Genomic DNA, 60,948 nt, shown 5'->3' with positions numbered 1-60,948 from the left:
TGATGCAAGGCGCGGCTGGGGCAGCCTTCCAGGGCCGGAGTTCTGCCGGCGGCGAGCCGCCCCCGCAAGCCCGGCAAGGCCTGCCGGCGCCCGCTCCCACCGCGGCCCGGAGAGCCGGCACACCCCGGGCTTCTCGGCTGCCCACCAGCCCCCCCCCGCCGGCTCCCCCCCGCCGGGGCCGCGGGGAACGGCCGCGGAGCGTGCCCAGCCGGCACGTGCGGGCAGGCCACAGCCCGGCCGGCGGCGCGAGGCGCTGCATGATGAAATTTCGCGCCGCGTTTCACCAGAAGAGGGAGGGGGTGGGCCGGCCCGGCGGGAGCCGCCTCCCTCATCACCCGCGGCCGCAAAGACTGCAGCTCTCCTAGTGCCGGCGGCGGGGACGGGGTAAGCACCGGGGCGAGCGGCGGCTCCCGGGCGGCGGGGCCGATCTGGTGGGCCGCCGCCGGGCTGGCGGGCCCGCAGCCGCGCCGGGCCGCCTTCGGGGAAGGGCGGCCGGTACCTGGCCTCCGCCGTTCCCGCCGGCGACCTCAGCCCGCGTGGCCCCTCCGCGCCTTGCCCCGGATCGTGAGGGTCCGCCGGCGGCCCCGGGGGGCTCCGCAGCCGCTGGAGGAAGGGGCGGCCGTGGCGGGGGGGGGGCGCCAGGGACCCTGCCCCGGGTGGCTGCGGTGGGCTGCTGGGGGCGCCGCGGGCAGCGTGGGGCACCCGGAAGCCGCCCCAGGTGGCAGAGAGCCCCGCTCCATGTGCCGGGGCTGCGCTCCCCAGCGCCATCGCTTGTCAGGCGAGACCGGCGTGGAGGGAGCCACACGGGTCCCCTCGGCGCGCCTCTGGTGGCCGCGGCGCTGTAGGCTCTGTGGCCTTCCGAACCCTGATGGCAGCGTGCGGCTGCGGCTGGGGACCTCCAGCTCCAGTGATGGCGCAGGGGACATCAGCCTCAGCCCTCCTCTACCGTTAGGGGGGGTCGGAGAGCCGCAGGCCCCACCTGCCGCCTCGGGGAGCCGTGCCGGGGCCGCGGGAGGCTGCCGGGCGGGAGCGGCGCGGCACCCATGCTGCTCCCTCCACGCCTGTCTCACTGGCACTACCCGTGGCGCTGGGGGGGCCGGGCCTAAACCCTCCCTGTGTCAGTATGAAGCCGTTGCCCCTCATCGTGTCGCTACAGGCCTTGGTCAGAAGCCTCTCTCTCCCTTTCTTATAAGCCCCCTTTATATACTGAAAGGACAGTTAACGTTTCTGCTGAGGTCGTGTTACTTCAACAGATTGCATGCAATGCCGGTAATGATTCGTTCTATTTGTGCGCAATAAAACAATCGTAGGTAATCTCAGTGTGCCTAAAGGTAAATTTAAGCCTAATTTCTCGCTGGCCAAAGGTTGCTTTGTGTGTTCTGGGCACACCAGGTTTTACCTTGTGTTAAGTAAAGTCTGCTCTTCTCTTACCGGTCCTCTTGACAGTTAAATGATTAATAGCCTGCGTTTATTATCTGTCTTTTCTAGGTGTCAGCTCTTGCTTATAACATCCATGTCTTTATTGAACAGGTTTTCCACTTTCAGGTAGACCCAACAGCTTCACGATGTGCGGTATCTGGGCCCTGTTTGGGAGCGATGAGTGCCTCTCTGTCCAGTGCCTCAGTGCCATGAAGATAGCACACAGGGGTCCCGACGCATTCCGTTTTGAGAACGTCAATGGATTCACCAACTGTTGTTTTGGTTTCCATCGCCTTGCCGTTGTTGATCAGTTATATGGTATGCAGCCTATCCGGGTGAAGAAATTCCCGTATCTGTGGCTGTGTTACAATGGAGAAATCTACAATTTCAGACAGGTAGGTGTTGTATGGATCATACAGCATTTTTATTTTTTTTTATTTTTTTTTTTTTTCAAAACTAGTAGATACTCAGAAAATCTTCAAAATGTGGTGGACTAGAATATCGGGAAAAATTTTAAAAGTTATAAAATGACTAGTATTTAAAAGGCAGTAAGTCATCTTGATAAGCTGTGAATCTGATGGCTTAGTGACATACTTAGTCTTTAATACTAACAAAACCATTTTTTTAATTGACAAGGAGGGCAGTAAGTAGTTATATCTTTGGGTTTGATCACATTAAAATAATGATGCGTTCTTCATTATCTCTTGGGGAGGGGAATTCCAAGCCTCTTCCTCCCCTTCTCTATAATGCAAATGCTTTTAGACCATCTTGCTCTTCAGTTATTTGGGGTGGTTCTTTAAGCTGGTATTGCATTTTTATTTCTGCATATCTATCTAGATGGGATATGTCACTCATATTAATGTATAGCATGTATGCTTATGAATTTATAAAAGCAGCAAGAACTAGGGAGATGTTTCCAGTATACTACCAAAGTCCTTGGGTATCTGCAGCTTAAGGCAGATGCTTTGTGGGGTTTTTGAGAGCCATTCAAGTAAGTCTCTTGGGCACAAAACAAGCAGCAACTCTGTACTTACTTCCTAAAGCATCTGAATGTCCCTGATGGGCATGCTGCTCTGCAGAACGTTGTCTGTGTGCCTCAGTCCCCGTGCTTGAGATGTTCGTGCCACCTGTGTTGCGGCGCATGAAGATACGGGACGCAGCTTGATGCAAGCAAATGTCAATTTATTGTACAGAAGCACGAGTTTTTATACACTTTCAGAAGGCGCGCGTTTTAAACAGGTTGGTTCTTGAAGCTAAACGTTGCATACTAGACAATCCCTGATTGGTGGTTAACTACCATCAATTAACAGCAAGGTGTTATCTTTCCTTGGCACCATGCCATCCATCTCCCACTCCCCTGTGCTCTGTAAACATGCCTCATCATGTTAATTGTTGTCTAGACAAGCTCGAGCACATTCCCCTCAGCTAACTGTTTTGCCGCGCATGGTCCTAGTTTGCAGACCGCTCCTGCATCTCCCCCTTCCTGTTGCACAAAAAGAACCTTTGAAACCGAACGAGTAAGAACAAGGTATAAGTAATAGAACAAATAAAAAACCAACTGAGACATATTATCAGTGTCAAAATAACCCACTGTCTCTGTTCCGTACAATTTTACAATTTCCCCTTTTTGTTTTTGAACAGCTAGTACCAGGTTTGCCATGTTCTGCAGGGCCCTTGCAAACATGACAGCAACCAAGGTAATAGCAAACAAACAATACTGCCAATTGAGTGAATGGATGCCAAAAAGGCTGAAATTTTCTCAGATTTTGATAACATGTTGCTGCAATGGGGCGCCTAAAATCCACGCAGCACATACCATCCAAATCCTCACAGCCACATCCTTGAACCAACAACAAAAAGCAGTGGCAATTTTGACTCGCATTCTTAACTGCCTACCGAACAAGGTGATTTAACTCTTTAATGCTTTCCCTGCTGTTACTCCGGATAAGGGAACAACCGCTGCAATACGTTCCCATCATCGCCTCCTACTACATTAGCATCTACAGAAAGACAATTATCGACATTCAATATCATCTTCTTTTGGATTAACATTATACATAGGTGGAAGGGCACACCAAACAAGAACTGGTTCAGTCAAAAAGTTCGAAACATAGCATGCCTTCTCTGAACATACCTCTGGGGTCATTCCCTTCATTCCCTCTTTTTTTATGCAAAGAGAAACACTTTTACCATAACAGAGAAGCCCCTATTTACATCTCTGAGCCCGGACACAAACCGCAGCTGTATGCTCCACCAGGCTCAGGGCAGAAATCATTCATGCAGTTACATAGCTATATATCTCTACAAGCATGCAGACACCTATTAAACACTAGATAACCATGCTCATCTTTCCTATTCTCCTTCACAATGCCTAGCTGTTCTCTCATCCCTTGTTAGGTCAAATATTCCCCAGTTTCTTCTCCTATATCTCTCTTCAGACATTCTCTATCTTTTTTTGCTTGTTAATTGCGACGAGGCAAAGGGGGTGTGTAGCTGGGTGACCATGACCTGATTTATGTTACAATCAACTAAACACTGAATACAGGAAAAAAAAAGCATGGGAGACATAAGGCAAACATCAATAAGGTGGTTAAAGATAATTATAATAAATCCTGTAATACTTTTGAGTCGTGGCCCAAAGTTTCCCAGCCGTGAGAAGAGACCAAAGGCATCCCGCCCCTGGCTCTGCTGCAGATCTTTGTTTTAAGGCTTTTGAGTTTTATATACTTTAATAAAAATCAATAGCAACTCGGTTCTGTAGCAACATATGATGGGCAGAATCAACATCTGTTAATAAGCCAGAAAAAAAAGAACAGTATTTGTAGTATTACTTTGTTTAGCAAGCTAGCAGCCTAATTTACTAAGCAAGTTAAGAGCGTGTACTATTCTTACAGAAGAGATTAGAGAAGCAAAAATCTGTTATGCTGCATTCCAGAACTCAGCTTGAGAATTACAGTCTGCTGTGAGTTCTGCGTTACAATCATTTGACACATGTTGGGGTTGTGATTGTGAAAGTTGCCCATTTACAATTTTCATTGGCATTATCACAGCTAGTTGTTTTAAAAGCATCCCTTGAGCTTCCTTATGTTCGACTTGTTGCAAAATATTCTGAAGCCAATCAATCAAGTTAGTATTAAAGTTAGTGACTCTCTAGGACCCTGCAAGACTGTGGCAAGACTCCCGCATCCGGACTGCTTTAATAGCCATTCCTTCATTTGCAAACAGTTGTCCCTGGGATACCTTGCCTGAGTCACAGAATCGGCACAGTTAATTTCTCCAGCCAACTGCTCATAGTTAACAGCAATTCCCCGATTAAGGTTTTCAGTCAAGGCCACTACACATAGCTCACAAAAATCAAATAACCACATCATATACTGTATCAGTTAGTACCATACAAAGCAATGACTTCCAATCATGCAGTGTGAGTTTATAAAGCTCTGCCATCACTTCAAGAAGGGACATAGCAAATGTATTATGAATCCTCCCTTCCCGCACTGCTTTGCTTAACTCTTTAACAGCCTCGTATTGCACAGGCTGCCACTCGAGGTTGATTTGTCTGACAAAATACTGAACATGCCATAGCAACTCCCAAAACCCATCACTGAAGTGTTTCCCACTTGCATTCCTGCCACCAATCCCTCGGATTCCCTTTCACCCTCCCCAAAAATACAATCAATGCATCAGGAGAGACAAGGGGGTGGGGGAAAGGTCTAGCTCCTTTTCCAGATCTATAGGACCTTGATCAAAAGGTTTATCAGTGTCAATGAAATCATTGTCCGAGTTGTCCTGTTCCTGTGCTTGCTCCTGTGTTGTGAGGGTCGCTGCAGTCAGTGACAGAAGCTTTGGGGGCAGAGGAGGTGTGGACAGAATCGCCATCGCTGACTGTGTCTTGAGAAGAGTCGCGCTGTCGGTGGAATTTACAGCTTCCTCAGGTTTAGCACCATTAGTAGAATTAGTCCACACTTGGCAAAGAGTAGTCAGAATTTGCCACCAAGATGTTAAATGCACTCCCGACACGGAGTTCCCCTCCGCGGCAGCATCATACAATTGGCTGCTGTATGTACACACTTTCATTCTTTCAAAGTCTAAAGTTTCTTGGCTGCTCACCTGTCTCGATGAGTACAGGTGTTATCCTCGGGGTTTAGGTTGTCTGCCTGGTCCAGACAGCAAGACGATCGTTCACAGCCAAGCCGTCTCCTCCGGAACGCACCCCTCTTCCACGAGCTGTCTTTTTTATCGACCAGTTCCGTCCTTATTCTTCCAAGGCTTCGGAACACCACCACAGGGGTCACCATCTGAGGAGACTGAGGCACGGAATCCCGGATCTGACTAGAAGACCCTTCATGAGTCCATATACGTCTTTTTCTGGGGACGAAGCCTGATTCCCCGTTACGGATTTCCCACAGCTCACCTCTCAACTCCGGAGGGATTTCTGGCCGGCTCCTGCTTCCTTTCAGCAGATCATTCAAAGTTCTGTGGGTTCGCTGCATGTCGCTCAGATAGGCGATTCGAGAGCCCTTCACGTCAGAGCCTTAAACACATCACGTCGGGGTCACCAATTTGCGGCGAATGAAGAGACGGGACGCAGCTTGATGCAAGCAAATGTCAATTTATTGTACAGAAGCACGAGTTTTTATACACTTTCAGAAGGTGCGTGTTTTAAACAGGTTGGTTCTTGAAGCTAAACGTTGCATACTAGGCAATCCCTGATTGGTGGTTAACTACCATCAATTAACAGCAAGGTGTTATCTTTCCTTGGTGCCATCCTTGGCGCCATCCGTCTCCCACTCCCCTGTGCTCTGTAAACATGCCTCATCATGTTAATTGTTGTCTAGACAAGCTCGAGCACATTCCCCTCAGCTAACTGATTGCCGCGCATGGTCCTAGTTTGCAGACCGCTCCTGCACTGTGTTACTTGTAAAGGGAGGTGATTCAAATCATCTAAATTTAGGGTATAAAGTGGCTTACAATTGTGACTTCTGAATCACGCTGAAACTGAATGCTTAAAAGGAATCACAAACTGAGTGTGGTAGTATCAGAAACATACAAATAACGTGCTTAGTACTTCCAACATCACATTTTTGAAGTCAGTCAGGCTGCTGTCACTGATGTCAGTGACATCAGTACTATCATTGGGAATTTTACAGAATAGGCAGCAGATACTTCCTCGTTCCCCCCTGCCCCCAATCTTCAAGTATCTGGCTGTTTGAAAGGTGAGATACACTTTGCCCTGCCCACGTGAAATCTGTTGTACCAATGCGTTGTGGTTCTGCTGCTGTTGAAAGCAGTAAGAATTACTTTCAGTCCTGAAACACACACAGTCCTAAGGGGACTTTAATTATGCAAAACTTGCTATCTGCAGGAATTTGTTCAGTTCTCACTACATTATGTACCTTCTTTCTTCAAAAAGAGATTTTTCTTTCAGGCTTGTGGCTGAAACCTACCTGGGAAAGGATCGTTGGTGAAACAGGTGCCTTGTTTAATATGTTAATATTGACTCAATTTGATCCAAGACTACCACATAAATAACAATTAAGCCCAAAGAACTTCAGCTAGAAGGCTGATAATTGATTTGGGGGGTGTGTGTGTGTGTGTGTTCTTGGCTTGTTAGTGTTTTATTCAAACCCCCTCTTTCCCACTGTCTGGTAGATACTGAAAGGACTTTAAGAGTAGCACCACAAGAACATGAAGAGTATTTGGTCTGACAGCTAATTTCTTCTTCCCCCACTCCATCTGCACAGGCAGAGTGAGAAGGTTAGTTTGAGGAATGGAGCAAGATTAGGCAGAAAGAAATTACCTGTGCATAAAAGAAAAACCCACTGAGGAATTGCAGTGACGGCATAAGTAAACCAAAGTACTTCAGAAATAAACGTTGCAGAGATGTTACCGGTGTCTATGTGCTTTGGGGCAGGGTGAGGCTTATGTAAATGTTGTTATTATCTGATAAGAAAGTGGCACCCAGTGATTTGAGTCTACAATAAATGATGTGTCTGTTTCTGGTCGTCTTCTAGAAGCAGTGGCTGACTGCTTCTGCCATTTGTCTGTGGGAGATGGGGACGCTAGTACTTCTGAAGACCAGGGTCAAGGGTTTGTAGTTTGACATCCTCAGATAGAAATGTATCTCTGAAATCTTGCCACAATGTGACTTCTTAAGACTGCAAAGTCAGTCTGAGTTGTCTGAGAGATGATCCCGGGTAATACTTTAAACACAAAAGTATAATTTCCTTCTTTGGCGGAAATGTTTATATAACTTTTGAACTGTGATTTTACAAAAAAAAAGCTTTCTTACTAATTGAAAAATGAACACCATTCATGTAATTGTTTAATAAGCAGTTAGTGTTTGCAAATGCTTATTCATGGGTTTTCTTTATATTTTTTCTTAGTTGCAGAAGCAGTTTGGATTTGAATATCAAACATTAGTGGATGGTGAGGTTATCCTTCATCTTTACAACAGAGGAGGAATAGAACAAACAGCATCCATGCTAGATGGTGTATTTGCTTTCATCCTTCTGGACACTGCAAACAGAAAAGTGTTTCTGGGGAGAGATACTTACGGAGTCAGACCACTGTTTAAAGTGCTGACTGATGATGGATTTTTGGGTGTCTGTTCTGAGGCAAAAGGTAAAATCAGTTGTGTTTAGTGCCTAAATAATCTTAGCTGTTGCTGTCAGAGACAAACTTCTTTTTCAGGCTTTTCTTCTAAGTGTGAAGAGAAAGTGAACTTTAAGTTCAGTAATAAATGAACTATATTTAGTAGTATGAGAACTACACATTATTAAACCAAAAACCATAGACAGTATACCTCTTAAGATGTTTAATTGTCTTTAATATCGCTAAAATAACTTGCTTATTTAATTTTATAATTCTGTGTTCTGAAATCATAGCAGTATTGAGCCCAAGATGTTTTATATTACCCAAAAGTTAAATGTAGTCTATAGAGTTAGGCTAGATTTATGCTACAATAAATTATATTAGACTTTGTTCCTGGTGCTCCTTGGTGAACTGAGAAATAATGCCACAGGAACTGCTAATCTGTAAAAGCCAAGAATTTTAAAACCCTACAGAAATTTCCTGCATCATTGGGTAGTTTTCTAGTGACAGTTAATTTATTTATGGTGATTTTTGTCCTTTGAGATGACACATTCACTACTCTTCTCTTTTTTCTTTTTTTTTTCCCCTTCCTCATTTTTTTTAAGTAATTATCTCTAGTTTTGACGCTTGTATTAACAAATCCAAACAGTGCCAAAAGGGACTTTTTTGCCTAAAATGCACTTTGGCTAAAACTGACTTTTACAATTACTCGTGTGTTTCCCATTTACTGTATGTCAATTTTATTATCTGACTCCAATCTAAGTTGACTCCTCTGACAGTAGTACTATGTACTAGTACTGAAAGCTGTACCATTCTGCTTCTTGGGAAGGAGGAAGGGAAGTGAAAGTCCTAGGGACTGTGTCCTGTAACCATTGCAGTGAATTACTGGTCCCTCTCTAACAGCCATTCAGCATTGTAGAGTTCCTCAAGGAGCAATCAGGTGACCAGCAGGTGCAAAACATGCTTTTTCACAAGAGGATTGGAAATGACATTTGTCTACAAGCCTGATTCTTGGCATTCATTAGCAATGGTGTAGATCAGTCTGGAACTGGTGAGTTATGAAATCACTAAATCAATTTCTATTAAGCAATTGCTTCAGTGATGTAGTTTTATTACAAATCCTTGGTTAGCTTGACTACACTTAATAACTCATTTTGTATTTAAAATCAATTGTCATTTGAGTTCTCATAAACATATTACACCTTGACCTGGATATTATGTAGTCAGTTTGAAAAGTGCTTTTCTCTTCATAAAGCTCATAGGGATAAATTGCTGCTCACCAATTAGTAAAACTTGCTGACTTCCTTTCTCTATCTGCCTCAGCTTGAGATGGTCAGATCTATGTGTGCAACCTGCCAGAAGCAGAATCATTCTTTAGCCAGGGCAAACTCCAAGTCGGAATGATGTTTTTTAATACCAAATTTAATATCTGGAGAAAATATTTGTATATTGCAACTATCAAAGTAAAAAACTGTGTTTTGTGGTTTTTTTGTTGTTTTTTTTTTTCCCCTCCACCCCCTCTTTTCTCTGTAGGACTTATCAACTTAAAGCATTCAACATCCTTGTGTCCTAAAGTGGAACCGTTTCTCCCGGGTCATTATGAAGTGTTGGATTTAAAGCCCTCTGGCAAGGTTGTATCGGTGGAATTGGTAAAATTTCATAGCTATAAAGATGAACCACACCACGTTGCCTATGATACAGTGGAAACTCTGCCTTCAGGTAGTACAGCAAAGCATTTGCTACTTACTCTGATTAAAAAGTGAAAAAAATATAATCTTTGTGTATAAAATTTGCCTTGATTGGTTTAAACAAGTGCTATTTAAATAAAAATCCCTGGAAGAACATTTATAATGTAGGGACTTTAGGACTGTTTTTGTAGGCGATCATGTACAAAGATGAATTTGCATGCTGTCATTATCAAAGGAAATCCAGACAAACATCTTTGTTTCCTAATAGCATAATCCAACAAAATCTCAGTAACGCTTCTTGGAATGTTCCCCCCCCCCCCCCATCTTTTCTGTTCTGGACAGGCTTTGATCTTGAAACGGTGAAGAGCAACATCCGTATTCTCTTTGAAAATGCTGTTAGAAAACGTTTGATGGCTCACAGAAGGATTGGTTGTCTTCTGTCAGGTAAGTAGCAAGAATCACAATGTTTCTGTATCTTCTCTTTTGCCCATCCTCTGCTAGTTAGAGGAAGGTATACTGGCTGTTCTGCTGTGATGCACCTGAAGTGATCTGAATCTTCATTTGCTTTATAAAGCAGAGTACTTGTTAATTTGTTATGAAGTTTTCCAGTTTACAAATATCTTGAAAGCCTTACGCTTTTAAAGCTTACTGTGGGCTGCAGTGTTGGCCTGTTGAGACACTAACCATTTTTAACTAAGATGAAAGAAATACAATATTCTTACTTAAACATCACCCAATATGTACTTAAATATATGAGAATTATGCTTAGGTAGGTGTCTAAAAAGAAAATGTAATTATTATATTCACTTTGCACAGATTCAGCATAGAAAAAAGCCTTAGCGTGTTTCATATCCCTGTAAAAAGTGAAGTTCTTGCTTGTCGCCTTCTTTGCTTTAGCCTCCATCCTAGACTGCCCTTGTTTTACCAAATTACAGGGGACCATCCAGACCAAAATGATTTGCTACACTCTTTTTCTCAGGCGAGGTAATAGCGAACAACCTACTGTACCACAAGCTAACTTAGCTGATCGGTGTTGTGAGCTAGTGGTTCAGTGTTGCAGAGGTACTTTACAGAGGTAAGGCTTTGTAGCTGTGGGACTGACATCTTATTTACTGTAGGTTTGTGCTTAGAGTTCTGATATGCTGTTCATGCATTCATTGAACATGAGTAATCACACTCATTTATCATAAACTCTAACTGCCTAGGAGATGCTCTTGGACCATTTCCTTACTGTGGCATCATAAAAAGAAGGAAGGGTGTAAATGAAACGGGGAGATATGCAGAGTTGCAAGATCCCAGCTTCAGTAAAAACCTGTTCAAATCCCAAATCTCAGATACCAAATTAGAAGACAGTCACCAGCTCCTCAGATGCATATGCAGAATGTGTTAGTAGCAAAATTAAGTGCCCATGAGTATCTCGGTGTTTCACAATTTTGAGTATGCTTGGAGCATCACGGTTGGAGAAATGCTCTTGGTTCCAATTATGGAGGGAGTTCTGCAACTTCACAGTTGGAACTCATGTTTTGATTTTCTTGATTTCCACATCATAAGCTCTTGGTTTGATTTCTGTGCTCTCTTCTCAGACTGCCTGTAACTTCTACAGATTATTTTTTTTTACAAGGTAGCATGCCCACAAAGGGGATCAGGGTGGCAATAGATGCTAATGTATTCAGCTTAAAAAACACATGCAGACTGTAGGAAACAGAGAAGACTGTTTTGGCTCCTGCTTGTGAGAACTGCAGGCAGGTGTGAGAGAACAGATACTGTGTTTTGCTCAGTACTTCAGAGGGGAGCAACAAGGAGAACTAGTCAAGGATTAGCAGAACTAGCTCATGAGAGTAAGAAGGTGGAGCCTTCCAGGCAGCTTGTGCATCTCTTGATTTTATTTTGTGTTGGTTTTCCCAACTGTTCAAAGTTTCCCACTGTCATCCTCTTGAGAAAGGAGGAAAAAAACCCCCAAGAATCTCACTAGTGAAACTTTTCTCTTTGAAGTGATGTTGAAAAAATTAATTCCACTCAAAATGTGTGAAACATACTTTTGAAAAATTATTGGGGAATAGTGGAATCCGTACACTAAATGCGCTGTTCTTTTACTTAATTCTTTTTTATCGAAACAGCAAACCAAAAAAATTTACATGGTTCTGTCAGTGGACTATCAAATGTGTAGGTAAGAAGAGGATAAGGGAGCAGTTTTGAAATGGAGAATAGATCCTATTATAGTGGAGTTGAGAAGGAGCATGTTCTGTAGTAGTACAATGTTTTTAGAATATTTTCTGTGTATCTTAAGGGTTTTCACTGATGCTCCTGACACCAAAAGTACTAACAACTATTAGTGAAGACGTTCCACTGAAGTTGCCTGATTCTGTTGTTAAGCAGACGTAAATGTGTACACGTACAAGAAATACCTTGGATTTCCACAGCTTAAAAATGAAGCCCGCTCATGAGATTCCACTATCAAGATTCAGTGTCCTTCAGCAGAAACAAAAAATACCCCAAAACCACCTAACCAAATAATTTGTTTTGTTGGCCAGGAGGCTTAGATTCCAGCTTGGTTGCAGCTGTTCTTCTGAAACTGATGAAAGAAATCAACATCAATTATCCATTACAAACCTTTGCAATTGGAATGGAAAACAGTCCCGACTTACTGGCTGCCAGAAAGGTATAGTAAAGCATTGCTTTCAGTTTGTTCTGAGCTGCTGAATGCTAAACAGTGCATGTTAATGGTGCTAACTTCATGGTATGGTATTAATAGTAACGCTGAGTATTCATTTATTGCTAATGTAAATCAGTTTGCAGTAAATCATTTAGTACGCTATTTGCTGCTCAGTTAAACCTTACAAAAGAGATAATTGAGTCTTAACTGTTCTCTCTTGCATTTGGAAGACTCAGACGGGCTCGCATTCATTTTTACCAGAAGGAAGGTACTTCAGAGTTGTCTTTAATTCTCCCTCTGCGTTTTAGGGTAAATCTCCATGCCATAGTTCCTATGCCACAGCATTTATATATATGTTAAATATTGTAAGTTAATCATCAGCTTTCTGAATTAAGAGCCTTGAACAAATTGTTTGACACCTGAGGTACCCTTTAGGTATTGTTACTGCTTTTGAGCTACTTGTTCTCTTCAGGGCAAATATCTGAAGTATTTAGAGCCTCTACAGATTCTGTTGTGCTTTGGACAAGCAGCTGGATGGTCTGTTGTAATCATGATTAAACACTAATTAGGGAGACTGCGTTCCCTCTGGTGAATGTACCACTGCAAGTCAGAGGGGCTGCTACAGTATCCTCTTTTCTTGGCCTAATGTCATAGGGTTCTCACTGGCAGAAGGAAATCAGTGCTTTCACTCAGTGTGTGTGTGTTAAACACAACGTATGTTTAAAAAATGTTTTAATTGAAAAGCAATACATTATTGTGACCTTTTACAAACAGGTGGCAGCGCATATAGGCAGTGAACATCATGAGGTAATATTTAATTCTGAAGAAGGAATTCAGGCAATAGAGGAGGTTATCTTCTCCTTGGAAACCTATGATATAACAACAATAAGAGCGTCTATTGGTAAGATCTTTTTAAAAGAACAATCTTTGCTTTATATCACTCAAAATTTTATGCAAAATCATGTAGTCATCTGCTAGATCCTTTAGCTGTTGCAGAAGCTCGGAACTGGGACTCAGGTTCTGCTCCCTCTGGTACCACGCTGAGGCAAAAACGATTATTAGTTTCAAAGTCACCAACTGTACAAAACAATTGTCAAGAGCTGTTCCTGAAGCTTTGGAATGAAAAACAAGTTACATGAAGAAGAAACATTAGATCTACAAGTCTAGGTTTTCTGCTCTGATAAGTATAAATCTTGGAGGAAGGGGGAAAATTTATAGGTTATCTGAGGTACTGAATGTTGTTATAGCAAAACCGTTATAATTACCCTTTCCTTGCATAATTTTAATACAAAAGTGAAGTATTTCTTGTCACCCTATGGTAATGTGTGCTCAAGCCAGGTAGACTTCTTACAACGTATGTGTGATTCTGAGAAATGAAGTCAGTCACCAGCAGCTTCTTACAAAGGTTTGCCAGCCTCGTAAGGGTGAAAAAGCCTCATCCAATGTGACCTTCTGTGTATTGCTAACTGATACTTTACCCAGTTAATCTTGTGTCATCCTAAAACACTGCGGGGTGGGGGTGGGGGTGCGTGTGAAGTTAGTAAGGCGAATAGGCAACACAGTTTTGAAAACCTAGGTTCCTGCGTGGAATTTGATACATGAAGATAGGATTTTACAATGTTAAATATTGGAAGTCTTTCTTTAAAAAATAAAGCCAGCTTTTCATCTACCATCTTTCTTTGTGATTGCTGCTTACTATGAAAAATAATGAACTAGATCATTTTCATTAGATCTCTAATACCTTTGATATAAAAGCATATTGTTTGGAAAGGTGCAATGAGGGGAAGGCATAATTCTGGTTAATAAATGATTCTTTTAAAAAAAAACTGAAAAAAAAGGCTTCATCCTGTTCAACCCACAGTGGCAGAGAATTAAACAGCAATTTCTGCTGGTAGTTTTGTTCTCCAAAGCTAAATGGTTTGTTCAGAACTGTGCTGGATTAATCATGTGCTTAATTCCAAACTGAGTCAGAACAGCTCCTCTTTGTGTTCCCATGGGAATCCTCCAGCGTTCCCAGGATTACAGACAGACACGTGTTTCTGAGATTTTGAGGGCTAAGTGTAACTACACAGTTTAGATATATTTGCAGCACTCTAGTTAATATGGCTGTTGGTGGCTTTAAATGACAGTGAGCTGTTATTTTAGTGTATTGCAATTCTTTGCTACAGAAAAAAGTAGTGTAGGAGAGAAACTTCTGAAATACTACATTTAAACTGTTAGCTGTATATAGCATCATACACGTAGCTGTATTTTAGTAATTTTAAATTTTTTTTTAAGGTATGTATCTTGTCTCCAAATATATACGGAAGAAAACGGACAGTGTGGTTATTTTTTCAGGAGAAGGGTCAGATGAGCTGACACAAGGATATATATATTTCCATAAGGTAAATATATTCCCTACACAGGAAGCCTGCTTGTTCTCTCCTTCAACAGAAAAATCTCTATAGAGAGTTCAAGGTAAGATGTTTGAGGGTTGGTCACAGCTGTATATTTATTGAGACATTCTCTTGAGGTGGCATAAATTCTAAGGGATTTAAGTTAACCATCTAAAAAATAACTTTTTTGAACTTCAAAAATTCCTGATACTGTTATTTCTTGTATGTAGTCTTTGCTAATTCTGAGATCACTCAGTGACCATGACACCTCAAACACAGGACAGCAAGTAACGGTTCCCTCACTGCAGCTGTTTCAAGTCTGTGCTTGAATGGTTACAGGCACCATCTCCCGAAGAAGCTGCAGAAGAGAGTGAGAGGCTTTTGAAGGAGCTGTACTTGTTTGATGTACTTCGCGCGGACAGAACTACTGCAGCACATGGGTAATTTCTTGGATCCTGGGGACTCATGTGATTCCAAACCCTAAGAAGATCTTAAAAGTACTGCTGCTGTTGAGGAAATTATAGCAGTTAATTGTTGACTTGTTCTTCCTGTTTGAATTACAAAGTGATTCAGAATATTGTGATGCTGGATAATTTTATTCCTACTGTCTGGGTCTAAACTACTCTAAGATGATCATCGGTCTTCAGAGTAGTAGTAGCAAATAGGGTGCACTCCCATGCTCTGCTTGAGCTCTGTATCTTAACTCAAGACACCACCCACTTTGGCAGAACAGGCATTGCTAACGTTCCAGGTATGCACAGACACTCAGGGTTCCCTGTGCTCTCAATGGATGGGAAACAGCCTGAGGGCTCACAGTCCAAAGGGCTGGCAAGTCTGCTCTTCAGAGTTATCATCAATCACATTTCTGTTCTAAACCCTACTAGACAAACTTACTATTGTGAATGCTATGGACAATGTTTTAGTAAAGAGTTTCAGCAGATGAGCAAAGACAATGGATTTGGGTGCTGTTTCTGAACAGTAAGATAGAGGAGGAATGAATCTGTGAATCTGATTTCATTTGCTTGCAGTACCTCTTGATTAATTGGATCTGTTTAGAGTAGCTTTTGATTCTGAAGCAAAAGACGCCTGGGGGTTTGTATCCCAAGATGAAATTGAAGTTGTAGCCTAAAGGAATTTGAGCAACAGAAAACCACACTGTAAAATTTAATCCAGTCTTCTGTGACTATAGGGCCCACTTTGTTGCCGGCTGAGCATTTGTCTGGGATTGCACACTGGTCTTTATAGAAGCAGTGAATTAGAAATACAAATATGCAGAGTTAAGGAAGGAAGGCAAAATTGTATTTGACTTTGGGTTTTGTTGATGTTGAAACAAAGAAGAATCAAATCAGTATGCATATGAAGAATTAAAAAAACAAAAAAGTTTGTGCATTGAGTTGGGTAGCTGACTGTACTGAAGAGATGTTAGGATACAGTCTGTGTGACTGATACCTTGAAGAATTACCAAATTGTACACTGCAGAAAATAGCACTATTTTACTAAAGAAATATGTGAATTAAAAGGAGAATATTGTTGGGAAGCTGGATATAGATGAGAAAAAGTTGGTACCTTTGGCAAAGCAAACAACTTACCTATTGGGAAACTTTCACTGTACATGATGCTGCCATATGACTTACCCCGTTATGTTTCTCTTTACTATATAAAAGATGGACACAGTGCAGGAGACCTGCCATTTCCCCTCAGAATTTTTTTTTTGTGCTGGAAAGGTTGGCTGCATATTCAAAGCTGTTTAATATCACACTCTGCCTGCTTTTCTTTGGAGAGTTGCCATTTCTTGAAGAGAAGCTGGGGTCAGCTTCACAGCTCTGATAGGAAGAAAGAACCCTTGTATCAACATATTAAAACTGAACTTAAGAAGTTCAGATTTATGGAGAAAAGGACAGGAATTAAGAGTAGAGAGGAAATTATTAAAGTACCTTTATCAGTTAGAAAAAAAAATAACTGTAGGAAAAGACTTGCAATGCAACTATTGTCAGTATATGTGGAAATTGAGCCTCAGTACTTGATTGCTAAATGATAATGCTTTTTTTTTTAGGTAAGGAAGGTGGGTATTATCTGAAGTAGTTGATGCTTTTTATCAGAAGAGAAGCTACAGAGACAGTGAAATTACTAGAATGCAGTATAAAGTCTGCATTTGACTTCGAAGCTGGGCAGCATGTCTCTTGAGGAAGCACTGAGAGGGGTTCTTCCTACTGAAGACACAGTTACTGTAATCTTATTTGTTGCCTCCAGTGTCCTTAGAAGCCATGGTGTGCATAAGAGAATATAAGCAGGAAGACTCCTATGTGTCTGTTTGCCACTGGTATAGGAGAGAACTTGTGCAAATGCTGCAGGATCAGTAGTCAATAACTTAATGGTGTCGATGTGGAGTCCTTTTCATTTTTTTTTGAAAACACAGACAAACATGGATTTCAGAAATTGTAGCAGAAATCTTTGCTTGGTTCTGTGACACCTTTACAAATGCTGATGCAAATCCTGGTGAGTGACTTGGTAGTTCTCTGGGGGCAAAAGGGTTTTTTTTCGATGTGTTTTTGCTTACATGGTACAAAGATTGTTGAAATCCTGCAGGACTATAGTCTTGAAATTCATTGTACTACAAGCTGTCCAGCAGGTGGCATCATAAATCATTGAGGTCTTTATTTAATCTGTGCAGACCATACACGTAACTTTCTAAATTGCTAAATTAAATGTAGATAGTAATGAATATGCAAGTGAATTTTCTTCCAAGTAAAAGCAGAAAACCTTGTGTTTGTGAAATACAGGGAAAGCTTGGAGGTTATGGAATTTGTAAGTAGATGACTTGTTGGATTAATTCAGTATCTCTTCTATTTATTTCCCCTGTTTAGTCTTGAACTGAGAGTACCATTTTTGGATCATCGGTTTACGTCTTATTATTTATCTCTACCAGCAGAACTGCGAACCCCAAAGGTATGTAAAACTAGGGTTGGACCCAAGTGTAAGCTCACAAATTCACTGATACGTGTTCTAAGCATGACCAAAGTGCTGAATTTAAGTCCTTTACTCAAAGTCAAGCACGTTCTTAAGTATTTCACTGGATTGTTGGGCTACTGGGAACTCTTTTCTGACCAGACTTTTGGAAAGGAAACAATTTCTTAAGTCTTTCTCCTGCAGTTCTCAAGACCCATGACATTGTTTGTTGTTGTCAATTCCACAGAGTGGAATTGAAAAATACCTTTTAAGACAATCCTTTGAAGATTCCAACTTGCTTCCCAAAGAAATACTCTGGAGACCCAAAGAAGCTTTCAGTGATGGTATAGCATCAATAAAGAAATCCTGGTTTTCTATTCTTCAGGACTATATTGATCAACAGGTACAATCATACCGCTTATTTTTCTTTTTTTTTTTTCCTTTATTTTTCTTTTTTTCCTCTTTATTTTTTTTCCTCTTTCCCCCCACTTTTTTTTTGTCTTTCACCTTTAGGTGTACTAGGTATGGCTGCCAAGGGGAGACAGCTCACCTGCTTAGCTGGGAGAGTAGATCTGGGTATGACAGTAACTTTGTGGTGGAGGGGCAAGATAAACTTAAAACAACAGTCCCCTCACTATCTGAGTTGTTTAAAGGCATTTAAAATCCTAGATACAAAGAAATGCTGGAGCCTGACAAAAATGACTGTGTAAGGAAAATGAACATCATTTAAGTATCTGGATTTCAAATTAGATTGTGTGTTGGCACACAATTTCTAGGTTACATGCAAAGCAGCTGCTTCAGCTGAAGGCACTTGCATGAACTTATTCTGCGGCTGAGTAACAGCATAATGACTTTATAATGTCCTTTCTTGTTCATGTCATTTGTTTTTCCAGCCATGCCTAGCTAAGCCCTTTTGCTTTTTAAAGCTTCTACTTGCATTGCTAACCAATGAAGACTTACAGCGCTTCAGCTTTGGACAAAGGATAATAATCTCTGGTGTACAGAGGCAATTTAATCATTGAGAGGAAAGAATAACACTCAATTTACACCAGAGCTCTGAGCTTTGTTGTGCAGAAATATGTGTAGTCAAGTCTGTGGACGGGTGCTTGTCTGTCCTACCACCAGCTGCTTGTTTCTCATTTTCTTTCTCTGTATCCATAGGCAAGAAAGTAGTTAGGTCGGGCAGCAGTGTTGTGCTGCCTGTGCCGAGCCTGTATTGGTGTAGTAGGGGCAAATTTTTTTCATGGCTGCGAGGAGTTAAGACAGCATGTTGGCAGTGGAAGCTGCTTTAGAAATTGTCTCCTGGTGCAACTGTTCATCCTCCCTTTCTTAGCCAACTTAGCAACTGCAGGCATCTTTGCCTCTGCATCCCAGGTCTTCCATTGCAAAGAGCTTGGTTATACAAGCAAAGTCAACAGCTGTCCGTGAGCTGAAAAAAAACCCATGAAGCCACTTATGTAGCGCAAAAAGACTGCTTTAAGTTTTTTCGGTTGATTCACAGCGAAGAGTAGTATAGGAAAGAAGTTTTTGTGAGCCTACTAACAAAGGTGATTATAACCCAAACAGAAATGGGTTTCTGTTGCGACGGAGGGAAGACACAGTCACTCAATATGAGTGATCAGCAGACTTCATTTATTGTACCTTACAGTCACCTTTTATGCCTTCTTATAATTAGCTCATACATATTACAAAAGTTAAGCTCATTATTGGTTAGTTGCCTAAATACCAAGCCTGCCCCTAGCTTCTCTTCTGTAGTCCCCTTATGCAACCAACCAGTCCATACATTTTCTGAAGAATACCTCATTGATATCAAAGAATTAACAAAGGGGAAAAATTAGTTCTAAGCTATATATATTCATAAGGGGATTTTTCAATAGTTACATACAGATTTACACACTAAGCCATAATGGCTTGTAGGTGAAACACACAAGAAGAGTACGTTGCTTATCTGTCTGAATGTCTATGCTAAATTTGACAACTATGCCACAAGCCAAGCCTACATGGGTGCTGTATGTTATGCACGTTCCTTAACAAACAGAAGTATAATAGGTAAATTCCCAAGATCTAGTCCCCAACCTAATTATATTATTTTGTAGCCAATTAAGGAAAATAACACAAATGTGCATATCTACATGTGCACACACCTTTTAGTTCAGAACCAATCTGTGATAAAAGGCCTTAGCCTTATGGCATCATCGAATCTTAACGAGTACAGTAATTAAAAATGCAGTCTTACTGTAAGTGCGATTTATGCTGACATTCCCTCAAATGCTACACGTGAGTATTTCTCACTCAACTGCCTCAAGTTAAAATAGTAGTATTTGTTAATATGTATTAAAAAATCATTAATTCTCTACAATAGCAGTTGACTTCCGTAACACAATGTAAGCAAAAGAGGCTTAAGATGGGTTTTCTGAATACTAGCAATTTATTTTAGACTGTCTAAACTCAGGTCTTGAAAGATTTCACTCTGCCAGACATAGAAACACTGTTGCACTCCAGTTGTGATATCCCTTTTCCCAAGTTGTCACATGCACATCTCGCTCAAGCAACATTATTGTCAAAGTTTCTCTCTGCTACATAAAAGCATATTGCACTTGTAGACATAAAAGACAGCACCCTTACTTAGATTATTACCTTACTACCTCATAACTCTTAGTATCTTTGATTTCATCGCTTCAAAAATTCACCAGAAGCAGATAAAACCACAGCATCAGACTAAACTACACCTTAACTGCTGATTCAAATAAAGGCATTCTCTTCAGATAGGCCTAATGCTTACAAATAATTTTGGCTGGTTTTGATCAAAAAACTATTATTACAATAATGATCAAAAATAATAATCCCGTTTGCAAAATGCCTTTAAGCCAGCCTCCTAGTCCCAACCAATTTCCACATTCAGAATACAGCATAAATACAGAATACAGAATAAATTATCTCCATCAAGGCAAAAAGGCTTCTCTTTAAGCACAGAGATGTTTGCTAGTTCAAGGCAGAAACCCATTTCTTGTAGGTGACATCTGAAGCACTTTTTTTTTTTTGTGGGTTTGTAATCAAGTCCTTATTTTTTCCTTGAGAAGCTTAAGCTGTTCCTCTTGTTTCAGGAGTGTTTCCAACTCTGATTTGTCGAATAGGTCTGTATTTCCCAAAAATATCATGCATTTCCTCCGCTGTGATTTTATACGGCAGGTTCCGAATATAGAGGATCCGATTGACCTCTGGGGGCAGCCAGATGTTAGCTCGCTTGGCCGCTTGCATTGCCATGGCGCCGATTGGAGGGGGGGTGTGCCACCTTGGAGAGAAACCGCAGCCGGGAAGGGGCCTGCCGGGCCGCGCGCCGCTGCCACGGGGGTCCCGGATGCTATCCCATACGCTAATAACCCGAGTAATTACTTTTTACCATCTATGTCCTGAACGCTCCACTTTTCTAAAAAAGCATATGAGCGAATCATACGTCGCTTGTCTCTCCATACCTTCGTCAGCGCTGTTGCAGCCTTTGCGAGACTTCGGCGACGCGTGGCCGGCGGGACCCTCTGTAGGTGCTCCTGGGCGCGGGGACTGTGCCCTTCCGCCTCCTGCGCTGCTTTCAGGACCGGTACCCGAATCTCCGTCGAACCATGGCTCGCAGGTTCAGCCCTCTCTAGGGTCCCTGTTCAGGCGCCATTTGTCGCGACGGAGGGAAGACACAGTCACTCAATATGAGTGATCAGCAGACTTCATTTATTGTACCTTACAGTCACCTTTTATGCCTTCTTATAATTAGCTCATACATATTACAAAAGTTAAGCTCATTATTGGTTAGTTGCCTAAATACCAAGCCTGCCCCTAGTTTCTCTTCTGTAGTTTTCTGTTCCCACCTGCAACATTCTTTTCCCACCGCAATCTTCCTGTTATATTTTTGCTTTACTTCAGATAAGCTGAGAGCGATGTGCATTTTTGTCCAGCCAGCTGGACTGTGTCTATGTGACCTTTTTCAGCTAGCCAGTTATCCACAGGTTTCACATATAACGCAGAGAGAAATATTAAAAGCACTGAAAATAGTTACGTATTCATAGAGATCAAGGGAGCTTATGACCAAAACTCACCTGTTAGAAACCTCTGCCTGTAGAATAGACTTTTAAAAAAAACACAACTATGGCCATTCAGTGGTGGGTGAATCCTTGCATATCTTTAACTTGCAGCAAATTGACTTGTAAAAATTAAATGTATTTGTGCCTTAACTTGAGTTTTGCTTTTGTCTGTAGGTTGATGACCTTCTGCTGGAAAAGGCAGCAGAGAAATATCCTTTCAATCCTCCTAAAACAAAAGAAAGTTATTACTACCGCCAGATCTTTGAAAAGCACTACTCGGGGCAAAGCAGCTGGCTGCCCCACTACTGGATGCCAAGATGGGTTAAAGCTACTGATCCTTCTGCTCGCACGTTGAAACATTACAAGTCGGCTACCCAAGAATAGGCTGTTGAAATAATCCCTCAAATAAAAGAGCTGCAAGCAATCTGCATGCACTCTGCTTTAAAAAAAAAAAAACAAACAAATTATGCAAACCTAAAGCTTAAGTGATCTTTAAGATGCATTTTGACAATGCTATTGGAAATAAGAGCTTTCTGTCGTTAGTGTACTATTAAAAATTCACCTGCTATACCAAAACTTTGTAATTCAAAGGAAAATACTTTATTACCTTATTTGGCAGCTCTGTTCGTTCTGTGACCTTGATTGTATTTATTTGCCTTGCAGTCATTTGATATATTTTAATGCGAGCTCTGTTTTGAGGATTTGAATAAGGCTAAGTGATGCAAACTGCTGCAGGCCCTCTGAGTGAAGAGGAATTTGACCCTAGCTATTTAGTGATTTCTGTTCCTGCCTGTGGGATTTGGATAGTTTGTCTATATTAGTCAATTCTGAATGTTTTTCTAAGCATTTCTAAGACCTTGGTCTGGTTTTCAAATGGTATTTAGATATTCATAGCTATGCAGAGATGCTTACTAGAGCTTATAATAGTGGTGGTGCTGGGTGTTACTTAATTAAATCAATGGGAATCTTACTCATTACTGTCAAGCCAACAGTTGGACCTTTTGAGTCTTGTAAATATACCAGCAGTCCAAAGATATCGTGACTGTTAACAAAAAGCAGAACAGACAAGAGAAGCTGAGTTATGCCTTTGTTTCTAACTCAAGGGCTTCAATTTTTAAATGCATTTATTATTCTTGAAAATAGTGTTAACTAGGTGATGTTGTATCAGTCCAGGTTGTATCAGTCTGATGGAACTTGCATGACTTAAGTATTTTAAGTCTTTTCACTTACTGTAAGAGTTTTTCCACCTGTATGATGTAAAGGTAGACCATGTTGCTGCTCGCTTCATGTGGCCAGCTGTGTGGTGAAACAACACTGTTAGCCATAGATTTTAGTCAGACAAAGCATCACTGTGAAGACAATGGGATCAGACGTCTTGCTTGGAAAAATGAAAAAAAAAAGCTTCTTCAGAAACCACAAGAATTTCTAACACCTTACTGAAAAACACATGCTTTACCCAGGACAACTTTTTATTAAGTACTTAGGCATGGGGGCTGCTTTTCTAAAGCTAACTTAAACATAAGGGTGGTCAAACAAGAAAGACATGTGCTGCAGATTGACTTGATTAGCATCATGCTCTTTATGAAGACAGAAGTCTGTTTGTTGCCCTTTTTGACTAGGAAACCAAAGCCAATTGTTATTTAAAAGATAAAATATAAGCAATTCTGGTTTAAAATCTTCATAAACTGACTATTTATTATACCATCGTAATTCTGCATTTGAATTTCTATTCCAGAAACCTTACTGAAACCTCTCAGCAGTACTATAAAGCCCGTGAACTGTCTGGCTATGGCCAGTAGTGGCCATATTTTGATGTAAACTTGCACATACTAGTTATCTATGAATATATGATGAGTAAGGTAATACATTCCTGCAGCCTTCTTTACTTAAAGGCCATGTGCTTGTCTTTTTTGATTTCTTTGATGCAGTAAAGTATATTTTGATTTGGGAAAGGAGTATAGAGTATGTTGATGAGGTACTGATGTGTAAAGATAAGATTTACTGTTCACTGTAAACTTCCGAAGACAGAGATGATAAGAAAATAGCATTTGCCTGAAGTAAAAATAGACTCAACACGTTTTGGGATCATTACTCAAATCCACTTTCTGCTACCACATTGTCAAGTATTCAACAAAATTCACCTTAATTTTTTAAATTCCTGATATATGGAGCATTTACATAGACAAGGTCCTAGACTGGTGATCCTAATTATTTTAGCTTTTTACTGACATGCAGAGGAAAAATACAGTTATTGCTGCCTTGTTCTTGTTAAAGGTATAAATGCTAGGGGTCTCAGGAGTGAAAACCTGTTCATTCCTTCTCCATGTATAGACTCAAATTATATAACCTTTTTGACTTCTGTCCCACTCTGTACTTTCTATTTTCTCTTCTCTTTTTTTTTTCTTTTTTCCTCCCCCTTTTTTTTAAGACAACTACTCTGGATCATCTGCCAGCTGCAGACATGTTTGTGTTTTGTCACAGGAGGGAATGGGATGCAGGTCCGGTGTGCAGCGCTATCTCGTCCAGTTGTACCTTTTATCTTTCTTCCCACGTGGTTGCTCCTTTCCTTACTCTGTTTCTCTTGGGGAAAATTAAGTTGGACTGTTCTGACAGCTTGAGTAAGTTGGTTTGAGTGGTGTGTCAGAGGCAGGGATGGGGAATTAAAGTCAGTGGCCCACCTGGAAGGGAGGAGATGGAGAACTTGGCTTGCAGGACTGCTGAGGGCTGGGGGAGAGCCTGTAGGGTTCTGGCAAAGTGAATAAAATAGGGGGGTGGGGTTGATTTTTTTTTTTCTGGTTTGGATTGATGAAAGTATTAAATGTTGTTTTCACTGCAATCTCTCCCTCCTTTTAAAAGGAGGAAGAAGGTAGTAAACAGTGTATCTTCCAAAGAGAGCACTGCTGTGCTCAGGTTGCTTAAGGTTGCTCAGTGGTGCCCCACACTCTTTAATAAAGCCTACCTGCTGTTTTCACTTCCAGTTAATTGGCTTGTGTTGGAGCTTCACTGTGTCCACATCAAAGTGTCCCTGACAGTGGATCTCTAGAGAAGCTCCCCGGTATAAGGTCAGCATGTAAGAGACAGGGAACACTTGACAGGACTCTGGGGACTCTTGGTCCACTGGGCAGAGATTTCTATGTGGAGTGGTTTGAAATTATGTAAGATGTTTGAAACTGTGTTTAAAATCAAAGTAAAGTGTAAATGCAGCCTATTTAACTTAAGAGAATATGGAGAGTCTCTTTGTGGAGGACCTTTGGTGTGAGAAACATCATTTGATGACAAGGTGATGCATATTTAACAGTCTTCACCAAGAATTAAAAAAAGCTGGAAAACTAGGTTGCAGGAGCAAGTGTTCGCTTTGCTGGGGAAGCTAATTCCTCAACGAGTGTTACAATTTTAATCAGATTCAGAGTTGGTATCAGTCAAGCTTGTTGCGTTTCTTCCCTCAGAACTGAGGTAAAATATGATTGTGGTTAAAAGTAAAATACCAAAATATTACAGGGAGACTCTGGAGGGGTGGACTTTGTCTTTTGTTCTGACACAGACCTTATGTCAGATTCCTGTTAATACGTAAGAGAGAAATTGTGGAAGGAGGATTTAATGCAAGGTAAGCCTGTGTTTGAGCTGGTGATTCAAGTCTCCCCAGAGCAGAGTGGGGCTGAAGCGTGGTGGTGGCTGCTGCTTTCTGCAGCAAGGTGGGCTGTGTGTTCCTCAGCAGCTTCCCTAGGGCTCGGCAGAGCACCCGCGCCACGGCTGGCGTGGTTCCTTGTTTTGGAATTTTGGGGCCTGTTGGTTTTTTTATTTACATATTAGATGTTTATGTATCTATATAGACTCGTAGTTGATGTAAAGTAAAGGCTGTGATTTGAGAAAGTCTTGGAAAGTTTTGAATGAGCCTGCCGCTGGGTGCAGGTAATGCACAACATTTAAAAATTTTATTTAAATTTGATAATTTAATTTTAATTTCATGCCTTATTTACGAAGCTTGGGGAAGGTGAGAAGGGGCTGAGGAGGCTGAAGCAGAGGTGGTGTGTGCTGCTGTGGTATAGCAGGTTGGTGGGGTGGCAGCTCGGGGCAGGTGAATGTGCACAGGGTGGGTGCTGCTCCCCGAGGCCCGGTCGTGGTGGGTCACCGCTGCTCTCGCCAGCGCCACTCCCCAGGTTGCCTCAGAATTCTTCCCGTGAGAGAAAACTAGCTAGGCGGGCAGTTCTTCCTGTGCTGCATGCACAGGTTTGGGTCTTTCAGGCGCCCTACGAGCGCCAACAGAAGATGGCGGCGGTACCTGGGCCCACCCGGCGGGCCGGGGCCGGGGCCGGGGCCGGGGCCGGGGCCTGCTCCGCTCGGCAGCCTGGCGGCTGGGCCCTGGGCCGCGCCGACGGAGCCGGCGGGCGGGCACGTTTCCTCCAGCGGGCCAGAAACTATGTCCCGAGTTTGGGTTCGGATCGCGAGGTTGCTTTGAGGGATGATTTTTTAAATTCGGTTTTTTTCTAGCCGGCAGATGGCAGGCGCCGTTAGCGTGTCCCTGCAAACGCGCTCGTCGCGCCTGGGGGAGGCTGCGCTCGGTCCTCGTGCTGGTAGCCTGTGCCTTCACGCATACCTGCCGCTGGGATTTGTGCATGAGCACCGTGGAAAGGAATGTAAGATGTACTAGGGATAGAGCCAAGCAGAAAAGAAAAACCTTTAGTTGATCTTGCTCACAAGCTGCTGTGCAGAGCTGCTCGTGCTGGCGCTGCCGGTGGGAAGGCAGCGAAGAGCCGTGTGTGCTGGCAGCGGAGGCAGCCAGGATGCCATTCGCAAGTAACTGAAAGCCAGTTATGACATTAAAAATTAGAAATGTGAGTTAGAAGAGGTGTACAATGCCAGTTCTAGGCAAGATGAAAGATAATACCGGCATGGGGAATGAGGAATGTCAATTTTGCCTCTGAAATTGTTAGGGGTTATTTGGTTTTTTCCCCTATTTTTGTCATGGTTAACATGTGGATTGCAGGACTGCAGACAGTCGTAAGAGAGAACACTATTATGAGGCCTGCTGGGAAGTTTTGCAGGTGCACATCAGAAAGGCCTAGGGCCATGCCTCTGCTTTTTTCTCAAAATAGCAATTTTTGTATATATATATATATATATACACATGCATTATAAAAATGCAGTACATTTGGAAAGATTTCCTATTTATGTAAACGGCCAATCCAGTTGTTTTATGAGCTCTGTGTGATGAGCAGCAGCAGACTGCATATACCTGAGCAACTAGACGCAAACCCCGTCAGGGAACAACATCCCCGGTCCACCATCAGTGGTATAACAGCAACATATAGCTGGCTGGCTGATCTGACAAACAGGAAAGGTCCTCTGCCTTTTGGGTTTGGGGTTTTTTTTTGGGGGGTTGCTTTGGTTTTGTTTTTTGGTACCAGTTTGGAGGAGAGGGGGATGGTTGTGGTACCAGGTGCTTAATTGAGGAATTTTCACTAAGGAGAAGATAGAGTAATTGGGCCCAGTCAAAGTAGTCCTTTAGGGAATTACAATCCCAGGTACATAAAATTACTGGAACTGACCTCAATTCTTACACTATAATCATCCTGCAGAGGCCAAGAGGAGAGTCAGAATGCTCTAGTTGCAAAATCAGCCTCAATTTCTGTCACTATCATGGACAGAATTAGTTGTCTATATTAATAAATTGCATTACTTAACATCTCTCACCACTGCTTCTGAAGACTGCTCTTCACACCTGGGGCAAAATGTATATTAATACAAATTACTTTTGATTAAAAACCATTATTATTTTAGCACAAAAAGGAAGGGGGTGGTAGAAAGGAACATTCTCTTTTTAAATATTTAAATACTTATTATACCAAAGTGATAAAAATTACTGGCTGACTGACAATTTTCTAATAATAGCTTAAAAATGCAAATAGAGCTATTATCCCAATTGACACTAATTGGAACTCCTTTGGCAGCCTGGGAGGGCAGGGCAGGAAGGTTTGATTGTTTCCTCCAGCTGAAGTCGGGTTGGAAAGGGAGCATGGAGAAGATGTGCCATGAATAAACAGATTGCCATCTGTGGACGTCAGAATTGTTATATTTCAAGTGCTGTCTTCTGCCCATGTGCGATTTTGGTGAGGTCTGCTGATGCCCTGGGCTGGTCTCACTCATGGCTTTGCCCAGGCTGAGCTGGTTCTATGGCAATCCAAGCTGCAAATGCTCAGGTCCTACAAAAGAGCTATGATGTCTTTTGTGAATTATAAAAATGCACTGCCTTAAAATTCACTGAACTATAAAAAAATTTGAAACGCAGTCTTAATGTAGCCACACTATGTGTATTTCCTTCAGTAATTAATGTATATCTTCTTCAAGCAAGATTTGCTTCCAGAGGGTATTGCTTGAATTTTAATGCTTTGGTACACAGACTTTCAGTGTGCCTATTGTTTTCTGACTGCTATAACTGAAAATAAAAAGCATTTCTATGCGACAAAATTGAATGTTTGTGATTAAAGGTGTTCTTCTGTTGCTCAGTTAGGTGTTTTCAATGCAAACTAGTTCCTGTAGAGAACAAAAGTATATTGACATATATTGGTGCAAGTATGCCTTTCAACTCTGCTGCATCTCTGCTTCTGAAATAACAATGTAAGCAATGAAAAAAAAAAAAAGCCTCTTTTTTTTCCTTATTTGCCAGAAATTTTCGTAACAGTCAACCTTATCCTTTAAAATTTCCTAAGTTTCTTTGCACTTAGGTAGCACCTCGCAGAAGTGGCCGGTTAGGTACAGGGTGTGCGTTGCCTTTCTAGTTCAGCCCCTGTTGTTACCCCTGGCTGAGCCACCTCACCCTGCTGGGCTTCTTTCTCCAGGTATCTGGGGGAGCATGAAGCACCGTGACAGACAAAGTGTTTGGTTTTTAAACAGTGTTCACATTTCATTTCTTCTAAATTCAGTAAGTGGTGATATTGTTTAATTTGGAGATGGACGCAGAAAACAAGAAGTGATGTTTGTTGCACACACTCTGCCTAACTCTCTTTAAAAAGTTTCTGAGCTGATGAGCTGCTGTTTTATTCTGACAGAAACCAGATATCTATTGAAGATGGAGCAGTGATAATTTTTAATGAATATCGTAATGAATTTCATACAGCCCAGATGCCCCTCCTCTTGACAAATGTTTCAGCCTATGCTTTTTCAAAAACATAGGCTGAAAATTAAGGGAATAATGTGAAGAAGGTCTGTCTTCCCTGAAAGAAGTAGATGGGTTTGAGGACATTTGTACACTTAATAATGGGGGGGGGGGGATAATTAAAAAAATCCCTACTCTTCCAGGAATGACTATTTTCTATGAAGGGAAATGAGCCACTTTGTAGGTAGCATGAGGACACAGAGCTGTACCCGGAATTGCAGGCGGCTGCATCCAGACACAGTACAACCAGGGAAGGAGCCTCTCTGTGCTCTCATCCTGGCACTCTGGGAAATGTTCATCAATGCAGTCTGCGATATTGTGGCTAAGGGAACTGTTCAGGCTTGTCAGGAAAAAACTTGGTCATTACCGAACTTTGCATTGGGACTTGCTTGGTTAGATAGCTGAAGGAGTTATCTAAGCTTTAAGAAGGTACAGGGACAAAGTCTGCATTTAAATAATGGCTCTTGCTAGTTCGGAAGGAGCTGCTACTGGTGTCCTCTGAATAAACAGCATTTTTAAGAATCACTTTAATAATTGGGAAAAAAAACCAAACCCAAAAAACCTCTTGATGTTATTCTGCTCTAGCTAATGATGGCTAGGGGCTAGGTTCCCTCCGAAGATCTCCATGCTCAGATGTTTCCAGATTCTTCCTTTTCTTTTGGTTAGGACCATACTGAAAAATACCAGCCTCCTGATGTGAACACAGTGAAGGACTTGCTTGTAGCAGCTGAGTGTGCAAGTGCTGCAGGGCCTGGGCTCTCCTGGTGAGGCACATATGGGGGGCCAGACCCCTCTCTCAGCCCCCCAGTTCACCGGGAGGCTACGTGTGCAATGGCTCTGGTTCCCCATGGTAAGTTTGGCTGCATCTGCACCATGGAGGACAAATCTCCAGGCAAAAGCAGAGAGATGGAGCTGATGGTCCTCTGGATCATGTTTGGGCAAGGTAGGCTGCTGAGAGCCTGACTTTGGCATCCCCTGTCTGGGGGAAGGGGAGTGCCAGTGTGTATGAGGGAGACAGTGCCTACCAGAAGGGCAGCCAGCTGTCACAATGCAGAGGAATGATGTATTTCTGGGGGAAAAGATAAAGAAAAAAGGGGGCAGAGCATGTTGGAGGTGGGCTGTGGTATCAAACTGCCTGTAGCATGTGCCCAGTGGGGGCAATTGCCAGCATCACCCTGGGTTTACTCTCTGTGCTGATTTCCTAGAAGGACTTCTATTGCTTTATTTAGGGCTCACTTGCACTTTGCTGACAAATGCCCTTTGCTGCAGTGTTATCGATTAGCTTATGCAGCCTGAGGGATGTCAGACTGTTGCCATCAAAAAGGAGCTAAGTCTGTGTCACGGCTGTGGCTGGCTGTTGCAGAGATGGCAGGGGATTTAGTGAAAGCCTGCGGTGGAGCTGGAGAGCTGGCACTATCCCACAATCCAAGGCATGAGTGGGCTAGGGCTGCAAGCAATGCTATCCAACACCCCAAAAAAAGTGTTTAAAAGCTGAAGCAGCCTCAAAAGGAAGATTAAAGACCACAGGAATTATTTAGAAGTCCCTTTGAAGTACTCAATAATGTATAGACTCTATTGCTTACTACTAAAGGCTGAAAAAAGATGTAAGAATAGGAATTCCTGTTTGACTCTTCAGGATCCCAGGATGCCTGTGGGTACAAACGTTTGGGCTAGGAGGGTGGTGGGAGCAAGCCCATAGTGGGGACAGGCGGCTGCTGGGCTCCATGTCTGCCTCAGGACCCGCTGGGTGGGCATGGCCCCGCAGCCCTGACATGGCATGGCCAAACAGTCCCTGCCGGTGCTGAAAACAAGACAGGGCATCTTTTGTGGTGGTGTTGGAGTCAACTGGAACATCTCAGGCTGTGCCTTTTGCTCTGTGTTTCATTTATTTCTAGCTTGGAATGTATGTCTATACAAACATAAAAATCAATGCCAATTTTAATCTTATCAGTCAATGCACAAATCTGACATCATTTTGCCACCAGAAATTAAAACTGATTGTTTCAAATGCCAAATTAAAACTACTCATCAGACAGCCATGTAACTGTGCAGGGGCAATGTGCACTCACAGCCCAGAAAGCCAGTCATATCCTGGGCTGCATCAAAAGAAGCGTGACCAGCAGGCCAGTGGAGGTGGTTCTGCCCCCCTACTCCGCGCCGGTGGGGCCCCATCTGCAGCGCTGCATCCAGCTCTGGGTCCCCAGCACAGGGAAGACACGGACCTGTTGGAGCGGGTCCAGAGGAGGGTCACGGAGATGATCAGAGGGCTGGAGCATCTCTCCTGTGAGGACAGGCTGAGAGAATTTGGTTTGGTCAGCCTGGAGAGGAGAAGGCTCTGGGGACACCTTCTAGCAGCCTTTCAATATGTAACGGATTATAAAACAGTCTGGGACTTTTTACCAGGGCCTGTAGAGACAGAACAAGAATTATGCCTTTTGAACTGAAGGAGGGTAGATTTAGACTGGATATAAGGAAGCCTCCTTCCACACCTCACTACAATGAGGGTGGTGAGACCCTGGAACCGGTTTGCCCATGGGATGTTGTGGATGCCCCATCCCTGGAAGTGTTCAAGGTCAGGTTGGATGGGGCTTTGAAAAACCTGATTTAGGAAAGATGTCCCTACCCATGGCAGGGGGGCTTGAACTAGATGATCTTTAAAGGTGCCTTCCAGCCCAAACCAGTATATGATTCTATGGTTTTGCCAGAAAATTTAGCCCCAGCCCTTTGCTGGATTCCGTTAACTAGTCTCTGGTAGTGATCTAAAACTATTAATGAATTAAATAATATCTAACCAAAATATGCATGAATAGCTATTATGTGCTGTCCTCCAAACACTTAAAGCCCACTCTGTTTTGCGTGGAGTTCTCTAGATGCAAATACGTTTGCAGTGGTTCCTCCTGCAGGGAGGTTTGTGAGATGCACAGGCTGCAGAGCGAGCAGCGGGGCTTTTTCTTTCCTCTCCATGTCTCACAATTCAGCACGCACAGGCCATGAGCTCTGGGAGCACCGTGGGCCTCCAGGCTCGGAGAACAGTGCTTTAAAGCTTTTTCTTTCTTTTTACCCTTCATTGAGCATTATTCAACCTGCATTTCCGCAGTCCTTTAGCCATGCTGTTACCCAGCAGTCAGCTTCCCCCCCTCATTGAGCTCAGTGGGAGCTCATACAGAAGTTTATTAGTCTGAAAATTACCCCTTGCAAGGCGAAGAGCTGGCAGAAAGCCAGCGCAACTGCTGTGTCTCACACAAACGTTGGTCCCTGTCGCAAGTCTGCCTCGGTTTTCCCACCCTATAGCCCCCCAACCTTGCTAGAGCCAGCTCCTCCTTATTTAGAAGTGGGGTCTTAGGTTTAGGTGGTGCTTAGGCTCAGGCGCTGGAGGGAGGTCCTATGCCCACCCGCTCTTAATGGATGCAGTTGTGGAGATGCCTCAGGTAAACTTGAACATGGAGGTTGCTGAGTTCACTTCCAAAAAGGAAAACCACCAGCAGTTAATCGCTTTGTATCACTCACTTTGAGATCTGGTTTGTATACGCTGGGTGTTTTCGCTGCTGATTCATCTGTGATGAAAGTTCATATGATAGCATCAAACAGAGAAGTATAGCCTTTAGCAGGTGGAGACAGTATAGATCTCCAGATGCCCTGGCATCTGGTGAGGTGTATGTAGCATTTTGGAACTGTCCTGAAAATACAGTAACCAGACATTTTAATTAAAAAGATACTTGCACTCACATTTTTTTCTCGTGTATTACCTGGATTCAAGCCAACAGGTGCTTCTATTGTGAATCTGAGGGCTAGGATTTATTGAAAGCTTGGCTTTAAAGTAATAAACCTGCAATAGTGGATGAATTCCTCAGCAAATTAGTCTGCTTGGAGCTGGGCCGTCCATAGGGGCCTTTTGATTCAGCCAACGAGCTTTTTGATTTCCATCAGGTTTAGGATGGATGGCACCTTGAGTGACCCAGAGCAATCCCAGGAATGCCCGTCTCCCATAGCAAATCCCCCAAACGTTTGCCAGACCCTCACCAGGAGGCTCACAGCCTCCCTGTGGAAGGAAGTCATTAATTTGATATTTCTTGCCAGTTTCAGACCACTGTTGCTTGTATCCAAGTCTCATTCCAGACCAACGTGGGAAATAACTCCATCACTATCAGCAAAGAAAGTATGTTGCAAAATCCCCAGAGTGGTTTTTATTTAAAATGTTACTATCATAAAATTCCAGGCTATGAAATGAAGACCTTGGATTCCCATTTAAACCTTACCCACCACCCTTCTTAAAATATATAGATACGTAGTCACAAAACATAAAACATGCTGCAATGATACAAATATATTTTTTGATATGGAAATTACAGTACATTATAAACCATGAAAACAAATTGAGGCACTAGACTGTACATCAGCTCTGTTCTGCACTGGCTGTGAAGCTGATAGACTCGCTTTCGATGAACAGAAGAATATTTTCTTTGTTTAGTGAACATAACTTTATGGGTCATATCAAATGATGTGCTTTGTTGTGAGACATCACCAGGGTTGCTGGTCCTTTCAGAACCACAACGCACCTACACAACGTGTACCACTGCCACACTATGAAAAATAATCATTTTATTTTGTACAACTCAAACAAAAAAAACCCCATCGGTTATTATTAAATAAATAACTATTCCATACAGTGGTTAGTTTATATTACACTGCATTGCCCCTTAGAACAAATGAAGTTTATTAAATAATGCACAGGAATGTCTCATTTACGCCTCCGTTCATAATTCTGTGCTATGCTCCTTTCAGAGGATCCTGCAAAAAACAAAGGAGAATGAAACACATGGTGTAACCTTGCATAAACCCCAGCGAGCACAGGGAAGCATCAGGCACCTGCAGCCTGCTGGGTCACCACCGGACTCCATCGGCATGTTTGCAGCTGAGGTGAGGGCTCCCTGCCCAGCCCTGAGCTGCTGGGGCTCAAAACCAAACAAAAACAATTTGGTTTTACCTCTCAGCCTACACTGCCCTCCAGGAGGCTGAAGGTCTGAGCAGTGCTTTCTACCTCTTGTCTATTGAGCTGCCGAAAGTACCATTAAGGCAGAGCCCTTTTAGCTCCCAGTAATCCATTTAACTGATGGGATCTGAGCACGCAGATCGGTATGTGGGTAGAGGCTTTCTGCATCGACGACATGTCCACCTTCTGTCCTGCACAGTCAGCTCTTCGCCAGGTTTGAACCCTCCCCGTCCCCAGGCTGTGCACACAGGGATACCTTTTGCCAAAATCTGCAGCAGGAGCTAAGCAAACCTCAGACTGCTCTGTGGATCAACTGCAGCGTAAAATAGTCTCCAGTAACATATTTAGCATTTAGTAGCTCTTACTCTTAAAATGAAGGCGAAACCCAGAAAGCCCTGCCTGGGCAGAGCCTGACCATAGGGTGCTGTAGCTGGTCACCAGAGTCATCTTTGCTTCCATCCCAAAGGGAGGACTGTTTCCATAGAGCATTTGCGTGCCTGACTATTGCATGCAAACACACAGCTAGTTTGGGGGGATTCAGCACTGCATCCTACAGGGAGCTGGCATTTTGGATCGGTGGCAGTTTAAAATCAAGAAGACTTCAATTCTCTCCAGGCTAAATGCAAAATGAGTCGAGCTTTCTTTCTCAGTGTGGATCATTACAGTATCTTTACTGTACAGGTGACTTTTCTAGCTTCTACCTGAAGCATTCATCCAACAGACTGCACAGCCTGCGGGACAGTCAGTGTCAGACCCCAGCTCATCAAACCAGAGACGGAGACACCAGCATCCCCGCATCCCGCCTTCTCACAGGCGGCTTTAACTCAGCATCGTGCTTGCACCCAGCAGCGGGGCGGTGTGAGCTCCTGCACGTTGCCAGGGGACGTAGGGGCTTTCTGCAGAACAAGAAAACCAGGGCACCAAGGCACACGGCACCAAGACACGGTCCTGCCCCATTAAATATCATTCAGTAGGGAGAAGTAAGGACAGTCCTAGCACATATTCCTGATCTCGCTTTGATTATACAGTCCTTAGGACCTATCTTCTCCTCCAGAGGAGAGGAAACTTCTTCATTTTCTCCTCAGGGAATGAGGCAGAAAAGCAGTCAATTCTAGGTTTACCTGTCAGGCAGATATGACATAGCCCAAGAGGGTAAAACTTCCTTATTCTCCTGTTACAAATACCACATAACAGTATCCTGACTGTACCAGCAATTTTGAAATTAGAGCAATAAAATCTTTGCCTTTTTTAAACATCCACTGTATTTTACATTCTCATGTTAATGTAAAAGTAATCCCAGTGGAAGCCAAACCCAATTTATTACTTCCAGGCTATTTACTTTTGTGATAGCAGATATATTTACAGGTATTATGCATTTAATAGCTGTTGCCACCACAGATAAAATTGTACAGAATTATTCATGATACATAGCAATTTGCAAAATGATGCAGAGAGCAATATTACTAGTCTGAACAGGGTTTAATTGAAAATAAAAGTTACTGACAACCATAATTGCAGAATATAGATCACAGCGTGTATCCACATAATATAGAGGTGTCAGCTAGTAATTTAACTTTTATCATCCATTTAACAAAACAGTGAGAACTATTTCAGAGACATGAAAAACATATTAGGTTTTTTATTTTGTTAATTCCTATTCTGGGGAATTAACTAACACTTTATGGTTCACAGTGAGGGATTTCTTCAGTATGGTCCTATGGCATGGGAAAGGCAAAGCTCCGGGCAGCCTGCAGTTACCCGTGGGGGCTGTGCACATATGGGAAGAGAATTCTGCACTATATTGATGCTATGGGAAAATAACACAAATTCACAGTATCAGTTCAAAGCTTAAAATGCTTGTTGCCTTTTTTTTTTTTTTTTTTTTTAGGTAAAATGAAAAGATGGAAGAGGCCAGGAATGTTTAACAGCTTGACCTGCAGAATGAGGTGGTGTTAATGGCAGATCTCTGCTCTTCTACCTTCTGCTCCAAGTCTGAGGAATAATGATCTCCAGAGACAATGAGGATATGCCTTTACCTGGCAAGATCTGGATTTGGATCACAAGTTTAGATGAGCTTTACGTTTTCAGCCTCTGAATTTTTCTTGATGCTTCAGTAAAATTCTGCTTTTTCTTGTATTAGCACTTGGGACCGGCAGGGCATGCTGCTGGCAAGGACAGAGCAGTAAGAAAAGCGCCCTGGGGACTTCCATGTGACCTTGCCTGCAGCTCAGACCACCCTGATCATCTCAAGCATTGGAGTGAAGCAGACCCTGAAACACCTTGGTTAACAAAGAAAATCCTGATCCTTTTTCAGAGAACTCTGGGTCTGCACTACAAAAAGACTGCATCTTCCATCCGCTCGGAGAGAAGAAAGAGGCAACAGAATGAGGAGGCTGTATGTCACCAAATACCAGATTTAGTCATATACATACCAGAATTTAAAGATCTTTTGCCCATAAGTCCAACAAAGGAGTCTGTTTTATGCCCTGAAAAAATATATTTGGGAGTGTTTTAGTACATTTTAAATAGGCAGGCTTTTAAGATAATGTATTCTCACGAGGGAGGAGGACATGGGCTCCAAAACTGTTCATCTGTTCACTCTCAGACAATGGAGAAAGAACATCAGTCTGACTACTCAGACTACACAGGCTAGACCAAGGCACAAGCCAGTTAGGTGGACATCTTCTCATTAACTCTGATAGAATTTTGGTTTAGTTCAGTGGAGGTTTTTCAAGTATAAAGGAAAAACAATGACTGATAACTGATTCTTATTCCTCTCCCAGTACAATTCCTATTGATTTGAGCAACAGCACAAGAAGGCAGTGGCTTGGTATAGCCTGCATCTCTGTGATGCACCTCTTCTACTTGTTGTTTTTTTCTGTAATGTGGAAGAAGAATCTTCCTTGCAGATCAGCCAGAGCCCTTATTGGAGAGGAAGCCAATGGGACTCTTGTCTGGACACGTCTGAGCTAGACAGTCTGGCTCTATTTTTGGAACATTTATAAGTTCAGATATTACCTTCCTGTCCCACTAGTGCTCCTCAAGGCACTGGATGTGTAGAGGATAAATTACCCCAAGTTTTGGCCTACAGCACGTATCAGGTATAGTTGTAGCTATAGTTTCAGATAAGGAACGAAAAGGAGCCATTCTTTCTCTAAGGTGACTTTTGAAGCAAACTTGGAAATTTCTCTTTGGAAAGAATTTTGCTTAGCCAATTCATCTATAAAGGAAGAAAAATGATCCTCAGACCTCACAGGTATTAATTCAAGCTGAAGCATTTTCAGAAAGCTATTATTTTTTACTTTAGTCAGCAGGTGATTTGGCACAATCCTTGTATCAGACTCTTTAACTGGTCTTCCAATACGTAATTCTAGTGATAAAATCTTGTGGCTAACAGAACACCGGGACAGTTATTGACCTTTGTGGAGGTCTCAAAGAATACAAGATCAGTTTTACTTATTAAAAGCCTTCTGGCTACTGTCTAAGCATCTTCAGATAAATTCAGAGGATAAAACTATCACTGTGCAGAACAAGGTAACACCATATTGCTCGTACTATCTCCCAGTTGGTGTTACACAGAAGCTAAGCAAAGCACACTTATTAATTGGGCAAGATATACCTGTTTATATGGCAGCACACCATCAGCCAGCCCCTGCTGTCAGCGGGGCTCTGATTCCCACTCGGATAAAACAAGAGCACAGATACAGCATCTCGCATGCAATCACATGGACTCTCCGGTAGAATTGTTCTCAGGGATTTGGGAATTCACTGTTCTAATTTCCCAGATTTTGTCATCTTAATTGCTCCTCTCCAATTCTGGCAGTAAGCCTGCCTTGCCTATAAGAAAGGCTTACAGAATCCCCCCCTGGGGAAATAAGAGAGAGCTGTAACATCCACACATTACTGTGGATTGAAATCTCAAAGGTTCTGGCAGCTCAGATGAGGTACCAGCTCACAGCTGCACCGAGGGGTTTTAATTCTTTAACAGAACATTTCTCCACCACCAGTGCTGCCAGTCCTTAGCTGAACCCAGTCACCTTCTAACTAGTCCCCTCAAATACACTGATCCCCATGTGAACATCTTCTAATAATTACTTAAAAATGTAACTTACTTTTGTGAGAGATCTGGCCGTATCCTGATTGGAAGAAGAAAAAAAAAAGAAAAAAGTTGTTGAAAAATTATTGGCATGTACACATGATGCTACTGCAATGCTTTGAAGAATCAAATACAGAAACTACTCTACACATATTCCACTTCAGGGAAATTAAGGTGATCATTTATAACTGCATTTCTCTTTGGAGAGACTACAAAGAGTTGTTTTAGCTAAACCCACACAATTTAGATCTGGGTAGCTCCGATTTCTCAGGTCAGTTCTAGGATCAGTAAGCACACAGAAAACACGGCAGTAACCATATGCACAACCAATTTCCACACTCGGGCAATTCAGCAGCGCAGATGCTGACCCGTCAGTTATTGTGATACTGCTTGTTGGTATTTATGTGCTGTGGTCAGTGTGCACTTGGCACTTTAGTGGGAAGCCTGCTCTTTACCAATCGGTGAGTTATCTGATACTAAACTAAAAAAAATGATTTAAAAAACCCAAACAAACCCCAACCCAAAGCCAAACAACCCACATGTCAACTTCTGAGAAAGGTCTAACGCGTTAAACCCAGGTGACAGCAGCCATGAAGCTCCGAGCGGCACCGGGAGGAGCGGCAGGTGGAGGGGAATGAGAGGGAGCCAGCCCCCCGCCCCGCTCACCGGCTTCCCGCTTGCCCATGAGGCCGAAGAACTGCTGGGGCCGGGGTCTCCGCGCCATCCTCTGCAGGAAATGCTCCAGGGGCAGCGGCAGCTCCTCCTGCGGGGCGACAGCGGGCGGCGCTCAGCGCGGACCCCCCGCCCGACACCGCCCCCCGCAGCGCCGCGGGGTCGCCGGGCGGAGCAGCGGCCGTCGGAGCTCACCTTCACCTGGTCGCCGTCCGACCAGTCGGACCAGTAGCTGAGGTCGTCGGTGTTGCCCATCTCCTCAGCCAGCGCCTGCGCCGAGGCCAGGAGGAGCACGGCGAAAGCCAGCGGGAGTCTCATCGCCGCCTCGACGTCCTGCGGGGGCGGCGGGTGATGCACCGGGGCGGCGGCGGGGCGAGCGGCCGCGGGCACCCCTGGCCGTGCATACACACGGCCCTGCGCACCCCCGCCCCCCGGGCACACCTGGGTGCACGCGCCCTCGCACATACAGATGTACACGGACCTCGTTATGCGCCCCAAATCCCCCCTGAGCACTACATACACCTCTGGGTGACACACGTGCCCCCCACATATGGACCGGTATGCAGCCAGATGTACCCACCAGCACACAGATGGACACGCACATCCACACAGGTACATGCATAAGCACAGCCTCACACGCAGGTATACCCACACCTTCCCACATACACACACACAAGCAGATACATCCCCCTCACATACATATCCAGGTACATACACATCTAGTTATAAACTCACACAAACTGCTAGACGTACCTTAGATGCACACACCTATGTAGAGATACAGCTCTCCACGTACACAGACACGCGTGTCCAGAGGTACACACGCATCCCTTCACACGTCCAGATACACACGCCGGGACGGGCACAAAAGCACGCTTGCACATACAGAGACACACACGTGCGGACACACAAGCGTGTATGGGCACCCCCCCCATGGTGCACACTCACCCAGACGCCCCCCCGCACACCCATATAGGCAGGCACACGGAAGTACACGCGCACACAGCCCCACAAACATACAAACAAGCGCACCCCCACACGCCTAGGCACGGACGGACAGGCTCCCGGAGGCACGCACCGTCTGCACCGGGAAAGGCGGGCGCTGCTCGCCGTGCGCATTGGCCGTCCGCGGGAGCGCTCCCCACTTTATATACCTGGAGATGGGGAGGGCCGAGGCAGCCTCATTTGCCTAAATGCAATTACCCCCGGTTTTATCGTGCCAGCCCCGTGCCAGCCCCCGCCCCGACGAGTAGCCCCCGCCCTCCTCTCCCGCTCCCGCGGCGCCTGCCGGAGGTGCCCGGGGCCGGGCGGCGGGGGGCGGCCGGCGGCTCCCCGCTCTCTCCCGCTGCAGCCCCGGGGCCGCCCCGTCCCGCCCGCGGCCGAGGCGCGTACCCCGGCGACGGGTGCGGGTAACGGGTGCGGATGCGGATGCAAGGGTACAGATGCCGCTTCTCGCTTCTCCCCCACCTCACCGCGCCCGCACCGAAGGGAGAGCCGCTTTCCGCAACCGCAACGGGCGGCACCGCCGGGCGGGGAGAGCAGCGGGCAGGGGACGTGGGACCGGGGGACAGCGCGAAGCGGGCACCGGCGGGCTCGGCGGCGGGGCCGCCTCCCGTGCCTGGACAGGCTCCTTCCCCCGGGGGCGCGCTCCCCCGTGCCGCTGCTGAGGCTGCCCCGGCGGCGGGGCCGCAGGCGGAGCGCGGAGCGGAGGGGCCCGGGGGTGCCGCGCCTGGGGCGCCGGGCAGCCGGGGCGGGCGGGGGGGCTGCCAGCACGGGGCAGCGGGCGGGCCCGGCCGGGCTCGCTGCTCTGGTGGGGCACACGCCTTCACTGGGGATGAGCCGGTCTCTCCTGCAGCACATCCCTGCCTTCATCCCTTCTCCTGTGACAGCTTTACGCTGCTGCTGGCATCCGGCTGAGGTGGCTGTTCAGGTTGTCTTCCATTTCACCGTTGTTCCATCTTATTTCAACCGTGCACAAGGCTCCTCAGGTGACCTTGGTGGTCTCCCTCCCTCAGCATCTATGTTGTCACAGGATCATAGAATCGTTTAGGTAGGAAAAGACTTTTGAGGTCATCAAGTCCAACCATTAACCCAGGACTGCCAAGTCCACCACTGAACCGTGTCCCTAAGTAACACATCTACACATTTTTAAACACCTCCAAGGATGGTGATTCCACCACCTTCCTGGGCAACCTGTTCCAATGCTTGACCACCCTTCCTGTGAAGAAACTTTTCCTGATATCCAACCTAAACCTCCCCTGGTGTAACTTGAGGCTGTTTCTTCTTGTCCTGTCACTTGTCATCTGGGAGAAGAGGCCGACCCCCACCTGCCTACAGCCTCCTTCCAGGCAGCTGTAGAGAGCGATTAGGTCCTGCCTGAGCCTCCTCCTCTCCAGACTGAACACCCCCAGTTCCCTCAGCCGCTCCTCATAAGCCTTGTGCTCCAGACCCTTCACCAGCTTCGTTGTCCTTCTCTGGACATGCTGCAGCACCTCAATGTCCCCTTTGAAGTGAGGAGCCCAAAACTGAACACAGGATTCAAGGTACAGCCTCACCAGTATGCGCTTACTGACGATCACTTCCCTTGTCCTGCTGGTCACACTGTTTCTGACACCAGCCAGGATGCTGTTGGCCTTCTTGGCCACCTGGGCACACTGCTGGCTCAAGTTCAGCCGGCTGTCAACCAGCACCCCCAGGGCCTTTTCCCTGGGCAGCTTTCCAGCCACTCCTGCCCAGACCTGTAGCGCTGTGTGAGGCTGGTGTGACCCAAGTGCAGGATCCAGCACTTCTCCATGTTGAGCCTCATACAAGTGGCCTCAGCCCATGGGCCCGGCCTGTCCGGATCCCCCTGCAGAGCCTTCCTGCCCTCAAGCCGATCAACACTCCCACCCAGCTTGGTGTCACCTGCAAACTTGCTGAGGGTGCACTTGATCCCCTTGTCCAGATTGTCAATAAAGATACTAAACAGGACTGGCCCCAATATTGGTCCCTGGGGAACAGCATCTGTGACAAGCTGCCAGCTGGATGTAACTCCATTTACTACCACTCTTTGGTCTCAGCTGTCCAGCCAGCTTTAACCCAGCGTAGAGTACACCCATCCAAGCATGAGCAGCCAGTTTCTCTGGAAGAATGCTGTGGGAGATGGTGTCAAAGGCTTTACTAAGGTTCAGGTAGACAACATCCACAGCCTTTCTCTCACCCACTAAGCAGGCTATCTTGTTGTAGAAGGAGATCACATTAGTCAAGCAGGACCTGCCTTTCATAAACCCATGCTGGCTGGTCCTGATCCCTGCATTGTTCTGCATGTGCCATGTGATGGCACTCAGGATGATCTGTTCCATAACCTTCCCCAGCACTGAGGTCAGGCTGACAGGCCTGTAGTTCCCCAGATTCTCCTTGCAGCCCTTCTGGTAGATGGACATCACATTGGCTAACATCCAGGCGTATGGGACCTCGCCAGTTTGCCAGGACTGTTGATGAATTATGGAGAGTGGCTTGGTGAGCTCCTCTGTCAGCTCCCTTGGTACCCTCGAGTGGATCCCAGGACTGTATCCCAAGGGACTCTGTCAACCATTCTCTTAAACAGGCCAAAGTTGGCCCTACGGAAGTCCAAGGTAGCAGTTCTGCTGACCCCCCTATGTGATGGTGAGCGGTATCACAGCCTACATCAGGCACTCTGTGAAGAGTTTAGCAGGACCTAACAGTGTTTGTTTTGAGAGAGAAGGGAGTGCTCAGGAACTGGAATCAGCTCTCTGGTACCACCCCTCTGCTTGCTCCAGGATGCTACATTAAGGTGACTTTGCTGACAGTGGTCAACTTCTCCTTCAAGGATCAGTCACTGGCATATAACTGTGGATCCAAGGGCACCTTGTTTTCTAAATAAAGGCATGATTAATATCAGTCCTTCCTGTTAACTAGAAATGCTCCTCAGGACACAAAGTGTTCCCCAGAGCACAGCCAAGCATGAGTCTCTTCCCAGCTCTTGAGGGTGTCTACACTTTGTAAGACTCTGCACATAAATAAGACATATTGTGGCCCCGTGATCTGAGGGTCCTGGTGAAGTCAACACGGGCTGCTTGAGAAGGTGGCTGAGAAAAAGAGAGGTTCAGAGGCGTCCAAAGAGGAACTTCACGCAGCCCAAGCACCTGCTGTGGGCACCTCTGTTGAGACCTCGAGCGTGGGTGGTGTGAATGCTCCTCATTCTGCCTATCAACAAGCTGGCAGAAATGACATTGTTTAGCAACTCTGGGAACCCAAACCATCAGATTTTCATGCTGCAGCTTTGCAGCATTCCCTTTGATGTGTGAACTTCGAAGACCCTTGAAGGAAAATTGTTTTCTAGTGTTTTTTCATTACGCTGCTTCTGTTCACTGTAACAACAATGGAGCAAAAGGTTAGATATATCAAACCTGGCTTGCCAGTCCTGTGAGTGTTGATGAAGCTCATGTTTTACAGAAATCCTGAGAACTCTCAGCTTCCTGTGAAGTTGATTTCTATCATCCAAGAGTCCATGATAAGTATGATAAATTTGAACTGAAAAGTCCTATCTCTTCTGTAATTCAGCGTTTTATCAAAATGGATGTAATCATAGCTTGACCTATGAAATTACAGGGATTTTCTTTTTTTGAGAGAGCAAGAAAAGGAAAATTAAAAAGCAGTTCTTTCTATTCTTCAGAAATTTTAATGAATTCAAGTCCTTTATCTCAGACTTATCTAATGGTTTGGGTGGGAGTGAAAAAATGACTAATAGGTCAAGCTCACTTTTCTCTTTCTCAGTTTCTAAAATAAATTGACTGCTTAATCTTTCTTTGACCTGCAATACCCGGAGATTACACTATGAACTTTTCAGGAAGTGAGCAGATTTCATGGCTAATGAGCAAAACTGATTCCCAGGAAGACTTTCTGGGTTCATTTTTTCATGTGGAGATAAGGTAAAAAGCTCAAATAAGGGCACAAGAGCTACACCTTGACCTGGAAGCAGCTGAAGCTCCTGCTGTTGTGCTGCCCGGTCCCTGCCCTAGGGATGCATTAGAGTATGGTAAAATGTCCTTTGTGCACTAACAAAAAACCCCTAAGTTCTGCCAAAACCTGCCTCTGCCTCATACATAATATATTAGTGGCTTTATATCTATGAGTTATCTTGTGAATGAGTACGTGAGAGAGCGGGCAGGTACAACGTTGAATATCCCTGCTCTATTCATGCTCTGGGCACAGATCCCACCCTCCTGTTACAGTCAGACTACGTGATTTCTAACAACCAGTGTGAAGATTTTTGTTATGAAGGTAACCCAAATAGACGTTGACATTTCCTGTGGAGGTGACAGAGAAAGGCACATTTCGAGTTTTATCCAGCTGTTTCCCTAATTGAGGTTAAGAACTGGATTAAGGTGCTTGTTGTGGCTTGAATCTCAACATTAATACTGATAGAAAACTATCTGGGAAGCGATTGACTGTAAAACACACCTCACAGAATTGGGTTTTGGATGGGTTTAATATAGTACATCCTGTGTGATGATCCTTCTGAAATGTTTATTTGAATTTTATGATGATGTTTTTGTTTCCAGTAAAAAGTCCAATGGTTTAATGACAAGACACATTGGCTGCTACGCTGTTATCAAGTGATTCTTGATATATCATCAACAAACAGCTAATGTGCTATGGGAAAATAGCAAATTATATGTGACCATGTAAAATTTTGTGCAGAATGCAAATCTGAATTGTTCGAGCATACACAATTTCAGAGCGCTTGACATGAAAAGATTGCATCTAGCATTGTTCTTCAGTGGCATTATGCTATACAATTATATACTGTATACTTAAGCCTAGAGTCTAATTCTCATATATATTGAGATCTCTTTTCATCCCTTTACTAAAGATCTACAAATAACAGAGAGAGCCCCAGAACAGTTATTTTATATAAGTTCAAAAAATTATAGATGAGATGCACTCTACCTAAGCACAGTGATCCTGCCTGTAAATATGCTAGACCGCAGGTCTGATTTCTTTTGTGACAAGAACACTGGAAATGTTCTTTTATCCAAAGATACAACTTTATAAACATTGGAAAGAAAGACCATGATTGATGACCTCTTAAATTTTTCATAGGTATGTGTGTCCAGGGGAAATAGAATTATTTCAATCACAGATGGAGTCTTTGTAACACAGTGATTGATTTTGATGCTGTACGATTATTTATTGGCAAAGCATCTGAGTGGCATTGGAAAAAATAGCAGAACTTGCAACAGCGTCCTGATTTTCTAATTAAGTGTGGCCAGGTCAGTGAATTATTCTTTTGCTTTTATTTTAAATTTTACATGATGAGTTTGTCATCTTTAATTTTTCCTTTAATGAACGTTTACATTTTCAGAGCATATGCTTGTACATATTAATGCATATGTAGCATATGTGATAATTATGCATATCTCTCTCCCCCACGTCTCTCCATCCATAAAGAGTAAGAGATTATTTTGCTGCTTGTGAAATCAGATGGTATAGCTTCAATTACATTGTGCTCACGGGCAGGCAAGAAGGGGAGCAGTGAGATATGCATGCCACAGGAATGCCTTTTCCTGGGCAGGTACAAACAGAAGCAAGGCTGATCCTGCACTTACTCGATCACCTGTTAAGAGCTGGAAATGCAGTGTTGGTCTTTCGCTCTTATTTTGAAAAGTTAATGGGTTTCTGCACTCTTCTGTTCCCTGTCGTCTTTTACACTGCCATTGTTGCTCTCCGTCCCACCAAGCCACTAGTATCACTTGCATCTTACCTAGAGTGAGCTGCTTTAACCCTGATCTGAGGTTCACTTTTGTCCACACTAAGTTAGGCATATGGGTGGGATGTGAGACCAATTGAAATGAAAATAAATGCTAGCATGCTAAGGTACTGAATGTAAACATATAATGTAAATATCGCAGACAAGGCTATCCTCTGAACCTAGTAGCTCTTGGGGCAACTGGCTGCAAGAAGAATAAATGCAGTCCTGTCCAGCATTTAGAGCTATTTGAGAAAGCATGTCCTTGGAGGAGAAAAAGCATTTACTCTCAACCATTTGGAGGTCTCAGAGAGAGAGAAACAAAGCCATGCAAAGCCATCTCTACATCTGCAAGAGGTGTGTGGGAGCTGGTGAGGAGAAGGGCCTCTGTGGCATTTTTAGATGTGTATTCATTCAAAACAAAAGCAAGAAGATCTGGACTTGCAGCTACTTGGCACTGCCTTACCATAATCCTCCAAACAGTTTTCACAAGAAACATGGAAGATGCAATGTTTGCTCTTTTTTTGCTCATAAACACCAACAGTGAATGACATTGTAACAACACATTTCAATAGCAAATACAGAACAACGATCGCCTCACAGAGGCAGTGTCTGTCTCTTTTAACCATTAACTCAGTTTTTTCCACATTTGCCATCACCGACAGAATGACTATGGGCAACCACAAAATGTGGCACAAAGTATTTCCAGAAGCTGAGGCAGATTGTGAGAAGCATTGGTCTGAGCTTGACCAGAAAAAACTGCAGAGTGAACTCTTCTCACAGTGCAAAGGGCTCAGACCAGCCAAGGAGCAGATGCTTCAGATTAACCAGGTTCATCACTCTTGGAAGAGAACTGCTGACATCACTTTGTTCTGATGCAGAGACCCTGTTTGTCTCCTGAATACTTATTAGATTACGAATATATTTATAAATCTGTTGATTTGATTCAAACTGAACCTTCTGAGTCTGGAGCTTACTCTCTAAGGCTTTTTGCTTCTGTTGCCCAAGCTTATTTGGAAACTACGTCACATGTGAGGGTAAAGGGAGGATTGAAACCGACTTCACCAACAGGTGAAAGGAATAAGCTGGCTTTGAATCCAGTCCTAGCATACTTTCTGTAAAGCTTTTCTGTAGGAAGGGCAATCTTTTCTCAGAGACCCCTCAAAGGCTGGCCTTGGTCTTACTAAATTTTGCAGACTGGCTTCATTGCCGGTGGCAGTGGTGGAAGAGGATGGTCATAGTGGAATGATGGCCCAGGGGGAGGAACAGCCCTGGTCCCACACCACAGGAATGCACAACAGCACATCCTGGTTATGTGGGAAAGCGATGGACACATGACCCACTCTCTCTTTTTTTCTCTGTTTTTTCTTCCCTGTGACATGTGCAACAGCCAGACCTGCTTTCTGACCTTCTCCTGCGGGGAGGATGAGGTTTATGTTGCACTGGGTCCTTCTGCCGATCCCCCACAGCTTCCCAGTGTTCATTGCAACAGCAGAAAGGGATTAATGTTGCTCATGGCTGCTATGATCTGTGCTTAATTGAAAGTTTCTTAACTTGGGATCAAACGCTGATGAATCACCCTCTCTTTTACTCTCTTTTAGAAACTAGATAATTTATATAGCTGTATCTTCATTGAATATTAATATTTTTCTCACTAACACAGCACATTTGAAAAACAGATTCAGAAATCAGCAGGATAAAAGGATATAGTTTAAATTAATTCTAATATTACTACAACTACCATTTTTTAGTACTTACATTAAACAGCTTTTACAAATCCGTAACACTATCTTCTTTGTTATTCGCACTTGTTGCATCTCAGTGTATCTGTCTCCTTCCTCATGTGTTTTCAACAGAAGTTCACAACATCTCCAGAAGTCTTTGAAGCCCTCAAAAATTTTGTTTATGACATTTCAGCTTTTTGCTTACACCACAGTTTTTAGGAGATTTCATTCTGAATCTTTAGTCCTTATATGAAACCCTGTGCAACAACTTGTAAAAGCAAGTTGGCATTTTCAGAACAAACTGTGAATTTAGTCCTGGAGGTAGCATGGTATATGGTGAGATAAAAGTGAAGTAAAGAAAAAGAAATTGCCTGAGGACAAAATCAGTGTGAGATCTAAGGAATTCAGATGCTCAAATAAAGCACAAAACAAGTAGAGAAAGGGAGAAAATATCAAGGGTAGTCTTTCGTGCTGCTTTGATAATCACTTGAAATAAAATACCTTTCTATGGCTTGGCTGTCTTCTCTTCCAGTTTCAAATCTTATAATATATGCTTTTTTTTAAAACTCTCAAGTTCTAAATTCATGTCTGTCACAAGTTAATTTTTAAGTAGGTCACTTCCCGCCAAATCATTCAGCTGGAAAGATAAAAAAAGTGTGAAGTGAATTTATTGCGATCATTTATTACACAGAAGTTTTACAAAAAGTGGCTGCCTAACAAAAGGGCTATTTGTGCCAGAATTCAAACGTGTGTCCTAAAGAGGAAGGTGACAGAGTTGCTGGCGGATGCTATGGAAACCTGAGACTTTTTCATCAGATTGCATGTGAGGCTATTTTATCTGTTTGGTTTCGTTGCCTTGCTGTCATCCTTTTCCACTCACACCATGCTGACTTCTGAGCAGTTTTAAAACCTTGCCACATCTGATGCAAACGCTTTTAAAGCTGCGAGCCCCACCTTCATCGGTAGAAAGAGTGGAGGACACCTTCTCACAGCAAGTCTCCAGGAGCCATCTCCATGCCCAAGGAAATCAAAGAAGCCTTCTCTCCTCCTGCAGCCCACTCTCCTTGATGTGAAGTCCCTGATATGGTGGAATTTGTATTTAGATTATTTGCATCTGTTTCTTCTAGAATTCCTTTTGATGTGCATGATGAAAGGAGAGTGTTTGCAAAGGGAAAGGGCTGGAGGACAGAGCAGGAGCATCACACAGCCTTGGGTTGGGCTGAGGAGGGGGCGCTCCCTGTTGGGTGTTTGGGCCCCGGCTGCTGTGCCCAAAGCTCTGGAAGGTCCCCCTTCCTCATCCTCCCTTTCCATACATTCACATCTCACCGCGATAATGACTTTGCTCCCAGATTCTCCCTCTGGTCAATGGACACCCATGAACAAGGGTAAGTGAGATGTTACCTTGGAAGCACCCATGCCTTTGGGAGAGTCCTCACTTTTACTGGGCTTACATACATCTGAAACGAGATTACTGGACCGGCCTGAGACACTCGCCTATTGCAGCTCAGTTAGCAATTCAGCCAGTCTTAAAGGGGAAATTAACTCTTAATAACTCTGAGGTATAAAATAAGAAGTATTCAAATTAAGAAGGTGACAAAATTAAGTCTTTTAGGTATACCTGAGAGGAAACGTCACTGGGTCATCACTTGGTTAGAAATGAAAGCTTTCATTGCTCCAGGGCTTCACGCAGCAGAGGGCTGTGCCATTCCCAAGCCCAAGACCTGTTTCTGTCCCCAGCCCAGCCGAGCTCGCAAAGGGGTGCACACCCATGATCAGGCATCTCCCTTTCTGCTGGATTCCTCCCCTTTCTGCTCACTCACAGCAGTAAGAGATAGGTCTCATCTAGGTTCATAGCAATCTCCAGTTAACGCAAAATTGTCCTTTCTTAGCTTATCAGGAGATGCCTGAGGACTTATTGGAGACTGACCATTAAGGTCTGTGCTATGCCTCAGTGCCAATGCCCTCACAGATGCACTGCATTATGTGTATGCAAATATTTTTGGTAGTTTGTATTGATTATGAAAGAGCACCCTGAATGGTTTCCCAGGGTGATTTTCCCAGGACATCCAGAATAACAGTCAGGCAGAGATAACGAGCAAATTTGCAGCTGTGCTAGCTCCCACATAACCTGCCAACTTGCAAGTCTGCTTGGCTCTCTGCGCCTGCAGCTGCACACATAGCTGGGTGCTTTGGGTGCACAGTACACAAGCAACCCTGCTTGTCTGCAGCCAGGAATGTGAGGAAGGAATGGCTATTTAGGAAAACATAGTTCAAGTGGCATGGTGTTTATCTCCAAATGATGGAAATGATGGAACCGTATTACGCTTATTGCATGTATTGCAAATTATGGAAGAGAAGTCATCCTGTATTTTCATATGCAATTGCTGCATTTATTTTTTTAAGAGGATTTAGGTACATAAAAGACAAAGGACTGCAATGTTAAGTTTTAGCTGTTTATTAGAACACCTAAAGCAATGAAATTCAGGTTCCTACTTCCGCTGACCAACACCGGGAAGAATGAGATGCTTGAAAATGGAGTTCAAACATTCAGTGCTCAACAGTGAGAACACCTGAGGATAGTTAGTAGAAAGTGTGGAGCTCTCCTATTCTGCCCATCTTCAAGGTAGGCATCTCATCAACTGTTTGCTCTTCCCCGAAAGTAAAGATCCACAACCACTCTGGCAAGGGGCTGAGGGGAATTGCTGCGGTCTTTTAAAATGACAGGAATGATGACACTCACTTTGACTGATCTGAGAAGTAGATTACGTGTGTATCTGCCATAATTAGTGTGCATTCACTGGGCAATGCATAAAAGGCAATGCATATTGCTGAGCAATTTATTCTTAGGTTTAGAAAAGAAGGATGAAAGCACCAATCTTCAGGTACAGCTCTGGTCAGTGAAACTAGATGGAAAGGTGATGTTGTTCTTAGCAATGCTGGTAAGCTTTGTGGATACATCAGTACCTCCATGGCAGCATTTCTAATTAATATTTAAGTAAAATTCTTCATTAGTAATATTAGGATAATTTAAGTTTTATGCCAGGCTGAAGATACCTACTGCAAGGAAGTATGTTGAATAAACATGCTTCAGATGAAATCTGGGGTGGTGGACAGTTTCCTCCCCATCTTAGAATGGAAATGCTCATAAAACGTTCACATCTTTCCACATGAATGTGCTAATATATAATTCATAAAAATATTAGTTATGATATTTATAAGTTTAAGTAGCTTACCCCAAGTTTTGTGCAGCAAATGAAGAGAAACATGTTAAATATATTTGGACACATCAAAGATGAAAAATTTACTCGTAGATCTGAGGTCTATTACCTCAGGACACATTATGTATTCTGTTTTTCTTATGTTCTCAAGTATTTCATTAAACATTCGTAATTTTCTCCACTTCTTATACTTTTCCCTTGATATTTTGCCTAAGAAAGATGGAGCATCACAGCATTTGCTTCTGAGTCAAAGTGTATACTGTATTTTTTATACTAACTTTTGAAAGCCAAAATTTGTCTCTGGCAGACTATGATTTGACTACAGTTCTTTCATTAACGTACAGTCAAGCTCTACACATATGGTCAAATGTACAACACGGACAACAAACGTCAGGTGAACAAAAGCCTTTTCTCTTCAAAATAACAATAAAAATATTAGCTAAGGACTAATTTTGCCATAACTGTCATCATTATTTCTACTTTACAGGCTTTTTTTCTCTTCTATACCTTTATTAGAGAATAAATCGTTTTGGTATGACTTTTCATAGAAGTAAAGCAGTGACTAAGCGAGCATCTCTAGTCCAGAGCGTGCATAAGCACCATTTTAATCCTCTTGATGTCAAAACATGCATAAAATTATCTCGTGCTTTCTCTTAAACACAGATGAGTCTGGGATTTTTTTTGCCATAGCTGTGCATGGAGAACAGAGGCTGTGATACTGCCAGCAGTTCTAGGTCTTTTGTTCTCTGAGGATCTTCAACAAATTCCATGCTCCCAAGACCTGTGGAAGATGTGACATCTGTGCCTGAGGAGTTGGCCACAGAATTAAAGCATGAAGATCCTCATGAAGCAGCTACATGCAGCCCTGTATGCAGACAGTATCTTGCGTGTCCTAGAAGACTCTGAAAGAAGTTTTGTTGGCTTCTTTGGGAAGATGCTGGTAAGGGGTCACCAAAATGTCAAAAAACACCTATGGATGAAATCATTTCTTCAAATTGCCCTCAGTCACATGGCCAGTCCTGAGGACCTGTACTTGCACTAGATTGGTCTCATAATGGAGAAGGAGATCCCACCCTTCGAGAATCTGAAAGGCATTGGAGAAGAGGAGGAAACTAGTAAAGAAAGACAGGTTAAAAGCTAAAGGCAGAACTGCAGCTCAGGCTTGCATGCAGGAGGTGATGCTTGGAGGAAACAGGAGAGTTTGGGACTTGGAGAAAAGTTTTGAGAGGTGCTTCAACTTAGACTGATTCCACAATCAGAAACTACAGTGTCCCAGCCTGTTGGACGGAATCTTTGCTATAGAAGATGATCCCTTTCCACGTAACAATATTTAAATAACAACTTGGGAAGCACAAGAGTGTGTACTCTCAGCCTATCTGTGGCTAAGGAGTGCAGAGCATGTTAGTGCTGTGCCATGCTCTAACTTTAAAGTTATCCTAGCACTGAGAAGGGCTGGACAGGATGACCTCCAGAGGTACCTCCCAACCTAAGTTCTTCTCTGGTGGAGAGAGATGCACTTGGTTGTAAGCAGCATGATCAGTGACACAGGTGGAGTTAGTCTGGGGAACATGTCTCTAGCTCCCTCTTTTCTTGCTGCTCACTTTCAACCATTGTCCCACGTGTCCCAGTACGCATGGTGACTGCTGAGTGAAGAACATGCTGTTTTCAGCCTGGACGCCTTCCTGTCACCATTGCCATGGTCTAACTGAAGGACCTGTTTGTTGCAAGGCCAGGGCGGAACTGATGCTGTGGTTGCTGAGGTGGTAAAGATCTGCTGCTTGATTTTGGCTTAATACTCACATCAGCACATCAGCAGAGTATCAGTGTTTTTAACATTTCCAGAAACAAGAAACTTTTCTTAAATTAAGCTGGTTTTGTTTGGGATAAACAGAAAGATGATGTATGAATGGTGGACCTGAGAAAAGCTCAAAAAAGATAGTGTTGTACCTGAGCAGAAGGAGGAGGGGGAGACTGAGTATTTTTGCACTTTCGCGACTTAGGCCACACAAATGTGCCACTGGTGATCAGGGCTGCTGTGGTATATTGACAGGAGAAAAGAACTATTGCTTGTCCAGGGCTGCTGGTACAATCAAGGGAGAGAAACAGTTATGGTGACTATTTCTTTCTATTCACAAGGGAGAAACATGATTTGAATAGTGCATCACTGTCTAGTACATAGTAATTCCATTCAAGTTGTAGATGGTCCGAATATAACATAATATAGCAGTAGGGTAATATAAAAATAACAAATATATGATTTTTTTTCTTCCTTTCCAGAAAGGAGCTATTATAATTATAATTGCACAAAGCAATAGTACTTTTCTGGTTTCTTCAAGATCTATTATACAAATTTCCTGCTCTTTTCTCATCGTCTTCTGAGCGGCTGTGTTTTGCAGCTGAGCATTTGGAACTATTTTTGCTTAGGTGACAATCCAGAGTGGGATTTGTCCTATAACAGTAAGGATGAGCTGCCTTCTGCAGGAGCCCAGAGTTTGCGTCCTGAGTCACCTTCTGATGCACACTGTGACGTGCCACAGGACTGCCACCAGCTCCCCACAACAAGCACCTATTTTCTTCATTCTGTGATTCCTTTCCCACATCCTGGTGGTGAGTACCTAAGTTCTGCTGTGAGACACAGTTGGTACGTGGCTAAATTATGTACCTGGGCTCAGGAATCTGTCTGCATCCCAAGCCCAGTAATACAGACATTGTCGATGTGAAGGTATTTTACCATAATTAAATCTTATATGGGTACAGTTACACATGTGTATTTAGGCATTGTATTGGGTTCTTTTAACCAAGATCATGTTACCTATGGCATTCAAACACCGGGGAGTGACTGCATCTCCAGTTTTCAAAATAAGAGAATTAGAAATTACCATTTTCACTGAATTCTTCAATGCATGGCCAATTTGCCCTTAGGGCTGTAAAATAGGATTTTCAGGTTTCTGGAAAGAGAAGCAAGCTCAGAATTATATTTAAACCAGAGTGAGCAGGAATGGCGAGGATTTGATCCTGTTAGTTCTGAAACCTTTGTCCATCATATATTCCATTTGGTTTTAGTTGGAAGTAGTGCTTTCCAGTTCATTCATATTTTACATCACTCTGTCAGAATCCCTGGGTTTGATCTAAGAAGAATGTGTCTTGTAAAATAACCTTACCTGTGACACTGTCACTAGGGATGTTTTTATACATTACTCTAAAGTGCTGACATGGACCATCCTCCTGATCATTCATACAAGCAGGATATGGTCGATATTCTCACTGGAAAGTTTTTTACTTTAATAGAGTAGGCAAAAAATGGAGAAAAAAAGAGAAAACTTGAAATCTTCAGCAGTTGCCATGTTAGGTATACTGCACATTTTGTTATGTGCTGTGGTAGGACATTATAAAATATACAATAGAAGCCCAAAATATGTTCAAAGGATTTTTCCACTTAAACAATCTGTCTTGGTGAGCGAAGTTAACTGATCTTGAAAGCTACATTTGCTATTCCTGAAACATGTTGCAGTTTCTTCTTCTCAGTGATGAGCTGCACACAGTATCTAAGTTGTCAATGTCATCAGCGTGCTTCAACTAACTGCAATCACTGTTCAACATTTTAGAGCAAAGAGGGAAAAACACCACTCTCAAATAAATCTTTCAATATCATATATCACAGCCAAGCTCAGGAGCTGCTCAACAGAAATGATGCCATGGGACAAGAAAAATGGACAGCTTCCATACTGGTCAAAAAGCACCTGAGCTGCTCCACCATGTCTGAAATAATAAGAAGGATGTGAGAACTCATGGCAAATATGTTGAGAGTATCTGCATAATAAAGAAGATGCACAAAGGCATTAATCCAATTTTGGATTGAAGCCATCAAATTGTATTTGGAAATGGGAATGCAGAGTGGTGTTACACTGTTGTGATAATCTACAATGTGCCAAATGTTCCAGTACGTAGCATAAGGTTGCTTCATCAAGGGTGGAGCCAGTTTCATTCAAAGAGGATTTAAATTTGGGGTCAGGCAGGTCTTTTCTTCCCCTTCCTCCACCTCTATCACTACTAAACAATCAGTCTTTTGCTTTGATTATTTTATTCCCTCCATATTGACATTTTATCTATAGAATTTCATTCTCTTTGGCAGTTTTGGATCAGCATTGATATTTCGAAGTAAAATAATATACAGGATAATTAATTTATTAACTAACTTATTCTCTAATTAATTCAGAATCTCTCGGCTTTCAAATCACTAAAACAATAGGAAAAAAGAAGATAAATGCTTTCTTATTAAATTGGTTAAAAGACCTACTTTTCATATGTAAAATAAAAATGCTTTTATGTTAGCAGGACTGTTATCTTGTCAATGAATGAAGGATTTAAATGCTTAATATTCCTTTCTGCTCATAAAAGAATAGATCATGTGAAAAATGTTATTTGGAATGAGTAATAATTTATAAGTTCAATGCAGGCTTTAGCTCAGCTTCCTAGGAAATAAGGCTTATGGCATCATGAGGTCTGTGTGCTTCTTCATCAGTCCTTCAGCCCACTATGAACAACTTTCAACACAATAGTCACAATTCCAACCAAATCTGGTAAAAGTATTGACCTCTAAAAGATTTTCTCAAGTTTCAGGAAAACAGAGTGCCTCTTGTAACAACGGGGCTGAAACTACTGCTCTCTATTGGAGAGAAGGCCACACGATATGACTGTGGACAACTAAAATAGGATAGAACCTAAAGAAACCAAATTCATGTATTTGCCTGCTCACTGAACAGCTTGTCTGCTTGAAGCTCTCCATATATTTTGTCTTTGTACCTCATACTCCCCCTTATTTATATGTAAAACAAACACATATACAGAGCCTTTGACATCTGGTGTGAAGCCATGGAGTGGATAATGACATGTGGTGCTTGGGGAACTCCAGGTGGGTGGCAGGCAGACATCTGGTAAATTTTCAGGCTGTAAGTAAGAGCTAACCAAAAGGCAGATGGTAATGGTCTTCTGTGGAGAGGTGGATGTGGACTTGTTCTTCACCGTGTCTCCCAGTACAAGAAGCAGGAGGCATTACGGGGTAGCCAGCAGAAGGAAGGTTCATGAGGAGGTACACAGCACAGGCGTGAGTTGTGGAGCTCCTTCTCTGGAACGCTGTGGATGCTAAAAATAATTCTTGGGTTCATTAGCAACCAGCCATGCTCCACACTCAAAGGGAAGAAAAAATTTATCAACAGCTTCCTGCTCAGGAAGTCCTTGAGATTTAAGTTTAGGAGGAGAGGAAATGTTCAGAAGTGTTACTACCAGTTGTCTCCATTTGTGAGCTCTTTGCTATCTGCTTCTGTGTTTTGGGGATTGGGCTTTATTTTCCACAAAATGCCTTTTCATTATGTTATTTAGATTTGTTCTACATTAGTTACAGTAGCATACATTTATTGATAATTTTACTGATTTGAAAAGACAAACCTGTTTAGACTAATTTATTTACGCTCAAAATAATGATTTTACGTAAGACATCTGAGGGGTCTAGGTGTTACCCCAGAGAGAGAAGCTGCCCTTCCTTACAAGCTGGAGGCAGGATACCCAATTTTGCACCATCAGCTTCTTCTAACTGCTCAAACTCTTTTCCTGTCTTTCTAAAAGTGACGTGTTGTCCACTGCACTTTTTTGGAGAGGAACTCAGGGTATGCTACCTTCTCAGAAGGGTGCCTGTGGTCCAAGCACCATCCAGGTAGCCTATAGCACTTGCAGCTCTTGTAAGACCTGCCACCAGGAGAAAAAAAGATGATGGAAGCCTGAAACCATGGATTAATTCTTCCTCAGCTGATATGAGCAATTGCCCAGCTTTTTCATTCCTGTGTTCCTCAGACTGGTCTCAGATGCAGAGAGGGAACTGAGGAGTGACTTGGAGGATGTACCAGGAGCTGAGGTTCCATAATGACTTCTTATGGAGCTTTAGCACCTTCCACTGGTGGGTAGGTACTGGCCTGCCTTTTTTTGCCTTCAATTTATTTTTAGTATTGGTCTTTTTGAGGAAGAGAGTGAACACAGCCCAGTTAATCACAAATAGTGCATCTGAATTTCCTGCATTTGGGAAAATTAAAGAACGCTCTTGGAATGCAAGGGATGAGCCTCACCCTGGGAAAACCACCTTCCTGATCAGGCTGTCCTCCTTCCCTGCTGGGTAAGTATTGAAAAAAGGATATTGGGATGGATGCATCTTTTGTTTAACCCAGTGTGGGTACTCTTCAGATTTTGTGGTCAGATTTTGTGGTCTGGAGTACTGATTTTGGGACCCATCCCAACTTCTGTATTTGGGCAACCACTTCAGATTACGTGAGAGATTTAGGGACTTTTTTGATAACTTACCACAGCACTGATAGCCCAGTTGCACCCAGGAATGCAACTGTTTTCCATGCATCAAAAAGCAAGAAGATACCAAACCATCAGAAGGAAACAGTGCAGTTTTCACTGATGTTCTTTAAAATAATATGTCACAGTATATACATGAAAGCTTGAACCTGATAATTTAAGCAATCCCTGAATGTCACACTATGAGGTATGGTAGATACCCTGACAGAAAAGAGTAAATAGCAGGGTAGTTTGTATTTATGGAAGCAGTCTTTGGCATTGATTATAATGGCTTGAATAGTGCATATGAGAGCAGTTGGAAACACTAGGCAGAACAGTAGATTACTTTTCATTTGACTGCATTTATGCCTCTTTACTTTCCTGTCTGCCAGTAGGCTTTTGGTCCTGGGTAATCACTGGGGATGGGTCTTCTGCATCCAGCCTGAAAGACTTGCACTTCTAAGCGTATGTATATATACAGCAGGGAGTTGAGTTGAGCAAGCAGATGTGTTTGTTTGTGAGGCCTCACTGTGAGGGTGAATTTACTGATGTGGAGATGATCACAAATGAGCAAAAGGAAAAGATGAACAAGACTAATATTTGGAGAGGAAAATCATCACAAGCCAAAATGTTGAGTAGCAAATAAATCTGGATGGAAAAGCAAATGGGTATTACGCAGTGTTTTAGGAATGAGATCCTGTGTAGTAGTATTATGTAAAGATAAAAAGGTATGGCTTTTTTCAGTTTGAGTTATTAGACTAATCATGAGACTATATCAAAGAGCAGTGCCTAAATGATCAGGTTTCCCCCCCCCCCCCCCCCCAGACACACAGAGACACAGAGACACACAGACACTCTCTCTCTCTCTCTCTCTCTCTCTCACACATGAATGATGGTGATAGTGCTGATGAATGGGACAAACTAAAATACACTAATACACGTTGTTGACCCATGATAGACAATTACATCTGTATACAGAGTATATTACACATATCAATATCATGCAATTATTTAACCTATATCCTATATACTACAGCTAGTCTAGACAGTAATATCTGGAGCAGCCATGAGGAGCCATAACACTAATAACTTTTGCTTATACAAATACACTCCATGCTTCACTCTATTAGAGACAGAAACTCATTTACAAACCAACAGGCTTTATCTGGTTTAGAAACCCCAGTTTATACAATAACAGGCAATCTAGGAAACATTCCTCCTAGGATTCTTCTTCAGAAAGTTTAGTCTGGCTAAATTGGTACTTCTCAAGCAACATCAAGGTGCAATTACATCCTGGTTTCCACAGAGTCTTGAAACAAGAGACTCACAATTTCATACTTGTACTTTAAAAACAAACCCTCAAAAACATCATTTTGTTAACAGGCTCTGGAAAACTGATGAATCTATTACCATTGTGCTTTGTATCCCTGGAGGAAAGAAGAAGAAAGCCCAGTAAAGACTTTTTCTTGCATTTTTTTCATGCTCCTTTTCTTCTGCCAAAGCGTTATATTATTGGTACTATAGTTACAAACTCCATTTGGATTACAGTCATCATTCAAAGCCGTTTCTTTTTTAATAGAAACACTCTGAAAAATTACCATGAACTGAAAAGGGAAGGAAAGGCATGGAAAAGACATTTTTAGTGTAGTTTTGTGATTGTTGCAGAAAATGTAAGGCTTTACTGGGGCTGAAGTAATGGTATGAGCTATGTCAAGAAGTCATAGACAATTATTAAGAAAATATAGTTTCATCTAATATTCACTACTGAAGATCTAGAAATAACTGTGTTGACCTACCTTCCCAAATGAAAGTCTAAAGAGGGAAATGAAATCTCTAAGAACTGGTTTCTCATTTCTGACAAAAGTGAGCGTTTGCAGCTCCTGTGCTCTTTCTAACACTCCACAATCCCTCCTCCCCTAATTCAGATCTCTTCCCCAAAATGGTTTGTCCTTGTGGACCTTCATTCTTAAATACTTGTTCCTGCTTAAAAAAAACAAAACAAAACAAAACAAAACAAAACAAAACAAAACAAAACAAGACAGATGTAACAAGTATGAAAGTGAGCATTTGCTGCCCTCTTCCAGAAATTTTGGAAGCCCCTGTACCTCATCTGGTTGTAGAAACTCAATGGGAAAAGTACAAGCTAAGGGAAATTCTGCTGCCTTGAAGTATCAGCCAGTCCTGACTAACTGCTCATAATAGCAGCCTTCTTTTGAATATTTTTTATGTCTCCACTTTCCTTGCTCCAGTGACCCTGGAATGACTTTTTTCTTGAATTCCTCACATCTAGGTCTAGCAGAACAGCATTGGAAAGTGCATAAGTACAGCAATAGTGTGAGTCAGCCTGAGGATCTTTGTCTCGTAAATGCTAACACACAATAAATAATCAGATAGGAGACTGGTCACAGGAGCGTTATCTTTCTCATAGTTAGGTGGATTGCCAGGCTGCACCCTACTCCAGCACTGCACTCGCCCTTCAGGTAAGTTGCACAGTAAGGGCTCTGCCCTGATTTATACCAGCGATCGCACAGAATCGCCAGGGCAGATCTGATGGAGCAGCGTCAGGGCTGGTCAGGCACAGCTCAGGCTCCAGAGGGGAATGAGAACAAGAAGGATGCTGCCCTCCCTTTGGTGTGCATGGAGGCCCCATGTCCTCACCTTCCCTGCAGCACTGATAAGAAAGAGATAAACAGAAAGTTCGACCTGGGGACAGGCACACCAGGAAACTTTGGGAGCTTTTAAAACAACTGAAAACAAAGTTTTACAATGGGAAGTAGCAGGAAAAGTTAAACATAAGTGCTGCCATCTGCACTGCTTATAGCATAAAGTACAAGATGTACGTCTGGGGCTGCCAAAGGTTCAGCAGATACATCCTCCTCTAAAAGCCCTGAAATGCAGCACTGATGGTGGGACTGAGACAGCCCTGGCAAACAGAGATGTGTTCAGAACTCAGAAATGGAACCACCTTGTGCATTTTGGATGGACATGTTTGTCAAAATACTGTTTTATTGTAGCAGCAGCGGAGGCCGAGGCTGTTGCTTAAAACCCCATCAAAACACTGAAGGGTGAAATAGAGATACTTACGCAGGAAGTATTTCAAGTCACAACCAAAGAGACTGTCCTTTCCACATCGTTAATATTTATAGTTTTACACCTAGTAACATCACTCACAACCAAAGCAACCGCTCACCAGACTTCATTAATATTCATAGCAGCAAGCCAAGTAACACAGCTCATAACTGATGCCTATTCTCAATACTTCATTAATATTTACAGCTCTATAGGTGATTTAGCTAATTTATATAAGTTCACAGTGTTAAATTATGATACTAAGGTTAACTTACAGTGTAGCCTTTCAGGCTAAGTAGGATCTTAAAATAAAAGCTCAGATATGAATTACTATTACTATCTGTAATAACTTCCATTCTCGTAGTATTTAGCCTTGTAATTCAGCTCGTATTGAATAAAGATTTTTCATTTGCAGCATAAAGACTCTTTGCAAAGAAAAATTGAAGCAAAGTCATGTCTGTGGCCTACTATGGTAGCAAGAAATTTTCCAGAAATCACCAGCATTTTCATTGTGAGCCAGGTGTACTTAGGAGATGCTACAAACTGGATTGTGTTGGTATAATAGAGTAATAAATTATTCTTATGGTTATTTAGTATTTGATACGAACTTTAGTGACCTACTAGAGGTAGGTCTCATTCCATGTATCTTTATTTAACAGTTGGACATTTAGTCTAAGCTAGCTCCCGGAGTCCCTCTGTATTCAGTGGGGATAACGCAGCACCTCCATAGGATGATTCATGCCCTCTACCCAAACGCTGTTTAATTCCCTTGTCAAAAACTAAAGGGACCATTTCCCAACTGTGTGAGCTGTAAGAACAACTGTGTGGGATGTGGGATTCAGATCTGGGGACAGCCATGATTCATGGGAGGGCAAAGTGAGTTTCCTTCCCTACTGAACATTTGCCTGTATGTATTTCTGGTCTCCTAAAAGTGGTTCACAATTGTCTTACATGGAGACCAATGTAATAAGCAGATGTCTTCTTAATTGTTTGAGCCTAACGAAGTGAGTAATGGAGCTCTATTTCATATTCACAGCCTCTACCTTTGCATCCAAAAATTTTTTCATTGGTCTGCACACAGGCAGACTTTGTTCATAATCCCCAACAATTCCAAATATCTTCAAAATATTTTTCAGACCCTGTAACTTGGTGTAAAGGATTCCTATTCCTCACCTTTTAATCTTTTGAAAGACATAGACAGAA

At 43.1% G+C, this 60,948-nt stretch overlaps 2 protein-coding genes and 1 long non-coding RNA gene across 7 annotated transcripts; 1 reads left to right on the top strand and 2 right to left on the bottom strand.

The window, feature by feature from the left end:
- Positions 1-232: 232 nt before the first annotated feature.
- On the top strand, positions 233-22,206 carry ASNS (asparagine synthetase (glutamine-hydrolyzing)). 2 transcript variants are annotated; one of them, XM_080386748.1, is made up of 12 exons: positions 233-384; positions 1,531-1,814; positions 7,803-8,040; positions 9,544-9,729; positions 10,041-10,142; positions 12,230-12,357; positions 13,126-13,252; positions 14,629-14,735; positions 15,066-15,166; positions 17,591-17,672; positions 17,920-18,075; positions 21,917-22,206. In XM_080386748.1, the coding sequence occupies exons 2-12, from the start codon at positions 1,566-1,568 to the stop codon at positions 22,124-22,126; spliced, it is 1,686 nt and encodes a 561-aa protein (XP_080242874.1). In that variant the 5' UTR covers positions 233-384; positions 1,531-1,565; the 3' UTR covers positions 22,127-22,206. The 2 variants fall into 2 exon arrangements, with proteins under 2 accessions (XP_080242874.1, XP_080242875.1); XM_080386749.1 differs by having other exon boundaries at positions 294-384; positions 1,546-1,814.
- LOC308063595 lies at positions 20,414-21,657 on the bottom strand. Its single transcript, XR_013927998.1, has 2 exons — positions 21,146-21,657; positions 20,414-20,964 (listed from the first exon to the last, which is right to left on the bottom strand). It is a non-coding gene; the product is annotated as an uncharacterized lncRNA (long non-coding RNA).
- A 772-nt stretch (positions 22,207-22,978) lies between the features above and the next one.
- TAC1 (tachykinin precursor 1) lies at positions 22,979-39,825 on the bottom strand. 4 transcript variants are annotated; one of them, XM_080386769.1, is made up of 6 exons: positions 39,732-39,825; positions 38,849-38,986; positions 38,648-38,744; positions 37,998-38,021; positions 36,318-36,371; positions 22,979-33,683 (listed from the first exon to the last, which is right to left on the bottom strand). In XM_080386769.1, exons 2-6 carry the CDS (start codon positions 38,969-38,971, stop codon positions 33,634-33,636), a joined length of 348 nt encoding a protein of 115 aa, XP_080242895.1. In that variant the 5' UTR covers positions 38,972-38,986; positions 39,732-39,825; the 3' UTR covers positions 22,979-33,633. The 4 variants fall into 4 exon arrangements, with proteins under 4 accessions (XP_080242895.1, XP_080242896.1, XP_080242894.1 ...); XM_080386770.1 differs by lacking the exon at positions 39,732-39,825 and adding an exon at positions 39,407-39,722; XM_080386768.1 differs by lacking the exon at positions 39,732-39,825 and having other exon boundaries at positions 22,979-35,692; positions 38,849-39,722.
- Positions 39,826-60,948: the final 21,123 nt, after the last annotated feature.

The sequence above is a fragment of the Falco punctatus genome, assembly GCF_963210335.1.
Source record: "Falco punctatus genome assembly, chromosome: 4".
Lineage (NCBI taxonomy): Eukaryota > Metazoa > Chordata > Aves > Falconiformes > Falconidae > Falco > Falco punctatus.
This window is presented reverse-complemented; position numbering and strand designations above follow the sequence as displayed.

Bases quoted from the DNA above. Each gene is read 5' to 3' on its own strand.
- ASNS (XM_080386748.1), top strand. From the start codon at position 1,566: ATGTGCGGTATCTGGGCCCTGTTTGGGAGCGATGAGTGCCTCTCTGTC. The intron at 1,815-7,802 runs GTAGGTGTTGTA...ATTTTTTCTTAG, and splicing joins AAATCTACAATTTCAGACAG to TTGCAGAAGCAGTTTGGATT. The intron at 12,358-13,125 runs GTATAGTAAAGC...TTTTACAAACAG, and splicing joins ACTTACTGGCTGCCAGAAAG to GTGGCAGCGCATATAGGCAG.
- TAC1 (XM_080386767.1), bottom strand. From the start codon at position 39,271: ATGTACCTGTGTGGATGTGCGTGTCCATCTGTGTGCTGGTGGGTACAT. The intron at 38,022-38,647 runs GTGAGCGGGGCG...TCTTCCAATCAG, and splicing joins CATGGGCAAGCGGGAAGCCG to GATACGGCCAGATCTCTCAC. The intron at 36,372-37,997 runs GTAAGTTACATT...ATATTTTTTCAG, and splicing joins CGGCCAGATCTCTCACAAAA to GGCATAAAACAGACTCCTTT.